Here is a 55,604-nt window from a genome sequence, read left to right on the forward strand (position 1 = left end):
AGCAACTGCTGCATACGCATAAAAAACTCTCTCCCCATAAGCATCCAAGCATTTTAACATTATATCATATACAAGCAGAAAAAATTAAAGAATTAATATTGAATCTTTAATTTAAATAACTAAATCAAAAAAAAAATATCACATGAAGCCAGCAATATTATAAAATCTTGCATCAACTCTAACCAAAATATAGTCTAAATAAAGGTCTCCAAATCTTGTCTTTGATCGCTACGGATCTGCGGATCAAACTAATTCTCCTAATCGGATAATTCTCAAACGAAACCTGTTGAACTGGCTTGACCCTTCGCAGCATGCTGGGATAGTTCCAGATGAGTACCTAAGGGCCTGCCCCCAAGACGGAGACCAGGAGGCTGCAGCAATTGCAAGATTCATGCCTAAGTTGAAGCATCTTGAACTCCGCTTTTCTAAACCATGCATCAGAGGCCTTGTTTCGATTTCAGAGGGATGTGGAGAGTTGGAGGTATTGGATCTTTTTGGATGTGCAAACTTGATAAGCAGGGGGGTAGAGCAAGCTTCCCCCAATCTAAAGAATCCGAAGATGCTGGTCAAGCCCATCTTCTACATTCCGCAATCTGTGTTCCATCCAAAAAGATACGGTCGCTGGAGATTGTATGATGAAAGGTTCCATACAAATGTTTTTCAGATCTGATCAAATGCTTTCCCTGATCCTCGTGCCAGTGTCATATTTCTTAAATTAAATTGCTCTTGGCATCAAAGGTTGCTGAAAACTAATATAGGTACTACCATTCTAGCCTTTATTGTAACTATCAATGTGGAAGTTTGAACTTTAATGTACTTGAATCGTGGGAGTTTTCTTCTAGTCTAATACTGCTTCATCTTATGCTCTGTTGTCATGCAAGCTAGTACCTGTTTTATAGGTTTTCCGTTTCCAATTTTTAGACTTTGATTTCATTTAAAGAGCTTTGAGTGAATATACTGAAGTTTTGTTTCTGTCTATTTCTTTTATTTATACAGATAAAGTGAATTTATCTGTATAAATTCAAGCAGCAATTCATTTTTCTGTGCTCACCGAACTGATGCCTCTGCATGTTCTTCCTACGTCGAATGAAGTGTGAATGCTTGGCCATGACAGCAGTGCTTCCCAAAATCCTGTGGCAAGGTTATGCCTTCTTGCTGTCGAGGTAGCAACCTGCTTGTTTACCGAGTTAGTGTGTTCGACCAGCCAAAATCACTGGGTATTTTGGGATGCTGGTAGCTCAGTGAGCTCATTTTCTCATTATCCATTATTGGTTTTTTGGGTATCCCTTCTGTATGGATTGGTGAAAGTCAATTTCGATGCCTCTCGGAATGATGATTCTGCTGGTTTGGGCTTCATAATCAGGAATCATGAAGGCAATGTTGTACATGCTGCATCCACGAGAGCTCAATCTATTTCGGTGCCTCTGGTTGGACTCCAAAGCTGCCTGGAGAGGTCTCATGACTGCAATATTGCATTATAGATTCAGATCAGTTTGGTTAGACGATGACTTGGTGGTTGTTATCAAGTGAATTTTGGATCTTCATAGAAACACATGAGTGCACTCTGACTTTAGGCATCTTCATCCTTTGCTTGCTGATATCAAGCAATCTTTGTCGTTGCTATTTTCTTTTTATTGCTATCCATGCTTTTAGAGAGACAAATCAGCCTGTTGATGCTTTAACGTCTTGATATTTCTTCTGAATTCACCTCCGCTGTTGCATTAACCTCGGCTGCTGCATTGCCTTAAAGAATAAGAGCTCTGGTCTGAGCTGATAAGCTCGGAGTTCAGTTTTTTCGTCACTAGTTTTTCTATTTTTATTTGGCCCCTTCTTAAGAAGAAAAGGCTCTTTTTGACTAATACTGGTCCTTGTTAGTTTGCTAATTTGATTTTTCGACGTTTTTAGCCACAATGTCGCTCCTTCATGCTGTCACAATCGCCGGCCTTCGTAAGCCAAAGCAGTTTTCTGAGACGACTGCATTTGCAATAGCAACATGCACGATAGTTTGAGAATAATTACTACTATAAACGTGCTTATATTGTCTTCATGACGTTATATGATGATCATCGCGACCATCACTGAAATGATGTCATGATTTTAAAAAAATATAATTTTATTGTAATATGCTTTCATGTTAAAGTGTTTACACATTAGTATAATGCTATAATTGGAACTCGTAGCTCTTATTTAAGTCCTTCACCGGATCTTTTGAAATAAATAATTACTATTATAATGTCAATTATTGGTCATATATAAACGAAATAAGAGGTCATACTAGTAAGATGAATTATATAGTTGGTATCAAGAACTAGTAAGATTTTCTTTTTGCGCAACACAATAATAAGATGAATTATATAGTTGGTCGGTGGGATATTTTTGGAGCTGAGCATTTTTTTTGCAGCTGGTCGAGGAAAAGAATGGGAAAGACAGCTCCACCATATTTCTCATAAAAAATAGGACCTATCATAAGAATACTTTTGTCCTTTCATTTTGAAAACTGTAATCAATGTTTGAAACAAATTGAGTAAGGATGATCACAAGCATTATTGGAGTTCAATGTGCACTCATAACATATCCCATGTATATTTTGTTGTAGTCGACTATAAGCTAAATGAAGAGGCTGCATGAATAGAGATGTCAATGGGATATCTGTATATTTTGCTTGTTTCTGAACCAGACGGGCGGTTTTAAGCAAAATTAAATGAAAATGATTTTGGTGATGGTTTTAAAAATAAAAAATTATTTGGTTTTGATGAATTTTCTGATTCAAATCCGATCTGAAATCGAACTTGAAACCATATCCGACATCGAACCTGAAACCAAATATATCCAACATCTCTCTTCAGTTTTTCATTGCAATAATTATCTTTGTTTAATTTGTTTTCTTGGATGTAGTTGGACTTGTTTTTAACTTTAATCATTATATTTGTTGAATTATTCTATTATTATTTAGAGTTATTAGGTTTTGTTGGATAGTTGTTTTATTATTTTAGAATTATTATGTTTGTTGGATGGTTGTGTTATCATATTTGGACATATTTATTGATTAAGTTGGTATGAGTTATATGAAAATCATTGACAATATTTTTAATTTGGATATTTATATATAAAAATTTAGAAATAAGTAAAAAAGTTAAATAATTTTTACTTTTTAGATTTTATTTTCAGTTTTGCAGTTTTTTGGATATTGATTACGGTTTTTTATTTCAAAAATTCTTCGATTTCAGTTTTGGTTCCAAAAAGCGACGGGGAATTTTGGATCCAATATTGTTTTTTCACTAATTGTACTGAATTTTCACAACTGACATCCTTATGGAATCAGCAAAATTGAGCTTAAACTGATCCACTTAAGGATGTTCTCAAAAGCAAGTAGTATCCCATATACTTCAATTTGAAATCCTAAGTTTCTGGGACTGCATTATGTACCATCATAGCATCAATTTTTCGGCACCAAGACAAAATACATAAAAAATTGCAATTATAATATTATTAAATAAGTGATATGAGTTCTAGCTTAGTGGTCAGACCCTTCTGCCCATAAGCAGAATATCCAAGTTTGGCTTCAACTCCAAGGAAGTTTTTCCTATGATATCATCCTAAGCAATTGGATCTTCATGAATTATATAATGGGTAGGGCCAAGGGTTTCCATCCTATTCTTGATTTTTTTTTTTTTGGTAAAACAGAGATAGCTTATATTGGACCTAGGCTTAGGCTAGTGAAAGTCAACTTGAGGAGCCTAGATCGAAGGGCAGTGAGTAAACCTAACTAATTTAAGCTTAAACTTTGGTACTTGCACAATTCCAACAAATTAGGCTTTAGGGCATTAGAATTCGTTGAACTTTTTCTTTTTCAAGGTCTAGTCTTTGGACTAGTTCTCCTGGTCTGAACCAATTGACATCCATTAGCTAATATACTTTCAAGATTTTAATTATATATCTATAATATTCTTGTTAAATAAATTGTACAACAATTCTTGGTAAGAAGTATATTGGACTGTTTACCGAAAATTTCTGCTTGATGATGCAAATTCCCCGAACAACATGTAATTCCAATTTTATAAATCACACTTTATTGGATGTTAATTCCACATGGCAGATGTTGGTAAGATTGGATTTGCTGTCCAGATTACAAAGTGTCAATTGGATTTGCTGTAGATCCAGATTACAAATTTCCAGAACCTGAAGTTTAAGTTGCTAGAGTTAAAATGGAGGGGGATATATGTAAATCACAAAAAAATCTCGGTCGATCCGATGGCTCGGATCATGGACCCCATCCATCCAACGGCCGAGCTTACATTTTGGAGAGCACGAGCGCAACAGGCGCGGATATTCCCCTCAAAACACTAGGCTAATTACGTCAACCCGTAAAAATATCAAGTCATCAAAAATATCAACTGAAAATCTTTAAGGCTTCTCCTAGGGTGGTTCTATATACACCCCCCCTATTGCTCAGGACACCCCCAAAAATTAAAAAAAAATTAAATACTCTCTACACCCCCCCATTTGCTAAGAACACCCCTAAAAAATTAAAAATTTCTAAATTACCTCCCCACCCTCCCCACCCCCTCACCTAAATTGCTCTCTACACCCCCCAAACCCCCCCCACCCCGCTCTTCCCCTCCAAAACACCTCCCCAACGCCCAAAACCCCCCCGTTCCCCCTTCTCCCTCTCGTCGCCGGCATTCTCCCGATCTCCGACCACCTCGCCGGCTTCTCCCGGAACCACCTCGCCGGCTTCTCCCGAAATTTTTTTTTTTCACGGTTCGTGCTCCGTTCGGCACTGGATCGCCGAACAAAAGGCTTCTGTTCGGCTGAACAGTGCCGGACAGAAGCCTTCTGTTCGGCACTGTGCAGCCGAACAGATCTGTTCGGTTGACGGTTGCCGAACAGAAGGCTTCTGTTCGGCACTGTTCAGCCGAACAGAAGCCTTTTGTTCGGCGATCCAGTGCCGAACGGAGCACGAACCGTGAAAAAAAAAATTTCGGAAGAAGCCGGCGAGGTGGTTCCGGGAGAAGCCGGCGAGGTGGTCGGAGATCGGGAGAATGCCGGCGACGAGAGGGAGAAGGGGGAACGGGGGAGGAGGGGTTTAAGGGGGGTTTGAGGGGTGTTTTTTTTTTTTCTTTTCAAAACGAAACGGAGGAGGAGGAGGGGGGGGGGGGGGGGTGTATAAGAAAATTTCAAGGGCAATATGGTAATTACACTAAAGGTTAGTTTGGGTATTTTTTTTTTTGGTTTTGGGGGGGGGGGGGGGGGGGGGGGGTGTCCTGAGCAATAGGGGGGGTGTATATAGAACTACCCCTTCTCCTACGATTGTATAGGGTGGTTCTATATACACCCCCCCTATTGCTCAGGACACCCCCCAAAAATTAAAAAAAAATTAAATACTCTCTACACCCCCCCCATTTGCTAAGGACACCCCTAAAAAATTAAAAATTCCTAAATTACCCCCCACCCTCCCCACCCCCTCACCTAAATTGCTCTCTACACCCCCCAAACCCCCCCCACCCCGCTCTTCCCCTCCAAAACACCTCGCCAACGCCCAAAACCCCCCGTTCCCCCTTCTCCCTCTCGTCGCCGGCATTCTCCCGATCTCCGACCACCTCGCCGGCTTCTCCCGGAACCACCTCGCCGGCTTCTCCCGAAATTTTTTTTTTCACGGTTCGTGCTCCGTTCGGCACTGGATCGCCGAACAAAAGGCTTCTGTTAGGCTGAACAGTGCCGGACAGAAGCCTTCTGTTCGGCACTGTGCAGCCGAACAGATCTGTTCGGTTGAGGGTTGCCGAACAGAAGGCTTCTGTTCGGCACTATTCAGCCGAACAGAAGCCTTTTGTTCGGCGATCCAGTGCCGAACGGAGCACGAACCGTGAAAAAAAAAAATTTCGGAAGAAGCCGGCGAGGTGGTTCCGGGAGAAGCCGGCGAGGTGGTCGGAGATCGGGAGAATGCCGGCGACGAGAGGGAGAAGGGGGAACGGGGGAGGAGGGGTTTAAGGGGGGTTTGAGGGGTGTTTTTTTTTTTTTCTTTTCAAAACGAAACGGAGGAGGAGGAAGGGGGGTGTATGAGAAAATTTCAAGGGCAATATGGTAATTATACTAAAGGTTAGTTTGGGTATTTTTTTTTTGGTTTTTTGGGGGGGGGGGGGGGGGGGGGTGTCCTGAGCAATAGGGGGGGTGTATATAGAACTACCCGATTGTATATGAATGTAGCATACCTCTTAACCCTTTTGAAGGAATTTAATTACGCAAATACCTACCCCCTCGGACATATATAGGGCTTCTCTCCTTCCCCTCGCCCTATACTCTCTCTCTCTCTCTCTCTCTCGCTCCTTCTTCTCCTTCGCCCTTCTCTTTCGCCGAAGAGAGAGAGGGGGCTTTGCGAAGGTCTCTCCTCCCTCCTCCTCTTGCCGTAGCCTCTGCCCTCCTCTTCGCCCTTGCTCGTCGGCTTCGATCGGCCGGCCGACCGCGCGATCACACCACCGCCCGCAGAGAGGATCTCCGGCGAGGTATGCAGTCGGAGCAGACGGTCCTGAGCTTGAGGCCTGGTGGTGGCGGCAACCGAGGCAGCAGACTCCTTGCCCCACGCTTCGACTTCGGCGGCTCTTCCCTCAGCTCCTCCTCCTCGGATCTCCCCGTCCTCCGCCCCCATGGCGGCGCCAGCACCGCCCTGCCTCTCAAGGTAGGCGTGTCCGTTTCTTCGGTTCTAGGGTTTCATTTGAACCGTGAAAGTTTATATTGTTGGTGTTGTTTTCTGGTTTTTTTCTTCTTTTCTTTGTTTATCTTTTTGGCACTGTGGATTTAGCCTGATATGGTATCGGAGCTAGGGATTCTAATTATATTAAATGGATTTATAGATCGGTTGCTTGAAATTGTTCATGTTTGATCTGGTTAGTTTGACTCACCGAAGCAGGTTTCTTTAGAAAACAAAAAGGTTGTGTTATCTATGGAATCTCGACTTTGGAGAGCTTAGTTACATGCTGAAAAGTTGCTTTAGAATTATTTTGAAAGGATTCCTGATGAAGTGTCTTTGGATTTGTAATTTGTAGTTATCACTGTTTGATTGTTCTGAGCGTTTTTGTAAGTGGTGTTGAACATGGCTTTTTTATTAGTCCGTGAATTGAACTTTCTTGGTTCAGGGATTCTATGTGCAAATGCATGCATAGTCTTTGTTCAAGAGCATCTTTTTCTTTTTAATAATTTTCCTCATGCTTTGTATTATCAATATTGCTTATCCCGACAATTTCTAGTATTGGCCTTTAGCTTTTGGAAGGTGGTATGCGGCTTTTGGCTCTTGTTGCTAGTGCTCATAGCTCATTTCGTTGGGTCATGGCGTCTAACATAAGTAATATATTAAGAAAAGAGAGATCATTAGGCATGGAATCTTTTAATCCAGAAATTGTTGTTTTTTGAATTTCCATGTATCTTGTATCTTATGTGATTAGATGCCAGGTTTTCTTAATTGCAAAGAGTATACGGTTCCGCATCTACTTTCTTTTGTTTCCTCTTATATAATAAATGGATATTGGGATATAAAAACTATTTTAAACTTTTGTCAGATTGGAGATTCACGGTTTGAGGGTCGCGATCACATTCGTTACACAAGAGACGAACTTCTACAACTTCATCAGGTATCGAAGTTTTTATTTAATTTTTATTTTAAAAAGTTCTTTTTTGATCGCCATCATCATCGTCGTTGTCATCGTTGTCATCATCATCACTTTGAATATAATTTATTGTTTTCAAGGTCTACTTGAATTTGTTTGTCCATCAAGGATGTAGCAACTAAAGTAGGAGCAAGTCTTGAAATAAGCAAAAGGTCCAAACTTGTGCAACCCTGTATAAGTACTCAAGATTTACCTAGTACATAGTCAATGTGGGATTAAACACATGCGTGCATGAGTCCTCACAGATCCTCTCTTCCTCTCCTATGATTACTTGAGGTTCTTAGAGAAGGCCTAGCCAGAAGGTAATTATTTAGGTTTCTTTGCCCTGTATAAGTACTCAAGATTTACCTAGTACATAGTCGATGTGGGATTAAACACATGCGTGCATGAGTCCTTACAGATCCTCTCTTCCTCTCCTATGGTTGCTTGAGGTCGTTAGAGAAGATAGACATGTCGAATGTGTAAATGGACTAAAAAGAGTGGTATAGCGCACAAGGCTCCTGCCATTGCAAAGTTTGGGGAGGGCTAGATGTACACAACCTTACTCCATGTTTCTATGTTTTGAACTCGTGACCTCCAATTCACAGCTACCTTACCATTGGTTTAAGGCTAACCCTCTGAATGTGTCGATGGATTATTTCCAAATGAATATATTTTTTAATAATATCATCTCCAACTGATTGGAAAATCTCAATTGGGAAGAGATTTAAAGATGTCTTACCAAATAAATATGGCTACTATATGAAAAAGCATGAGTTAGTTCTTTAAGTTTGTCAAATTTGCCTATATTGGAAAACAATTCTACTTTTCAAGACTTTATATTGTATATGTCCATGGGTTAGATTGGAATAATAGTTATCTCATTGAATAAGAACCATTCTATTTTAAAGATAGGGCAGCATAGGTGTTGTCTTTCCTTTTTATCTCTCTTAATCATTCTAAATAATAACCCATTATCCCAAGTTGGCCCCCCTCCTCACGAAATTGCCCTAATAACCACCATCTCTTCGCCTATTGTACCATCTCCATGCCACCTACATCTTCAACCTCATAACCACAACCTGCTCTTGATGTATGTTCCAACATCTCTCTCCATCTTGCACTTGGCAATATACCTAATAATGCTCATCTTTCATCTTCTTCTTCTTTGGTGGAAGTGTTCACCTCATTCACGTCCTATATATGAATCACTTGAACATCACCTTATTGCTCCATTATTTTCAAGTTTCTTTTTTATCTATTATTTTTATTTCTATATATATATTATAATTGATAAATATTTTTCTTTTTAAACTTAGCATGCACTGTGTATCTTTCCCTACTTATATATGAAACCAAATAATTTCAATATTCCTTCAATTGTGGGGCATATCATGGTTACTAATCTTGTTTCATACATTTATTTGTTATATCAATGCCATCAATATTCTTGGTAGCTACTTAAAAAAATTAAATTTTAGTATGCATGGGTTTAGATATACTCATTGCACTAGTTTAAATGTTTGTGATGAGCTACTTTCCTGGCCTGCAGCTTTTGCTTATTTTTTCTCCTAACAGGTTGTTGAGATCCCTGAAGATATTTTGAAAGTTAAACGGGAGATTGAGGCTGAAATATATAATGAAGATCAGACTTGGGGTCGCAGTGATGTCAATGTGAGTTCTAGTCAAAGGTGTGAATTGTATGCGTCATTTGAATTATAAAAGTAGCGAGGTTAGTTCTCTGTATGTTTCTAAATATGAGGAGCAGTGTCGCCAACTTTCTTAGAGTTGCAGTTTTCTACAATTTTTTTTTTCTTCTCTAGGAAATATATGTGTTTCTGGAGAACTTTGCTTGGGATGTCTGCTTAAAGAATATTTATCGTCATGCTTTTCTATATTCCTTATGTTTATATCAAGGTTTTCTCTATGTGCTTCTAATTTTGTACAGACATCTTCTAACATTTGTTTATACTCTCCAGTTGCAAACTCAATCACAGAGTCGCTATTATGAACCGGAAAATCGTGATTGGCGTGGACGTTCAGGGCAATTGCCCTCAGTTGGAGAGGAGAGGTCGTGGGATACGATACGTGATAATAAAGAGGCACATGCATCCAATTTGAGACCACAAGAAATAAACCAATTTAATAAGCAAGACCAACTGGGTTCCCAATTTTCTTCAAAAACTTCCACCCCAGGGGTAATTATTAAGTATTGCTATGATGCTCTGGAGATGCCTCTTTTCCTTCTTAACTTATTGTTCGTGTATAATTTTAACTCCTTGGTAATGTTTAAAGAATGTCATGCTTCTTGTTTTATGTACGATACTTGTTCCACATGCCCTTTTTATCTAGGTATATACTTGATTTGTTGGTCTGAACATTGTGCCAATGAGAATTTGGTTTACTAAAGTACTTTAGATGTCATGAAATTTTTATCTATTTGAACATTGTTGCTCCATTCAAGTGCATCATTGCTTAATGGCATTCTGCATTTAATGATAATTTAATCATAGATGTTTTCTCTCAGGTCTACTGTTTCTTGATCATGACTTCTTGCCTTTATATCAACCAATCCCTCTTTAAATCCGCTTTTCATATGCTGATAGCATCTTAGTTGGCTGTTTAATGTCCTGCAATCAGTGATTTATTTCTTTCATCTTTAAGCTATTCCAATTGTTTTACATGTTCTCATCTTTGTGATTCTTGATTTATGGCACTAATCCAACTTTTCATTCAACAGTCTGATCTATACAACACTACTGGGCTTATTGCCATCAAAAGTTTTTTGCAAGTTTTAGAGACATGCAACGATCTAATCCTTTGCTACATTGATCAGCGCTTCTATTTTTAAATGTGTGTTTATCTATATCTATTTTATGTGTAAGCAATGCATGATATCAAATGTGCTGACCCCTGATGGAGTTATTTGTGGCCATCTATAATTGTTGATTTTCATTTCGATTCCCACTAAAGTTGCACTTCATGTACTTTTTGTCTCTGATCTTAAACAAATTCTAAATCATTTATTTCAGTTGTATTTGAGGATTCCCTTCTATTTCTGGTCATATCACATTACTATATTCTTTGGGAGAAAAAGGAAATTCCTCCTAGTTATTACCAATTAGTCCATCTTCATAATTTGTGAAACGAAGTTTCTTTTTCGTGCTGACTGACCTCAACTGGAATTTCAGTTTTCACCACATTTCAATTCTTATCATTTATGGCATTCACTGAGTTGTTGAAAAATCGACCATGATAATGACGACTTCTTGCTTAGTCAAATGGTTCTCCGAATTAACAATAGCTATCAATTCAATGTTCTTAAAGTCTGAGTGAACTGCCTGGCTGGATATGATGCCATTGATTGCCACCATAATTCTTTTACTTGTTCTCTATGGCCTTTGTTTTGCTTCTTAAACATGTGACTGTAGTATAATTTTTAATAATACTCTTTTTTTTTACGTGAATCGGTTTGGTCACACAATTGACTTAGTCAAGGTTGAATCTTGTTTTATCACAAAAAGAAAGAGGATAAATTGGTGCCTATGCTGCCAGGTTGTGAAGCACAATTTTGAAAAATTCTATTGGTTGATCACCAAGGCATGATACTAAAAGAGTACTAATTGGAAATAGAAGCTCAGTACTTCTTATCGTCAAAGATACGGATCATGCCATCAAACTGCATTCCACTTCAGTGCTTGGCCCGCTTTGGATAACATGCATAAATTGAATTCTTTACAAAAGGGCATCACTTTCCCTTGCCTTGTTTTTGTTGTCGTATTTTTTCTTGCCATAGCTGAAAATGCAATGTCCTTTTTTGTCATCTTCTTGACCTCCATTTCGACCATTGATTAATCATTACTATGTCATGGAAGCAGGAATTGGAATAATGGTGTTCATGCTATTCTCGTATTGTGCTTTGAATCCTGATGCCAAGATGACTTTAAATTTTGAGCACCATAAAATATAGTGCCCCTTCTGACTTGCAACTTTGGGCTACATGTTTCCAAGTTCTTGAGAACTGAATGAAGTGGCAGCATTGGGTCGGTTGGTTGGCGTTTAACTGGGAATCAGTTCTATACAAGTTCTGCTTTTCATAAACCCAGTTGCACTCGCTTATTTCCAATTCAAGAGGTCAAGTAAACCGATCTAATCAGAACCAAGCCGATACTATATCATACAGATAAATATACATGTGCTTTTATAGTATCATATATGCTAACCGGGTTAAGATATAGTTTGTATAATATTTTTAACCTAGACAGGGATTAGATGATTAAGTTCTTGTCTATTCAAAGATTCAAACCCTTCTCACCTGCTGCCGCTCATGGCCTGAGTCACAACTCCTCCCTTGTGGTCCGTTAGCAGCTCATGGTGGCTGCTCTTTAATCCCCCAGGATTCACGATTCCTGCTTCCCCTTAGCTTCTTGGGTCTCATGAGTTGTCACCTTCAGCCTTTCAGTCCCTCACACTCTAATGGCTTTACTTGTTCTTTTTTATTTTTATTTTTTTTAATTTTTTTTGGAAACATATCATTTTACTGATTTGAATTTATGGTCTCTAGGTAATTCGAAATTGAACCAACCAAATTGTGATTTGCGTTGTTTTGTCTATCGTTCTAATCCTAAAATGCTGATTGATTTTGGTTAGAGTTTCAAGAATTGGGAACTGATCGGGATCAGGTTGGTTATTGGTTTGCCACTAACATAAACCAAACTGTGTCTAAAGCAACTTCAACCCCTGCGACTTTCAGGATTTGGTTCCTTTCTAATTCTTGCACCTCACTTTTAAAGTAGTTTTTTGTTAAATTGTAAACTTTATAGACACCCTTTAAGAATTATGTGAATTATCATAATATGTTTTTGCATTTGGCATGCCATGTTTTAAATTGTAAAATTAATAATAAAGCAGTAATCATCCAATCTTTTATGCATTCACCACTTTATCATGTTTTATTTTTTTGAATCTTAGTGTCACCCCTTTTCTTCTTGTCCCCAGATGCATACTTGTGCTTTGTTGTGGCTATCCTTTGTATAACTACATATTCTCTTATGTCTTCTTGAGAACAAGCTATATATGCCATTTTTTTTCCACTTTTGAATTTTGCTTCAATCTCATCGTTTTTCTCTTATGTCTTTAAATCTGTATATGTGATTGCTCAGACGCAACAATGGGCCCTAGTATTTATTGTCCGATCATATTTGTTTCTTCTCTCCTTTGTCCACCTTATTTCCTCTCATGTCCTCCACTTCTCATGACAGAAGCACATGTTGATGTTCTATTGCTTAAAATTTTTTACTTTATTCTATGAACAGTACCAGAGGGTGCGATGTGACCCAACGATAATGTTTCTCCATCTTGACTTGGGTGTCATGGTTTAAAGCATGGAAATAGCCTCTTTGCATGTCGGGATAAGGCTGCATTTGCCTAACCCTTTCTGGACCTTGCAGTGCTGGCAGCCTCATGCAATGCGATGCTCTTTTTTATGCTATGAACAGTACCATTCAAGCAGTGGACTTGAAATGCTTTTTTTGGCATTGAGAAACATGTGTTATCCAATTCTTTCAGGGTAGTTTGTTGACATTGCATTTCTTTTTTCTTAATGTTAAGTCCACTGTTCACAACCTTTTTAGCATGTTCCTGATTTCCTTGAGCTCCACACCTCTCGTGCTTGTATTTTAATTTGTTCCGCCAGACCTACTAAAGGTGAAATTCTGTAATTGCATCAATTGTCTTTCATATCTTTGCTCGCTGATATTCTTACTTCATTTCTAGCTCCATTCTTTCCTGCATATGTAAGGATTGTAACTATTAATTGTCCTTTGGTTTTAGTTATTTAATATCTGGTCTTTGTGACTTGCAATTTTTTTCTTCCTCACAATGTCCATCTATGTAAATTTAAGTCTCTTCATCATCTTTCCCGACTCTTGTACAATCGAAAACACTCTTTTAATCTTCTTTGCATGTTGATGCCTGCTATAGTTGTGATGAGTTTCGATACACATCCAACTAGCTATTTCAGCAAAAGCTAATTTGAGAATAATATGATTTACTTTTGATGCCACACTCTATGGGGTCAGAGCTGTATATTTGCAATGGTGTGGAATCTATGATTTTTAGAAGGTTTTAATGCAAGGTTTGCTATACCGTACCGGATCGGTATAGGGTGTACTGTACCATACTGGTTCGATACTGGTACATAGTATAGGGAAGGAGTACTGACATTTGGTTCGCCGAACAGGCCTCGTACTATACCGGCACAATGATAGTGTGGCACTAGTATGGAGCCCGGTATCGAGACGGCGTACCTTGGATTTTAATGGCTTGGTTTTTGCTGCAAGGAGGATGATAGATTTGGACAGATCCAAGTTTTATGAGGTAGGAAGGAAGTATCTTTTGGACTTTGGTCATAAGGATCAATAAAGGTTGAAACTAGAATCTAGGTATGGGATGTGAGAGAGTATGCTTGCAAGGTTTTTAAGAGACTTCATGATCAGATTCATGGGTATAAAGGCTCTGGTGTTGCATAAGTTTCTTGAGAGTGCATGGACTTGAGGGGTTTAGGTGTGGATCAAAGTGGATGAATAAAGTGGTTAAGGTTCCATCAAGTATGGAATATAGGCCTTTGGGTGATGTTTAAGACTGCTTGTAAAATAATACATCATTCTGGAGTCAGAAACCAAATCAAAGGTAGGTTGAGAACTAATTTATGGCACAATAACAAGCAAACCGAAGAAGAAAAGAAAGAGAAGATAAATAAGAGAAAAAACTTGAGGAAGGGAGAATGTGAAAGGGGAGGAGAGAGAAAAACTGTACTGCACCTATCCACTTGATCTCTATCTCAACTAAAAAAAAAAATTCTTTGAAATTTGTAACTTTGTGCAAACCCCCAATTAAAGAAACTAAACAGCTCGGGAACAATATTTCCTAGTCTTGAAACAACTGCAAACTTAAATGCTATGGCCATAGGACTTGACAGCCTATGACTTGGAAAAGAATTTCAATTGAGCAAGAAGTTTAAAACTTCATAACTAAAAAATCTTATATACTTTTTTTATGTAGATATGACTATAGACTCATAAATTTGGGTAAAAATAATCATAAGTTGATTCCAAGGACTGCTGGAACATCAATTTAAGTGAAATCCATGAATATCATAGACTGAAACTTATTATTATTTGGTTTTATATCATATTCCCTAAAATGAGGGAAGTCTTAAGAAACATGAAAAACTTGTGAAAGACTGAAAAGATCCTCAGAAGATATGATATAATATATTAGTGGATGTGAGGAACCATCGATGACTAATTCCTTGGTTGTCTACTGTTCTTCCTGTGGGTTTGCATGTGTTCTTCATATTTACCAATGTCAAATTCCTAACTTTCTGCATTTGATGATCATGGGAACACAGGGATAATGTCGATGAGTAAAAGAGGCTGGCCTGGTCCTGAGATGGGTCTGGGCTGCACAAAAAAGCTTAAATGAGAAAGCTAGGCATGGAAAGCAAGAGAAATATGTAATCCCGTTCTGGTTTGCTTTCGTACTTGCAATCCAAAACTGAACTTTCACATCTAATTCAATTTAAACATAGAATTCCTCATTTTCTAAAATAAACCTCATTCAACATAAGCACAATGATATAGGCAGCTTGCTATAGGGATGCAGCAATGGAGGTTTCAACAATGTTATGGTCTGAAATTGTTTCTTGGTGAAGAAAAATGAAAATAACTCTTTGGTAGTCATATGGGTCTGTCTTTGAAGCCCAGTTGCTACTTGGAGTTGGATAGCCTGTTAGATCTCCCAAAATGGTTTCTTTCTTTTCTTTCTCAATTAACTTGGATTATTAAACAGTTTGACCATGGATCCTCTGTCCACTGCAGGAGTCAATATTGTCAAGGAACTTGTGGGGATCTATTGCAGTATATAAATTAACCATGTGGACATGAAATTACACTATGACAATCCTCCATAAAGCTAGACAGTCTGCATATATTTATTTTAAAAATTTAATACTAACTGACATGCATGTTTGTGCTTTTCCTTTTTCTCAAGAAAAAAGAACATCTTTTGACTTCCTTAATCATTTGGTGGATAATTTCATGAAAATAATGCCCAGATATTACTTTTGTATTCAGTAAATGTAGTCACATAAAATAACAAATGCTTCTTATGCCATCAATGAGGGTTAGCTGGTGGATTCTGCTTTATCACAATTTTTATTAGGATTACATCCTCCAAACTGGGAAGTTTCTTCTTGGTTCCTTGTACTCATGCCATCCTTTTTTTCTGTTGACATCCAGATTCCTTTTTCTGACCTAGGTAATACTGCTTATCCTTCTTGTTTATAATATTAACTCCTCAATTGTTTTCTTCTTTTAATACTAGGAAGACATCTTCATTCTGTTCACCCTCTTTAAACTCAACCACTTTCCTATATAACCATCTTTCTTAAGCAGAAGTAATAATTTGTTTGGGAAATTCTTTGTGCCTTCAATTGAACTGCATCCTTGGCTCCACCTGTAGACTTATTAGAGGTGCAGAATATGATCTACTTTCGTTATACTCAGTTTCACCATTTTGTTTTAGCAAGATTGGATGTAATAGTTCTAACTTTGACCTGTATTCTTATTCTTGAGCCCTGATAGGAATTCGCTGAAGAGGAATTCACAGCTTAATTCATGTATAAATGCATGTCCTATGGATTGTGTCATTAGTGTTAATCTTTCTATTGATTGCTTGACATGTTGCACCAACTTTCACCACCTTCAAAGTGATCGCTCTGGTTTAATGTGTAGCATGCTCCTTTATAGTCTTTATATACTCGATGCAGTCTCCTCTGTTTGTTAATGTCTTTATGGATCCCCTTTTTTGTTTTGACATTTGTAACATTATCTGCAATTTATCAGGCGGGGCCTACACCTGCTCTGGTCAAGGCTGAAGTGCCATGGTCTACTCGAAGAGGCAATCTTACAGATAAAGAACGGGTTCTAAAAACAGTAAAGGGGTAATTAACGTGATTGTTTAGTTTAGCCTGCTGGCAAATTTTAATCATATGATTTTTTTTAATCTTTTAGTTTTGAAGGTGGATTTATATATGACCCTAAGTCTAACTGCTGTCAGTTGTTACTTTTGGTTTTGCACAACTTATTCTTCCCTGAATCTGTTGTTATACATGTTTCTTTCCTCCTTTTTGTGTATGATTTTGTCTCTCTCTGTTTTATCTGATTAGTGGAAGCAAGATAATATGATTTGGACTTCTTTTTTAATTTTCTGTTATTTATTTTAATGCAGTATATTGAACAAGCTGACTCCAGAGAAATTTGATGTTCTCAAGGACCAACTGATTGATGCTGGAATCACAACACCCCATATTCTACAGGTTTTCATGCTTCCCAAAATTTTTGCTCGGTTGCTTTTTAGTTTTCATGTTTCCCAGAATTTATGCACAATTGCTTTTGTAACAGTTGCTGTCCCTCCCAAAAATTTAGTTGTTAAAACACACTAATGATGCAGGATGTCATTACACTCATATTCGAAAAAGCTGTTTTTGAGCCTACCTTCTGTCCCATGTATGCGCAATTGTGTTCTGATCTAAATGAGAGGCTCCCTCCATTGCCCCCTGAAGAACCGGATGGGAAAGAAATCACTTTCAAGCGTATGCTCTTGAATAATTGTCAGGAGGCATTTGAAGGTGCTGATAATCTGAGGGCTGAGATTAGAAAGTTGACAGGCCCAGACCAAGAAATGGAACGTAGGGATAAAGAAAGAATGGTGAAGCTCCGCACTCTTGGTAACATCCGCCTTATTGGCGAGCTTCTAAAGCAGAAGATGGTGCCAGAGAAAATAGTGCATCACATCGTCCAAGTATGTAGATCACACTATTCATCTTAACCCTGATTCTTCTACATTTTTTGAGTGGTCCACTATTTTAAATAATTGTCTGACACAGTTACTGTTAACAGGAGTTATTGGGGCCTGATAGCAAAGCTTGCCCTGCCGAGGAGAATGTTGAGGCAATCTGTCAGGTCTTCAACACCATTGGCAAGCAGTTGGATGAAAGCCCCAAATCTCGTCGTTTTAATGATGCTTATTTCAACCGGTTGAAGGAGCTAACAATGAACCCCCAGCTTGAGCCACGAGTTAGGTTTATGGTCCGTGATGTGCTTGACCTCCGTACCAATAACTGGGTCCCTCGACGTGAAGAGGTAAACTTTCGGTGCCATCTTGCTGATCTCAGCTTACAGCATTCTGTTTGTATTATAAAATATTTTATTTTTTGGACATGTGAGGCATCACGTGTTTTTGAATTTGTTGGAGAAAGAAATATGTAGTGACAAAAATCAGGATATATGCATGTTTTGAATTTTCAATTTCTTTTTCATATTTAGAGCATTTTTTCTGTCTTGGTTTTGCAGGTGAAGGCCAAGACCATCACTGAAATTCATAGTGAGGCGGAAAAGAACCTTGGTTTGCGCCCTGGAACAACTGCAAACATGAGAAATGGTCGTAGTGTTGGTGCTTTGGGGACCCTCAGCCCTGGTGGTTCACCTATAAGCCGACCTGGAACTGGAGGTATGATGCCTGGAATGCCTGGAACAAGGAAGATGCGTGGAATGCCCGGGCTGGATAGGGACAACTGGGAAGTTCCAAGGAGCAGATCGATGCCCAGGGGAGAAACTAACCGTGTCCAGAGTCCTTTAGTTGGCAAGCCATTGCCCATCAACTCTAAGCTATTACCTCAAGGTAGTGGTGGCCTGATGGCTTGTAAAACTAGTGCATTGTTGCAGGGCAGTGGTCCCCCAGCTCGTCCTTCTGGCCTTGTTTCAGGTCGAGTAGATTCTTCATCTCAGAATGTTCAGTCCCTGAAACCTCTTTCGCAAATGCCACCATCTGTGATCCCAGACAAGCCAATGGCTGCACCAAGGTTAAATCCTAACGAGCTACATAAGAAGACTGTTGGTCTTTTGGAGGAGTATTTCCACATCTGCATGCTAGATGAAGCACTTCAATGCGTGAAGGAACTGAAGAGCCCTGAATACCATCCGGAAGTTGTCAAGGAAGCCATCAATCTAGCTTTGGACAAGGGCCAGTCTTGTGTGGATCTTGTTGTCAAGCTTTTGGAGTATTTGTTGGCTCAGAAAGTTCTCACACCAAGGGACCTGGGGACTGGCTGTTTGCTTTATGGGGCAATGCTGGATGATGTTGGTATTGATTTGCCAAAGGCACCAAATTATTTTGGTGAAGTGGTGGGTAAACTGATTCTTGTTGGTGGTCTTGGTTTCAAGGTGGTGGAAGATATTCTGAAGAAAGTTGAAGATTCCGGGTTCCGGTCAGCAATGTTTGATGCTGTGATGAAAACCATCAAAAGGGGTCCCGATAGTCAGGCAGTATTGGGAGGACTGGCAGCTGATATCAAGACCTGTGAAAGCCTGCTCGCTTAAATTCAACCGTATTGGCTGGTACTCCTAGTTGATTCTCTCAACCATCTGTAACTTTGATAAAACAAATATTCCTTGGCTTGTTCTCTCTTCCGTTTCTCATTCCTTCATCTTTCCTCTGTTTTCCTTTTGAGGTAAGCAACTCATAATACAATGACCCTAAGCGGTCTGCGAGGAATGGTTACTTTTGAGTTGTATATTTCTGCGAGGTCACATAAATGTTTATTATAGCAAAAAAAAATGCCATGGATTTTGGTCTCATGCTCATGGCTAATTTTGCTTGATGTTTGTTAAGAAAAAAATCTTAGATGATACATGCTTGTGTCTATCTGATGACATTATCTGTTGTCTGTTATTTTCTATTGAATGAAGGATTATTGCGTATTACCAGTCAATCTGCTTTGAATCAATGTAGATTTTGGAAATCTGAGTGGAGGAGCTGCCTCTATACATTCTCAATGCGGAAAAGATTACAGGGCTTAAGAGATCCATTCCTCCTTTTTGCTCCTATCACTTGTGGGAGGCTCAGTGAAATGATGATGGTACCATTTAGAGTGGCTAGCTATTCAGAAAATATCCTGTGGTTAAAGGAGGGGGAGTTGTCTCTAGCACTTCATGAGCTTGTATTTTCTGATTGTATTGAGTATTGTATTGGGTGTGTTTGTACATGCATTATATGACTAACCTGTTAAAGTATAAAAAAAAAAAAAATTAAAATGAGAAATGCTGCCATGTAAATGTAGATGTTATTGAGAGGGGAAATTTAATCGCTTTTTTCTTCTCTTCTTTTTATATGTAATAACAATGCGGATAAATATTAATAGGATGGCGGTTAACAAATGGGTCCTCTCCCTCGCTAAAGTCACTTCAAGCCTCTCCTCCGAGTGGGCTCCAACTCATTGATGGCCACTGTGTTCTCTCGCACTCGTCCTCCATGGTCTCAACCATGGCTTCCAACCCGAGCTCTCACTGTGACTCTCTGTCCCTCAAGATCGCCCTCGCCTTCGCCCTCGTCCGCTCAAGAATCTCCACCGAACCCCTTCGATTTCGATGCCTAATGCTGGAAGTGAAAGTACTCTTCCCTTCCCCTCCTCGTCTCCCCAAAGAAAGTGATCCTAAACCTTAATCCTTGATTCTTGCAGTCCAAGGACCGTAAGTGATAGATCCTGAGGATTAGAGAGGAGCTCAAGCAACTCAAAGGCCCCCTTCTTGTTTCCCTCCTCATCTCTCCTAGAGAGATCTATTGGAAATTGTTTTTCTCATGTACCAAACGCCATGCAATGTGAACCTCCGGGAGCTTCGTGCTAATCCCATTTCTTTGATGGGTGTGGTGAGGTGGGAGGAGGCCCTAGGAGTGATTCCTGTTAGCATTGGATTGATGGCCTTGAGGAAAAGATTCCTGATACTAGGTATGGGTGTTCCTTACAAATTTCTTTTCAAATTATATCTTTCCTACTCTCCTACTCAATTTTGTTTGTGGAACTTGGATAAAAAATGTTGTCCATGAACCTAGAATTCATCTATTAAGCATATTTACTATCTTGTTACTGTAATAGTCCAAATATGATTGATATTTCCATATTAGTCGTGATATACTTTTCTTACTAGCCATATTATTAGGCTATATATTGACGTATATATTGGTGTAATTTGAATACAAAATACAGAAAATAAATATAAATCTTTTATATATATTCTTTTTTTATATATTTTAATATGGTATCAGAGCCTGACCTTTATTCCTACTCAACTATTTTGCTCCATCGGAACCGTCCATCCTGCCCTCTTGGCTTGCTGCTGTTGTCTAGAGCTATCCATGGCCTCCTTCCAATGTCCCTCCTTTCAATGTCACCGTCTAGCACCATCATCGGACCCTTCAGCTTCTCCATCACCGCTGTCTAGTGTCATCCGTGGCCTCCTTCTGATGTTGCTGCCTAGCACCATCACTGGGCCCTTAGTTTCTCCAGCTCAATCTTCTTTGCTTTCTCTCCCACCATCTTCGGCTCGTTCCACCCTCTTACTCTCCTCCTTCGCCGCCTTTGGAAGGTCGGTTCCTCCATCACCGCCACTACCATCTTGATTAAGGCAAGAACTCCATCCCTTATGAGAAAGACCCAGTGGATCCGAGAGAAGGATCCAATCCATTTAATCTAAGAAGGATTCAATTAACTTATAAACTAATTCTAAAAGGATCCAACTCGTTTTAGCTAAAGTCATTGCGGATTCAGATTCAAATTGTGATCCAATCAGACTTGTGGGCTCGAATCCAATCTATTTGGGTTTAGTTAGTCATCTGCCGATACATCAGTCTATCACGTCAATCAACCACTCTAGCAGACACATCAGCCTGCCATATTAGTCCTCCACGTCAATTGGCTACATCAGCAGATACATTGGTTTGCCACTCTAATCAACCATATCAACCTACCACATTAGCATTGACCAGATACATTAGCTGCCACATTAGCTCTCTAACATCCACATCAACTATTGCATTAGTTTGCCACATCAGCTTCTGATCTGCCATATTGCTTTTAGCCATGTTAGTTTCTGAGATGCCACCTCAACTTCGGATTTGCCATATTGCTTTTAGCCACGTCAGCGTCTGAAATGCTATATCAGCTTTTGATCTACCGTGATAGCATCTAGCAACCATATTCTTCTGACATGTCAGAGGGGTAGCCATGTCATCATCTCCTGCTGACCGGTTCTGTTGGCATTGACTAAACTGGTCCAATTTCTTTGACCAACAGGTTCACCCCTTTTTGACATGATCCTAGACTAGTTCCTTATATTTTTTTGTGTGCTCTTTTTGTTTTTGGCATCTGTTTGCCCAAATTCTACCTATACAATTGATTTTTTGTATCTACATTTATTTTTCATCAGTTCATCATCACATGCTTGTAGTCATGGACAAGTTTGATGTCTTTTTGCCTATTTCTAATGTTTTAGATGGATCCAACTATATTTCTTGGGTACTAGGGATGTCTAGTTTCTTGAAATGGTGCAAACTTTAGCGGTTTGTTACTAGAGACTTCCGTCAGCCTATTCAAAAACTGGATGAGGATGAAGAAGAGGTCAGAGACCCACACCAGGTGTTTTAGGGGGGGGGGGGGGGCTTCCTTTCCTTCGTCCCAAAACCCTCCGAGAGGCTAAGGAGGGGGGATCGTTACGACCTGGGGCGGGGAAGACTGGTGGATAGGGAGTACGGGATCCTGGAGGTGTGGCGAAGGGACGAACCTGGGCGGAGATAGCGAAAGGAGTTCCCCGGCAGCCAGTGTGGACGAGCCACCAGATGCCGTCGCGGATTTTGGAGATGTTGAGGTACAAGGCGACCGAGGTGGTGGTCTTCCCAGAGGACGAGCTGGAGGGGACCCGTGCGGAATGGCGGAGCACCGCCATCATCGTGAGGAGCTTGGGGAGGCCTGTTCCGGCGGAATGGGTGGCCAAAGAGATCAAACTGGTGGGACGTCTGGACTACAATGTGGATTGTTTCTTGCTTATGGACGGCTTCATTGTCGTCCGTTTCGCCAAGGAGGAAGATCGTGACGCCGCTCTGATGAATGGTCCATGGACTGTGGCCGGCCAGTTGCTTGCAATGGATCGTTGGCGACCTAATTTTGTGCCCGGAGAAGGAGGCATTGGCCGGGTGGTTGTATGGCTGCGTCTGCCACGGCTGCCCCTGGACTATTGGAAGAAAGAGACCATCCTCAAGATTGCGGCTTGTGCTGGTAATCCTCTGGCCGTGGACGAATATATGGATCAGGGGAGGCGGTATGGTTTCGCCCGGGTGAAGCTTGAGCTGGACTGTTCGGGACCTCTCAAGCCGGGCACGTTGATCAGGGGGAGCTCGGCGGGGGTTGAGGAGACTTTTTGGCAAGGGTTCATCTATGAAAACCTGCCCCCCCTTGCTCCAAGTGTGGAAGGATAGGGCATCGGGAGCAGGAGTGCGATGGCTTTCCAACGGCGGAGGGTACGGCGAAGCCAGCACCGGGCAAGGGGAAAGAGAAGGTAAATGATGGGGCAGAGTCTTCGGGGGCTGGTAGGCAGACGGATGGGGTTGGAGTAGCCTCGGAGGAACTCTCGGCTTTCGGTCCGTGGATGGTCACCAACCGCATATGGCACCAAGGGGTGATGAAGAAGAAACCGTGGAGGAAGACGAACGAGTCCGGGTCTGGACCGAGTTCGACGCCCACTGTTTCCCGTCCTGGCAAGGATGCAATGGGGGATGGGTCGGGTTCCACGGTTTCTCCAATCGACCTTGAGGCTTGGCAGAAGCCGTTGAAGGTTGCCCGGCGCAGGACGCCGGAGAAGGATGTCTCGGCGGCGGGGGCGGGCAAGGAAATGGCCGGACCGAGTCAACACGGCCGAGTAGCTGGAGGTGGAACTGACTCAAGCTCGGGGTCGGACTCGGCTCAACTCAAACCGAGTCAGGACCGGGATGTGGGCCGGGGTGCGAGTGGGCTGGATGGCGGACTGGGCCAGGTCGGTGACAGGCCAGAGAACACTGTGTTGCAGCGGCCTGGTGGATCGGACCCGAGCCCGAGGAAGCGGTCCAGGAGCCCATGTAGGGCATTTGGCACGGGGGGCAAGCCGGAGAAGGGGACGACTCACATCGCGGGGGGAATTCGGTTTCCGGCAGCGATGAAGGGACGTCCGGTGTTTGTTCCCCATCGAAGGAGCAGGAGCTCTCCTCCCCCTCTATCGGCGGCTCGTCACCGGCCCCCGCGGGTGGTACGTGAGGCCAGGGGCGGCGGTGATCATGTCGGAGGCGGAGTGGCGGAGGTTCCGGGGATAACAAGAGCCAGTTCGGCGGCGTCGAACCTCTCGGCGATGGGGATGAAGGCCCCACTCAGGGTGTCCGGCAAGGGGGGAAGGCAGGAAGTGGGAGCTGGGGAAGTCGGTGCCAATGGTGAGATGCCGATCCCAGACGGAAATTCCATGGTTGGGTCACTGTGCCAACTGGCACGGGAGAACAAGGCTTCAGCCTCTGAGCTGGGAATCGGGAAGTTGGCATCGGTGGATTCAGGGGTCATCAAGAGTTCTTGTGGCTTCAGCACAGAGCCCAGCCGGGTGGTGACAGAGGGCCCTGCGGCAATGGTTGAAGGCAATGCAGTTTCAGCGTGCCATTTGGCACGATCTAGTGACGGAGGGGATCACGATCGAATTGTCTGTCAGATGAAGGCTGCAGCAAAGGGTGTGAGCCATGATGGTTTGGGGGGTGGAATAGCTATAGAAGAGACGGTGTTCCATGATTGCAACCCCGGGGCAGGGGGTTGTGATGTAGCCTTGGGTGACCAATGAAGGTTATACTATGGAATTGCCGCGGCGCGGGGAAGCCTTCCTTCGCCCCAGCTTTCCGTAGGATTGTGCAGCAGCATAGTCCGGATGTATGTGTGTTGTTTGAGACCCGATTATCGGGAAGGAGCCTACAGAAGGCTAGGAGAGCAGTACCCCGGATGTGGGGATTTTATGCAGTAGAATCTCAGGGATTGTCGGGCGGCATCATTGTCACTTGGTTGCAGGGCTCTTGCAGGTTGGATGTCTTCCATGTATGTACCCAGGAGGTGGTAGTGGTGATCTCGGAGGGTAGCGGAGTGTCATGGGTTCTTGCTGCGGTGTATGCTAGCACTGATTTCAGGGAGAGACGGATATTGTGGGAGGAAGCGTCTCAGTTGATTAATCAGGGGTTACCTATGTTGGTGGCTGGTGACTTCAACTGTATTGTTGATCCTCAGGAGAAGAGGGAGGGAGGCCCTTCTTATATGAGAGGAAGGTCAAGGAGTTCCAAGATTTTTTGACATCGAGTGGGTTGATAGACTTGGGATTCTCTGGCTCTAGGTTTACATGGTGCAACAATCAGCAGGGCCAGGCTAGAGTATGGGAGCGACTTGATAGAGCCTGTGCTACCGCTGGGTGGGTTCAGTGCTTTCCTGATCACCATGTGAGCCACTTGCCCAGGATTGCGTCGGATCATTGCCCGCTACTGGTGAGTACAGAGACTTACATTCCAGTTCGTCATCCTTTTAGATTTGAGAAAATATGGCTCTGTTATCCGAGATCATGGGAGATGGTGAGGGAGGCTTGGAGTGCACCAGTTAGAGGAGATGCTATGTATCGGGTGTCTCGTAGATTGGAGCTGACGAGGAGGCGACTAAGGAGGTGGAATCGAGAGGAGGTGGGAGATATTTTCAGGAGGATTGAGGAGTCGGAGGAGGCCATCGCTGGGTTACAGGCTCGGGAGGATCAAAGGGGTGGGCTAGAGGATGTGGAGATGGGGGAGCTCAGATCATTATTGGCATTGCATGATGGGCTCCTTAGACAGCAGGAGACATTTTGGAGACAGAAATCGAGAGTACAGTGGATTATGGAGGGGGACAGAAACACTAGATTTTTTCACCAGGCGACAGTTATCAGAAGGCACCAGAACAGAATTAGAGTTATCCGGGATGAGGAGGGGCAGCTGTCGGAGGATCCGGAGGTGATTTAGAGGATCTTGGAGAGCTTCTTCAGGGCTAGGTGGACAGAGCTGCCTATGGGTGGGAGCTTAGCGGATATGGCCCCGCCCTTATCTAGGGTGTTAGAGGAGGAGACAACAGCGCTGATTAGTCCAGTCTCGGATAGGGAGATTAGTGAGGCAGTGAGGTCCCTTGCGGGGGACAAGGCTCCAGGGCCGGACGGCTTTCCATCCTTGTTTTTCCAGAGATATTGGATGATAGTTGGGCGAGATGTGACGGCGGCTATACAGCAGTTCTTTCGCACAGCTGTGATGGCAGGAGATTGGCAGAGGACTTTCATTACCTTGATACCGAAGCGGCAGGATGCTTCGGAGCCGGGTCATTTTCGTCCGATTAGCCTTTGAACGACCTTGTACAAGGCAACGGCGAGGATCCTTGCTGGCAGATTGAGAGATGTTCTCCCTAGGCTTATTAGCCCAGAGCAGGGGGCTTTTTTGGAGGGGCGAAGTATATCTGACAATGTGCTTATTGCCCAGGAATTTATGTTTGATCTCGGTCGGGCTCCGATGAGGAGGAGTCTGATGGGGGTCAAGCTTGACATGGAGAGGGCCTATGATAGAGTGAGATGGGATTTCTTGCAGCAGTCCTTACAGGAGTTCGGGTTTCATGAGATATGGATCAGTTGGGTGATGGGTTGTGTTCGTGCTCCCTCCTTTGCTATCTTGGTGAACGGTACGCCGTCACGCTTCTTTATGTCCTCAGGGGGCTGCGCCAGGGATGTCCCCTCTCTCCCCTATTATTTATTATGTGTGCAGATGCACTGTCTAGATCCCTACGGCGGGCAGTGGCCACTCAGGAGTTGGAGGTCTACAGGCCGGCGGTGGGGGCTTCTCCGATTTCCCATTTGCTTTTTGCTGATGACTGTCTGCTTCTTGCCAGGTCGTCACGACAGGTGGCTCAGGCTATTGGTCAGATTCTTCAGGATTACTGTGCGGCATCGGGACAGAGGGTCAACCTGACTAAGTCAGCTATTATCTTTAGCCCAAAAACCAAAGTGGAGGTGAGGCGGTCTATACTGGAGAGCCTAGGGGTGGGAGAGCAGGAGGGCACGATGACTTATCTGGGGGTTCCACTCTCGGGCCACAGGTTGCGGAGTAGGGACTGTACATCCATAGAGCTTAGCATCAGACGCCGATTGGAGGGGTGGCAGATGCTTACACTTTCTATGATGGGTAGGATTACTCTGGTGCGGTTAGTTCTTACTTCGATCCCTATCTTTCTACTTTCCAATGCTATCATTCCAGTTAGAGTCTTGAGGTCCTTTGAGCAGCTATTCAGGAAATTTATTTGGGGGAGGAGTAGTGGCAGAGGTGGAGTCCATTTGCTGGCATGGGATGTGGTATGCCAGCCGACTAGCCATGGAGGTTTGGGGGTGCAGTCCCTGGTGGCGAGGAGGGAGGCTTTAGTGGCTAGACATGCGGCTAGATTCGTGCTTGAGCCCGAGAGCATGTGGTCTTCGCTGATGAGGGCCAAGTATGGTACCTTGGTGCCCGGGGCCCGGGCCGGTCGTCACCACTCTCCGATCTGGAGGGAGATGTGTGCTAGTGCTGGGGTGGTGCTTCCGGAGATCAGATGGACCATAGGTGACGGTCGGTCTATTGATGTGTTATAGGATAGTTGGGTGACCGAGCTACCGATTTGCTGTATGCCGACCATGGTGGATTCGACGCGATTATCAGGGTGCAGGGTGAGTGAGCTGTTGACCTTGGAGGGGGGCCGATGGAGGGAGGAGCTGATCCGTGAGGTTTTTGGGGAGCAGCTGGCGGAGTCGGTTTTATCCCTTCCTGTTCCCTCCGGGGGTGGAGCCGACAGGTTAGTTTGGATGCCGACCGGACGGTCGCGGGTTCGGGTTAGAGATCTTCATGCCCTGATCGGTAGGGAGCCAGCCCGTCAGATTGAGGGTGGGTGGATATGGAGGATGAGGATTCACCCTCGTGTGGCGTTATTCATCTGGAAGGTGGCTTGGGGCTGCCTTCCTACGAGGAGCATATTGGTTCGGCGTGGTATGGCGGTCTCTCAGTGCTGTGAGGAGTGTGCAGATATCGAGGAGACGATCGAGCATGTCCTTCTGCGGTGTCCTAGAGCCCGAGAGATTTGGCGGAGGTCACCAGTCCTACTACCCGACTCGGTGGTGTTTGCGCAGGACTTGATTCATATGGTGAGAGCTTCCGTGCGGAGCCCCAGATTTGCTGAGGCTGGGACTGTAGTGGCATACCTGTCCTATTACATATGGCTGGACAGGAATGCCGGTCTTTTCGAGGGGAGGAGGTCGTCTCCGAGGATGGTGGTACACAGAGCGATGCTATCTGCGAGGGAGGTTCTTGCGGCTACCGTCGGATTTTCTTCTGGGTTAGCCAGGGACATCTGGGGTACTTGTCACGCTGTTTCAGCGCCCCGGTTTGCCCTTGTTTCTTGGGTACCCCCACCCCCTGGCTTTCTCAAGGTAAATTTCGACGGTAGTCGGTCAGCAGACGGTGTGACTGGAGGGGTCGGATTTGTGATCAGGGACCATCTGGGGAGGATGATAGCAGCAGGAGGGCGGCGTACGCCGGGTCTCGCAGTAGTTGGGGCTGAGTTGCAGGCGGCATGGGAGGGTATATCCTATGCATGGCATGTTCTTGGTGTGGAGAGGGTATGCCTCGAGGGTGACTCTTCTGTGGTTATTGACTGGATTCGAGGAGCGGATCGTTTTGGAGATGGCCACCCCCTGGTTCGGGAGACCCGTGGGTTGGTGCGGTTGATGGGTGAGGTTCAGATTGGACATGTGTTTAGGGAGGCGAACAGAGCTGCAGACTGGGTCGCCTCCTTTGTAGCCCGGCACTCCGGGGATTTTCAGTGGACGTCTGTGTCGGACGTCCATCCCTCCTTGTATCTCTTACTGTCCCGTGATATGGCTGGGTGTACTCACGTCAGAGTTATATGAAATGAGTAGCCGCTTTTAACCAAAAAAAAAAAAAGAGATTTTTTAGCCAAGTGGTATTCCACCACAGATATTGCCCATCAGTATCAACTGCCGTTTAACCTACATTGCAGGAAGTAAGAGCCTGGGTTGTCTATCCATAAGTTTCTTTCTTAGATGCATGCTATATGGGATCAGTTTACTCAGTCTGAGCCTCAGTGGGACCATGACAGTGATTCTGAAAAATTTGCTTCCTATAAAGATCATATATGCTTGATGCAGTTTTTCATGGCTTTTGGAGATGATCATGAACCAGTAAGAGCTTCACTTCTTCATCGTGGTATCTTGCCATTTCTAAACTTATCTTTGAATAAACAAAACTTGGCTTACTCAAATCCCAGCACACTGAGGCCATTCTTGCTACACTTCTCAGGCTATTGTAGATCAGATAGACTGCAAGTATTGTCATAGGCTTAGTCACTACATGTTCAACTATCCGAAAAGAAAATGTAAAATCTGTTAGAAGACTGGCCACTATCTTGATAATTGTCCCCAAAATCTAAATAAGCAATCTAACCTCAGTTGGTCCAGAGGTTCTCGATCTAAATCTGGCAATCAGTCACAACCTACTTCTTGTTCTACTGCTGCTGATGATAAAGTTTTCCATATCGATGACTCTTCTTCCACACCTTCCACTTCAATCAGTAACCTATTAGTCAATAATCTTAAAGGTCTAATCAAATAGGCTCTATCTAAATCTGGTACTTTCAGTGACCTCAGTTGATTAGATCACTGATATTTTTCACCAAAGCACATCCACCTGGATGCTTTCGTGATGCGGTTTCCAAACTCAAGTTGGGTTTTACTTTACTACTTTGAGTTTGAGGAGGGATGTAAAGCATATTATTATTTTGTTTCTGTACTAGTCCAAATATGATTGATAGTTCCTTATTAGTCTCAATACACTTTCCTTACTAGCTATATTGTTAGACTATATATTGATGTAACTTGAATACAAGATACACAGAATAAACATAAATCTTTCACATATTCTCTCTCTTCTCATATTGTAATGGCATGAATGATTTTTAGCAACATTTTTTGAGTTTAGAACTCTGCATTTGTTAATTTAATCCCTGAGGTTTCCACTTGGTTACCATATACCATAGGTCAGAAATAGAAGGTGAATAATTTGATTTAGGTGATGAGATTGAGAGGAGATGGGAAGAAGTAGGATGATTTTGTGAGATTATCAACAATACAGTACTAAGATTTTTGGGAAATGCTGTAAATCTCTAGTAAATTGTATTTGCAGTACCTTGTACCTTGTATTTGCATCCAACCCAAATATTATGTTGATATCCACCCCAGTATACCATCTGAGTTGCCTCACTAGACCACATACAGGATATCCTGTCAATAGCATAGCCAGGCATCCATGCAGATCCATAGCATGAACTGTCATAGATTCTTCTTCTGACTTCCATAGGGTTTCCTCAGGTCAAACCCCCCCGTGTAGAACCATTTTACAAAGTTGAGTTGTTGTCACAGCCGGGGCTTCTTTGGGCTTTGGTTTCACATTATCATGGAATCTTAATTGGAACTCTTTAGTTTCAATCTTTCTTGATGATGACTCCTATTCAAGTATTTCAGCTCAACAATCTTGCTTCCTCTACAACCATCTTATGTGCATGGCTGCATGCCCCTCCTTATATTGTTGTGGCATTTTAATCCAGAAAATATAACCAGAACTATTTGTTCATGTTCAGACATGCAAAGATCAAATAACTACTGTGTCATTGCTAATTCATCACAATCGATATTAAATATGCTGGACATGTCATTTCATTATAGTTATGCATGGTAGAGACAAATTGCAAAGAATAGCTTCTGCTGGTGGTCTGTTTGCTATCAATTTTTCCCGAAGTATATTCTCATTATTAATCCTACGAAATTGCATTCCAGATGTTATGTTTTGGCCTAATTGGTCTTCCTTATCTGACAGACACATGCACATTCCAAAGAAAAAAAAATTCCTTGATGCGGTCTGATCAATCCCCAATAGATAGTGTGTTGCACATTAACCTTCCTCCTGCTGATTATGAAGAACCTTGTTCACTGCCTTCTTTTTAATCCCAGATGATATTTCATCCTAATATAACCACAAGCTGTCAAAGAAGATTATGGATTATATCATAGTTATTTTTTTACATAAGTAGGCATATATGGTGTGAAAACTATTACGACAAAATTACAGTTGGAAGTCATGAATATGTGATACGGTAATATTCTTTTGCTATGCCATTATTTTTTAACTAAATACTATCTAAACTGAAGAAATGAATTTGGTAACCTTACTTGAAGAACTTTGTTGTCCTCATTTGCATGTACATAATGGATAGATGCATATGTTTATGGACATATATATATATATATATATATATATATATATATATATATATATGTGTATATATATATATATATATATGTGTATATATATATATATATATATGTGTATACATATATATATCTATACATATATATGTGTGTGTGTGTGTATATGTGTATACATACACTACAAAAGAAGGAATAACTCCCGGCGGTTTTTTTTGTCTATACCGACGCTTATAAGCGTCGGCGAATTCCCAGCCCACGCTTCACAAAGCGTGGGTCAGACGTCGGACAGGTGGGCGTGGGTCGGGTTTAACCCGACGCGTCAAAAAAGCGTCGTCGGTCTATCCTGACGCTTTTAAGCGTCGTTCCTTTTATAAGACTCCGACGCTTATAAGCGTCGGCGAGAACGTTGGTTACTATGGTGTTAGGCCGACGCTTAAAAGCGTCGTTAAAGGCGTGCCAGTTTACGTTCCGGTTGCTTTTTCCGACGCTTATAAGCGTCGGCATTAAATTTTTTTTTTAAAAAAAAAAATTGTAAAAGTAATTTTTAAATACTCTGTGTACATTAAATTCTAACAAAACAAATACACTGAATCACATATATAACAAAATACGAGTCACAAACAAGAACTTTGATTACATTCATATTATCATATTTGATTACATTGTACTTCAAAAACATTCTAAAAACATACAAGTCAAATTCCTAAGTACACAATCTACAATATGTATCAAGGGTCGGCATCATCATCTCTACGAGTAGATGAAGTATCATCAACCTACAAGAAAAAAAATATTTTAGAAACTAAAAATACGAAAGTCATCACGCTCATACAAGAATACATTATAATTACATAAAATATTCAAATAGATTTAGTTATGTACCGGAGGAGCAAATCTCTGCAAAAAGGATGAAATATGGTCAAGCTGGTCCTGCAAAGATTGTATCTTCAACTCTTGGCTTTGCTTCAACTCCGCCATATCAGTCATATGACTCTGCCTCATCTCCTCTATCCTTGTCTCATATGACTGCTTTATCTGTGCCATCTCTGTCTTCAAACTACAAACCTCTGCAGTGCTAGTACCTTGTCTGGCATCTTGGGTATATCGGCTCACTGCAGATAGCTGAGTGGGGGTAACTTCGACACCGTAACCCCTCACGCGACCATAACGTTCTGGGCCCATCAATTCAGCATACACCTGAGCCTCGACGCGACTGGCCGCGTCGGATGATGATGACTCCCCGACACGCTCTGAAATAAGATTTGTAGCTCTTTCCTATATCTCTCTAAAAAAAAACAGTCACATTAATAATTTAAAAGAAGTAAAATTAATAAAAAAATTATGATCAAATAAAAAATGAATACATACAACTATATCTCTCGACTCGTCCCGGACAAAGCTGCCATCTCGGTGAGTGTGGGTCATCTTATAAAACTCTACCTCACCAGGCTCCCTTCCATGCTCTACTATCTACACATACGGAAAGTATATGGGCAAACTATATATCATGATACGTGCTATATGTTAGTAGAGTTTCAAATAGTTTCAAAAGAACTTACGAATTCATTTCTACGTCTCGCATAACTCTTCGAGCCTGAAGTATGAGGAACTGCTTGAGATGCTCGTGCAGCTCTACCAATATTAGAATATGTCTGCCAAAATAAAAGCACATAGTATAATATGATTCAATGTATATATTTGCAATCTATATTAATAATAAAGATAATATAAGATATTGAAACAATATACGTGACCTGTCCTCTTTCAGAAAACCAGTAATGAACAAGCTCCCTCCACTGCTGAGGGTATACATCAGGAGGAGTCACACGAGCAACCTCCTCCTCTGTCATACCCTCGCGCTTGAAGTCCGTCTTCAATTTTGCTTTATATTCTTTCCATTTGCGATTGAGGGACTTTAGCACCCAATCATGGCTCTCTGGAGGGAGTACAAACTTACCCTACAACAAGATTCAGAATGTTATAATAATATTAAACATCTAAAATAAAATTATGATACTAAGCAAATTAATATACAGGAGGTGTCGAATTAAAAAGAATAAATTCAATTCATTACCTGTATAAGTCTAAGAAGCTCAACCTTATACGAAGGAAGCATGTCATTCCACTTCGTATAGTTGAGTGGACACAGCTGACCCTTGCGTGCAACCGATCCTAAAAAGCTTGATAGTAGACTTCCAGCTCTATTGATGGGCTGCCCCAATTCGTTGCATCGGATGATGATCTTCTCACCCGGAGGAAGCTTCCACACATCCTTTACTTGAGTGGGTCCCCGTCTCGTCCTCACTGTCCCTTGTCCATCTATTCAAATTAAATAAAAAGTCTTAAAAAGTTGAAGACAAATATGAACATAAAATATGAACTTTAAATCGAATTACCCTGGATCCGGAGCTCATCCTCCGGACAATCAGCATGAGGCTCGCGCTGAGATCCTGACTCGTGCTGCTGGTGATCACATGGCTGCTGGAACTGCAGGGACTGCTCAGAAGTAGATCCCACCTGAGAATGCTGGAACTCCACATCTCTAAATCGTCTCCCTCGGGGCATATTGTTACCTGGTATGCACAAAAAAGAATCAATATTTGGTTAAATGATAAATTTATACTAAAACTCCTCCTTCGTGGGGCAGAATACAGGGCACTCTGGGATCTTCTCAATCCATTCTAAGTTAGACAAGTCAAACTTTTCCACTCTATGCTTTGAAAAAGCATCCTTAACAGGAAAACTACCACCAGAAAATGTATTTGAATTTCCATAAAAGGCGATAGACCATTCAATATTAAAAGGTTTTAACCTGTCGACTTTAGAAAGTTAAATAACCTTAACAGTAAAAGAGTTGAATTCTAAGCTCTCCATGTTTTTTCAAATCAAGACGCGCTTTCAAGTTATCTTTGGTCTTCCCTTCAAGATTTAACAATGTTCCAATCAGGTTATCACAAACGTTCTTCTCTATATGCATCACATCAAGGTTATGTCGAAGAAGATTATACTCCCAATAAGGTAAATCAAAGAAAATGCTCTTTTTTTTCCATAGTTGTTTTTGTGTAGATGCTGCCATTGAGTCATCATCATTTTTCTGACCATATATGTTGTCTTCATTCTCAAAAAAGTTGTCAGCATCCTCAGCAACCTCTGCTATTAATCCTTCATTCATTGTGCTGCCAACATGCTCCCTCCCCCTCTTCTTTGAACATTTGGCGACCTTACCCGGTATATAATTGGTGTCATGCATTTGTCTAAAGACTTCAGTTCCAGTTGGTGGAACAGGGGCAGATCGCAACTCTATGGTACAATCAAACAAGTCTTTCTGAAATCGAAATGGATGGTTTGCTTCTAACCACCGACGATGGCCCATATAACAGAACTTTCCTCTATGTTTTAACCAATACGAATGGATTGAATCTCCACAAGAAGGACATGCAGTACGCCCCTTAGTGCTCCAACCAGATAAATTAGCATATGCAGGAAAATCATTGATAGTCCAAATAAGAGCTGCACGCAATTTGAAATTTTGGCCAGCAAAAGCATCAAATGCATCAATACCCTCCCATATTTGTTTCAATTCCTCTATTAGAGGCTGTAGAAAAACATCAATATCATTACCTGGGCCCTTGTCACCTGGAATAACCATTGATAGAATTACTGAAGACTGTTTCATACACATCCATGGTGGCAAATTATATAGAATCAAAACAACCGGCCAAGTGCTGTATGTTGAGCTCATCGTTCGGAATGGATTAAACCCATCAGTAGCTAAACCTAGCCTAACACTGCGAACATCAGAAGCAAATTCGGGATGCCTATCATCAAATGCTTTCCATGCGGGACTATCCGCTGGGTGTCGTAACATTCCATCCTTTGTACGGCCTTCGTCATGCCATCTCATCGAGGAAGCCGTCTTCGGTGATGCAAACATCCTTTTCAATCTTGGTATAAGAGGAAAATACCTCAAAATTTTAGCCGGTTTTTTCTTAGTCGGTGCAGCATCCACTTCAGTCAACGAATCATTCTCGTCATCTTTATGTTTTCCCCATCGTGAAGTTCCACATATTCGGCACGACTCTTGGTTCCTATTTTCACCACGATATAAAATGCAGTCATTCGGACAACTGTGTATCTTCTCATATCCAAGGTCCAACTCTTTTATCAGTTTTTTGGCTTCATATGAAGATGATGGCAGAGTAACACCTTCCGGAAATGCATCCTTTAATAATTGAAGAAGCATGGTAAAAGACTTGCTGGACCACCCATTCAAATATTTCAAATGTAACAAATGCAGAAGAAAAGAAATCTTTGTAAAATTCTTAAAACCCGGATACAGTTCTTGATCACAATCTTTCACCAAGTTATCATAATGAGCTGTGTCAACATGCATGGACTGATCAATAACTGCACGCTCATCTTCTCCTACAGTTCTGATAGTATGTCCAAGAGCATCTCTAAGTAGGCCCCTTATATCATCTTCTTCTACAGAATTTTGTTCCGTGTCACTACATCCAAAATTGAAGGTGTCTTCTAGATCGGAGGGTTGGTTACATGAAGGTATGAACTCTCCATGGAGTACCCATTCAGTATAACCCTTTAGAAAACCATTCCATACCAAATGTTCTTCAACAATTTTTGGATCAAGAGCAGAACCGTTTACACATTTTTGACATGGACATAAAATCTTCCCGTTCATATTAGATTTCTCAAAGGCAAACTTAATGAAATTCCGAACTCCATCCAAATATTCAGCACTAGATCTTAACTTATTTATCCAACTTTTGTCCATTCTATTAGAATACCGATTGAACTGTAGTTTTTTAAAAAAAGACAAACAAAATTAAGTAAAATGCAAAGTAATTAATGTAATTAATGTTCATGTGCTGCACCCTACCCATCATGCGGATTTATTTCCCACAATGGGGTCCACTTGTAATTAAAGGTCCACATGTAATTAAGGCCCGAAACCAAATGCAACAGAAGAAGTATATTATGCAGCTGAATGGAATGAGAATGAGAAAGAGAAAGGTTACCACTCAGCAAGCTTAAAGTTTGCAGATAACAGTGTCAGTGAAAGGGGTGAAAGAGAGGGCTCTTCACCTACAATCCCTGTGGATGTACCAACACAAGCATGAACACATGAAATTTATTTAAGAATTAACACTATTTTCATCTCCAACTATAGTTAAACATGAAGTTATAGGCTATCACGAAGGATAATCTAATGCATTAGTGCAATGTTACCTTGATTATTTATGTAAACATGATCAACTAATGCATGTGAATGCCTCTAGAAATATCACAACTGACAAATAAAATTGTCACAGACCCTTCCTAGAGAGCTTTCCATTATTAAGCATTGAAAATAGGGATCGCTCTATATACAAGTAACAAGATCAAGCACTATCAGAATGCATGAAAAGTTTTTGGACACAACATGGAAATTGGGAGTAATATTGGGGTAAAAATCATACCGCAGCAGCTTTGCTTGCACGAGATTTAATTTGATCAAAATACTCCTCATTTAAGATCAAGTCATCATAGAATGCATCATAGTAGAAACCCTGCAAATGGACTAGATCAAATCATATGTTCACATAAACATGCCAAAGTCAGCTAAACATGAATGTGAGGTAGATTTCAATATTAATTTTTACCATCTTGAGATCGAAAGTTTATAAGCAAAAAGTACGCATGCAGATACATCAATATGGTGCTCATAACTAAAGGCAAATTGAAGCATCCACCAGTAATACCATATAATAAAGTCAGTATCATTTGAAAAAAAATGTGCAACCATCATATAAGCTATAAATGTTTAGGACGGAATCAAACACCATCCATATTGGATCCATTTAATATAGTAGTCAAGATTTTGGCCCCATAATATACAAATAGAGTAGACAAGGTCATGTTGGATACAATTCCATTCTCTTTTTTGAACTATTTTAGCAGTAATTTCTTACTTGGATCCATAATTTCTGACCTAGACACTAAAACATGGATCGCGACCATATCTACTATATCAGATCTTTTTCAATCATGTTTGAGTTGAAGTCACTTTGATCCATACGCAACTAAGCATTAACCAGCAACGGCCAGAATCTAGATCCGTACAACTGCAAGACAAGGTTTTGTTCATAAAAGATCAAGGAATGATTAGAATGTTCAAAATGTTCATGTGGAATGAAATAGCATTACAACAAATGTAGCAGAATAGAGCCTGAACAGATTTTTCGGTTAATGCAAACTTCATGATTTTTTTTACCATGTAATCCTAATATTAAGTAAATTACCCTCTGACTCTTGTTTTATTTCTCGTTCGAGACCAGTCTTTTATTGCTCGTGTAACAGCCCTGGCTCAATACAAACACTCAATGTCCCTTGAACTCTGGAAAAACCATGGGGCAAAGAAGATAAATCTCTTATTTGCCATCCACCAAATAAGTTGGATGTTAAGTATTTCTCACATCCTCTATAGGTTCTGTCGTAAAATGAGTAGTTCCCATCTAAAACAGTGTCATTTCCTTTTTTTTCTTTCATAACTTATGCAGGGCTGATGCACTTATAATGAAAATTTGGAGGAAAACACATAAGGATGTTAAATGAGATGCAAAATGGTATAATTACCAGTTTAGGCATGAATTTAAAATTTAAAATAAAATTATAAAATATGTAATTCATGCTAGAAGAAAACATGAACAACTGTACTCCAGCTTACAAAATCTGTATATTTTAGTTGATGGTATTTAAGTTAATAAAGGTTGGCATGTCACCTTTTACAGAATTTAGTAGTGTAAAACCAGCTTGACTAAAAAAGAGGTGGTTTAAAACATTAAAAAAAGTCGGGAAGATCTCAGAATTCAGTAAAACGGACTAGTTGGGGCAATTGCCATCAAGGGAAAGATTCTAGAGACACACGGACGAGGCATCAAAGTCATTACTAGCAGTCTGTATTAGTCTCGACCATCCCCCTAATATATGTGTATGTATATATACATATATATATTGATGGAAAGGGAAGCTTTTAGCCCCCCACACCCCCCTAATATATTATCTTACTATAGTTACATAATGATGATATCCCGGAATAGCATCACTGGGAGTCCCTAAACGAATTCTGGTGGAAGTTTTATTCATGCATCTTACTTGGTTAACAAAATGAACACAAAAATGATAGAAGGCTGATTTGCCCATTTAAATGGTTGGTAGCTAAAAATTTAAAACAGACAACAGGATGAATAAAATGCCAAATAAACCTCATCATGATGGCAATCATAAACTAGCCTCACAACTTCACTCCCTCCAGTGGACAGAAACAAATGATGAAAAAAAAAGAAAAAAGAACAGAGATATAAGTATGGATGGCTAAATCATTGCCTGCGAGAGAGCTCCAGCACTCGAACCCTCTTCGCCTGCGAATCATCAGAGAGGTTTATTTGTGATATAAGTATGGATGCAGGGAGACATTCTTGTTGCATTACAAAAATAAATAGAAAGATCCAAGATGTAATCAGAGAGAAGGGACACATGAAGTGCTATAGAACCTTAAATTGCAATAGAAACATGACAGACTAGTTTTAGAAAATACCTCGGGCAGAGGCGGGGCGGAGGCGGGCTTGGATCGATCGGGACTACCTCGAACAAATTAAAGAAGGAGAAAAACCCACGAACACCCGAACAACAGGAGGAGGAGAAGGAGGAGAACAAGCGAGACGAAATGAGAGGAGGGAGGAGGAGAAAACTACCTTGGGGTCGGTCAGTCGACACCGGAGAGGAGGGAGGTAGAAGTCGGACGGTCCGCGCCGGAGAGGAGGAAGATGGGGGCTAAGGCAGCGCCGGAGAGGAGGAAGATGGGGGCTAAGGCAGCGCCGGAGACGAGGAAGACGAAGGCTATAGGGCAGCGCCGGAGAGGAGAATGGGGGGCTCGGGAGAAGCTAGGGCAAGTATGGGGGCTCGGGTTCGGCCGCTGGGTTTTAAGGGGGCGTCGGCGACGCTTATAAGCATCGTATTAGGCCGGAAAATACGACGACGCTAATAAGCGTCTTCTATTCCTAAGAATTGCCGACACTAAATGAAAGCGTCGGTAAATGTATGAGCGGTGAAATTTTTTCCGACGCTCCATCCTAGCGTCGGTAAAAAAGCGTCGGAAAAGGCCCAATTTTCTGTAGTGATATATATATGTATATGTATCATATATGTAACAAAGACTAGTCCATGGTTTTCTAAATCTCATGCTATGACACCTATAGACAGGGCCGGCCCGAGCCTTAGGCGACTGAGGCGGTCGCCTAAGGCCCCGGGCCAACAGAAGGCCCCCGGAAGGTGAAGAGAGAGAGAGAGAGAGAGGGAGGGAGGGAGGGACCGTGACCAAAAGGAAGCAAAGGCCCCATATAAAATGGGATGAGCTGGCTACGAGTCTTCCCCCTTGATGGAAGGGAGGTGGAGAGTTTCTTGGCCTGCAGAGGGGAAATTTAGGAAGTTGGGGACGGTAGTTTTATTTTGGATGGAGAGAGAGAGAGAGAGGAGGGATTTGGTTGGCTTGATACACGCCTGAAGCCACTCTTACCTTTCATCCCTTCTCTTGTTTGGTTTTGGTCTTGGTTTTCCTTCCCTCACATTACTCCTGATCCAGCTGGGCCATCAGGAAGAAAGGGGGATTGGAAATGGACTTCTTGGAGGGTGGAGATTCTTTTAATTTTCTCCTCTCGGTTTCTTCTCCCCTCTTGGGTGGTAGAGAGAGAAGGAGGGAGGGGGTTGAATGGCTGCTGTGCTGTGATGTTGCGGTTGCTGCTTGGGTACTCACTTGAAGGGGAGATGGAGGGATGGGACTTTTATTAATTAGATGGAGTCAATTTCCCATAATGCCCCTACTTTCTCTTATAGAGAAGCTCCTGGAGAAATTCTTTTCTTTACCTTGACCATGAAGTGCCATGGGATGACCTTTTCCTATTCCGCTCTTGACATGATAAACAAAATTGCCAAGCATTATCTCAGTTATTTAATCAGTTTTATGGCCCTTCTTTTAGGATAATTACTTTTCTGCATTTCCATTCAAAAATAATATTAAATTAAAAAGATTTCTGGCCTATCTTTGTTAGATTCATGTACCTTTGTTGAAATAGTGTACTTGATAGCTATCCATTTTCATATCATTTTTTTAATATTTTATATTTATTAAAAAAATTTATTATTAAAAAAAAAGGCCTCATTCATTGGATTCGCCTTAGGCCCCCAAATGTATTGGGCCGCCCCTGCCTATAGACATAATATGTGTTCACCTTGATGGATCAATGGAAGTTTGTTTTATTGAATTAAAATTGATCAAGGTTTATGGTGCAATGGTTGTCAATGGATTCAGGTATGATTGTTTTTGTTTACTTTTTTAGAACTAGGTCTATTGGACCAACTTAATTGCTACCTCTTATTTTTTCCTGTTGTTTGTTTTACCATTCTATGGAGCATTGCAAGTCTAAATTTTTGAATTTTGGAGTCTAGGTTTTAGCAACTTGTTGCTTCCAAAATTATCTTTCTCTTGATTCATTGGACCAAAAACATCACCTGTTAACTAGTTAAATGGTTGAGTTTAGCAATGAAGATGAGTTTAGCAATGAAGATGAGATAGAAGCTTTAGGGAGGCTTTTACACAAAGGGTGATGGTTATGGGTTTAGGACCAGTTGGGATCCAAGTAAAGTATGAAACATGGGGGAGGACTCTTGGTTCTTTTGATCAATAGCCTTTCTAATAAGAACTGAAAGTCTAGACGAGTTCCTCGTGAATGGAGAACTGCTATAGTATCTCTTTTTAAGATCAGATAAGGCATAATAAAGTCATGCTAGTGTTATGTATATTAATCTCAGTCGCACTATGGATCTCTAGGTGATAATATTGATTCATCTACTGTTACTTAGTACAATATATAGATTTGGGACTGTTTGCATGATATAGCCCTACCCTCTATCGAGTGGTCAGGTATTACCTTGCATGGACTCTATCGCCATTTCCTGGTGTAAAATCTGATGCACTACAATCTTCAATACGTTTTAATCAAGTAAATACTTTGTTCCTGCCTTGAAATTCACGTAGTTTTGTTTTTTCCATGTAAAATGAGTTAAACAAAGTATAGGATCATAATCCTTCAATAAGTAGGATATGAAATTATTGATTGGATAAACATATTTCAATTGGAAAATATGAGTCTGTACAATTATTTAGCAGAAAAAATAGCCACAATAAATTGATAAACCTTCTTCATACTATTAAGAATTATACATATATTATATTTATGGGTGATATATCTACCAACTATGTTAACAGTACTAGTTTTCACTTACATATACCTTTCTGTATCTTTTGCATCATTTACTAAGTTAAAACTAAGAAAACTAATAGTCTAGAATATCTTCAAAGCAAACTTTGGTTTATTCATGTCTAGAGGGCCTAAGTTTTTAATCTAAAGGTATTGTTCTGTCAAGTAAACGTAATTATTAATCAATTTATCATGTGCAAATGCTGTTCTTAAGTCTGAAATAACATCGTATAGAACATTCATAGTGACATTTTCTGAAATTCTCCATCCAGTTTTCTGTTTATTGTAAGTTAAATCTTATGCTTGTTGTAAGTATCTAATATCACCTCCACAGTGAGGTGCTGCAGTGTTCTCAGCTTTCCATATTCTTCAAGTGTGCTTGTTCTTGTCAGCTACTGAAAATTCTGGGCTGAGAACACTACAGCGAGGTCAAGAAAGAATCTTATGCTCTGATCACTCACGTTATTACTGCCAAGTTGCTTACTGCTTCACCTTAAATCACGAGGTCGCCCACTGCCAGATTCTAGGATAGCATCTGCTTTCTTTCTGGCATAATGTGATCTTATACATGGATCAATAAATATGCTACATATACTCTGGCACAGCATCTATTCATGATTATCTTTTTTAATTTGTTCAATAGTTGTGTTCAACTCCTTTGGAAGTTTTGCGGTAATCGAGGCTACAAGAATTTAATACATCTGAGAAAGCATCATTATATGATTTGTAATTCTCTCTTAGTTCCTGCAGTATCTACTTGTTTGCTGGTTACATTTAAGAATATATTTTGTAAAATGACTTATTTTGGATTAACTTACCATCAGTTCTACCAGGTCTTGCGTTAAATAATTAATGTACTTCGCATCGCATCGCTGTGAAATTTTGCTTGACATGCTGTCATGCAGGGCTTTTTGAAGAATGGGTGAGATCAGTTCTACAAGCAAGCAAGAATTTGGAGTTCTTGGAATGCAGGACTCAGCTATTCGTGCTATATGCAGAACAGGTTATTGGGGAATTGGGGAAGCAGGTGGGCCCACTTGCACATCGAGGGAAGCTTGATTTAGGCATTCTTTCTAACCTTTTCTGCTGACAGCCTTTTATTGTTGGCTGCTCATTCCTTCAAGTTCACTCACTATCTTTTTGGCTCCCTCCTTTTTAATCTTAGCATTCGTCGGTGCAATGGAATCAGATGATCTTATCTGGGTGTAATAGATTAGTGCATTCTGTAATGGAACACTTTTTTCATAAACATATTCTTCAGTATAGGATGCTTTTGATAAAGTATAACATTATAAAACCCTAATGCATATTCTCCGACTAATCTATTGATGACATCTGAATCTGTTTTTTGACTGTTCTTTTTTTATGTAAAACCTAGGCAACCCTTGCCGGTCAAGAGCTTTTTTTACCGTTACTGGTGATAATCCCTTGCCTGTATTCATTCATTCAACTCCTACTGCCAGTATCCTATGGAGTTCTCTTAAGGCTGTCCTTCCTTGTCCATGTCATTTTTTGACGATGGATTTAGTCAATTCTGTGCATTCCATCCTTGAGTGAAAGGTTGAAATGGCCGTTGGTGATCATGTGGCTTGTTAAGCTGACTAGCAGTTGCAAACTCTTTGATACATGACATTGCTGAATCAAGCTGTTGGGAGAAATATTGAATACAGCAGCCGACCAACTGAAGTGATCTACCTCGTCTCGACCGAGAAGCCGATCAGCCAAGAAACCATCACCCGAGAGAACAATCAGTACGCGCGACAAGGACTAATAGTCCCAATATTCGTCAGCTCTAGCAGCTCGTAGTCGTAGCAGCACTACGGCCTATGCCCCACCTGCACTGCCAGCCGCCCTCGCGGATTGGCATCCATGCCTCGGTCATACTACCGGCCGTTACCTAGCCATTATTGCACGTCACGTCAGACTAGGTAACGACAAAATGAGCTCCCCTATATAAAGGGACAGCCTGATGGGCTTCAGGTACGTATGTAATAGTACTCATAGAAACCACATTTTGCTAAAATTCGCTTCCTTTCACGCTATTGCCTCGCTATTTTGACTTAGGTATCGGAGGGTTTCTGACCGAATACTCTCCGGTAAGCAGACTTCTTGCAGGCCATCTCGGAGAAACCCAACACCCAATGTGTCAACTAGCCTGCTCAACTTGCCCCCAGCCATTCTCAAGGTTATTCGAGCTGCACTCCCATCTCGGTCCATATTCAGCGACAACAGATTAACGCTAGAGGAAGGGCATTGCCCTAGCAACATCGACATCCATCGAAGGGAGAGATAACCAGTATGAAGTTATGAGGAACCTGCGGTGCATTACGTACTTCACAATGCCGCTCTTGGACCTCTGAAAGGTCATTGCAGAGCCCGGAACCTACTCTACCAAAGCATCCCACCGCACCTGTGGATAATGAACAGTTCAACCTGCTCACTCAACAAGTGCAGGTGCTAACTGCAGTGGTCTAGCGCCTATGTCAGACAGTGGCGCAACCAGTGTCGGTCCAACCGAAATCTGGCTATCCTAGCACCACTCTTAGTCGCCACTGCTCTCGAGGTTGGGACTCAGAGTGGTCCCCCCCATAATTAGTGCACCCATAGAACAATCCTAATTGGGAGGAAAAACAGCATGCACCAAGCCTCTTTTCTAGCGAGGACTCCACTCTGATCCTATTGCCTTCTCATCGAATGGAGCCTCTGTCTCGACGGGATGCCAACCTTGATCAGAGAATCAAGAAAATGGGCCGATAGATTTAGACCCTTAAGGGACAAGCTCCGAGGGTAAACAACGACCTCAACTTCACTTTGGAATCCCTCTTTCGCAGGCTCATGGAGGAACCGATTCCACCTTGGTTTAAAATGCCCTGGGTAGAGCTAGAGTTGTATGACGGCACCTTGGATCCCCTAGATCACCGTGAGAGCTTCAAGACTCTCATAATGCTGCACGGAGAAACCGACGCCGTGCTTTGCAAGGCATTCCCCACTACCTTTCGCAAGGCGGTTCGGTTCTGATTCTCAAGGCGTTCGTCCTGATTCTATCCACTCTTTCGAGCAGCTTGCTAGCTTCTTCACGACATACTTCGTCTCCAGTTAAAGACGACACCGCGACTTGGATGCGCTGCTTGACATCAAGCAAAAGAAGAAAGAGTCCCTTAAGGACTATGTTAACCGCTTTAATACTGCGATGCTGGAGGTCCGTGACCTAGATCAATTGGTCGCTATGTCAGCAATGAAGAGCGTCCTACGGTCGTCATGCTTCCTATTCTCCTTGGAGAAGCATTTCTCGATGTACTTCGCCAAAATACTGGCATGGGTGGACAAGTACGCCGATGCGGAGGAGGCCATGGTCTTCCACCATGAATTTGCTAGCGGAAGACCCCCCGAGGAGCCAACAGGGGGAGCAAGGAGCGGAGGGACCCTAGGAGTGCTTCACCTCGACACGAGAGGAGCTTGCGACGACCTAGGAGTCCTCCTCGAAGGTTCGAGAGGTACACCGCTCTCACCATCTCGAGGACCTAGATCTTTATGGAGATTGAGGGCTGAGGTTACCTGCACTCTCCGCCTCATATGAAGTATCCCGCGACCCAAAAGGACCGAAAGAAGTACTACCGCTTCCACTAGGACCACAGCCACGACACCGAAGAGTACGTCTAGTTCAAGGACAAAATCGAGGCATTTATTCGGCTGGGGGGCTGGACCGGTACGTGTGCCCTCGACAGGATCGAGGTGCACCCGCCTCAACCTCCAATCCGGGGTATTGGTTCATATGGTTACAACCGTAGAGATATTTCCTTCCTAAGAGAGAGGAATGCCAGTTACAACAGTAGTTACAATTGTAGAAGAGTCAATAGCTATTTTGTTCCAATCCAGTAGACTGGTCCTATCCAATTCAAACACTTGAAGCATAGGAGCCTAGTAAGCAAGATGATGAAGGGCTGGATGATGGTCAAGACGAAGCACTTCACAGCTCTACTTGTTTCCAAGATAAGGTTCACAAGTTCTCATTAAATTCTCTACTTGAGACGCATAGAGAAGAGGACTTCTGATCTTTCTAGAGGCATATTTGGCACTGCTTCTTTGATTACAGCAACAATAACATCACCAATATGAGCATATCGGTGATTACCAGCTCCTATGATTCGAATACACATAGCTGCAGCAGCTTGCCCTTCCCTGGCTACTAGTCCCAAGGCATCGCTCTTAGTAGGAGGACATCTTATTCAAGAACAAATTGAGTAATAGACTAGCGCCTCTAGTCTTATTTCCCTCGGGGAGGGAGCCTTTAGCTGCGTTGAATCTAGAAATGCCATACCTATACCTACGGACGATGAATGAAGGAAATGGAATTACATCTTTGGAATAAAATCCAGTTGGAAAAGGAAATCCAATTAGAGATAAGCTGCCCATGAAGGCTTCATTGCTATTTCCGAATTTGGAAAAAATCATATCTACTTTGTATGAGCAGAAACAAAAGGATGAATAAAAAGATGGTATTAAACACGCACATGTTAGGAAATTGGTCATGAATATTGATGATATTATCTATCGCCACCCTTATTTTAACCTGATAAGCATATAAATCCACAAATTATCAGAATTGTACTTGAAACTTTCTAAGCTTTCGTGAATACCCTACTCTGGAATCCACATGATAAACACTGGCCGACTTGTCGCCGGAGCCGAACTCCATAAACCGTGCCCTTCGCCAGCTCAGGAAACAGTTGTTTCATGGCAAAATTAAGCTGCGTTGAAGGGGCATGGATGCCAAGAAGCAAGTATATCATCATGCTCGGTCCAAGATGCCCAAGATGTACCACAGATTCCACCTAACAATGGCGGAACTTGGGTAAATGAAAAATGACTTTGATGCATGATCACTGAATAAAAACAAGACAACATTAGGTCAAAAATGTTAAGCATATTACCAAACAGATGTCTAATGATTTAACAATCTACTCCAGAGAAATTGTAGCTCAAGATAAATAGGACACAGTGAATTTGCTTACGCACGATGCCATCAGTAGGTAGATATCCCCAGCTCAATTTGTCGATGTATTAGATATTTATCCAGCCTATAAATCAGTCTCCCTTTGCTTTTCTATGGACCTGTGAATTTTTGATAATTGGTGGTCGCTGAGGAAAACAAATGTACAAGAATTCATGGAATAATTAGTAGCCTTATGGGCAAGCACACTCCAAGAATGCTATTTATGACCCCAACTTCATCGAAGCAAACTTTGAGGCCACGTCCATAGCCTCCGCCACACGAGATGCATCGCTTCCCTGGACATTTCCATCATGACGTAGATTTAGCATCTCTCTCTCTCTGAATACTTTTATATGCATTACAGTCGGGAAAAAAAAAGCTCACCTGGCCCTGAGCAGTACCATTCTTCCCACAACCACCCTTTCCTTTGAGAGGCCCCATAGCAGTAGTCAGCCACTCTAACACTACCAGACCATCCCTTGATTTAGGCACTCCAGCATACACCACTGCCTTGTTCAATGTTTCGTCTGTGCTGAACACCATTGTAGCTAATCCCTGCAATTATTTAAAAGTAGAAAGAGGGCGTATACACAAATAAGATAGAGTTGTATAGCTCCGACTGGACTTAAGTTTATAATTTGGCCCGGCCAAGAAATGACAATTTACCCCCTCACATATTGCACTAGTTAGCATTACTTGCAATTTTTTTGTTCATTTAATCAATGCCGTTAATGCACCTTATGTACACATATGTATCTGTTGGTAGTTCAAGCTTGAGGAATGGCATGATTATTACTTACAGTTCAAAAAAATAAGGCTAAAGTGGACATGTATCTGCTCAGGAACACGAAAATGAATACACAAATTATGAATGAAAAGTCTAGTCACATCTAGTTTGCTCGCTTGGCTGTATGAATGCATTTCTCAAGATAACCAACCTGGACTTACAAGGTCTGCAACTAACTGGGTTTAAAATAACTGTCATAATTTTCTATCTGCAACAATATTTGTTAGAGAATGTAACTCAGGGAAAGGTGGAAGATAGTGACCTTTTGATCCATGACCTTCAGAACTGCTTCTCTAATAGCGGTGGTGTCAAGACCTACATCCACTCGGCTTATGCAGAAAGCTTTTCCTTCAGAAGCAGCACTTTCTGCAATCTCTGTTGCAGCCTTGATTGCTTTCTGGATATTTTCCTCGCCCATCTTCTTTTTTGCCTTTCTAACTTGATCCTGTCACAATACAATACATGTGATCAAGTTAAGCAGTTGTGTAAAAAAAGACAAATAATAAGAATACACCCTCCTCCCTCCCTCTCCCCCTCCCTCCCTCCATGCCCCTCTCTCCCACCGAATTTTTTCAAGGTAAGTAACTTCTTCCAGCAAAATACGTAACATACCTCCAGCTGGGAGACCTTGACTCTCAGATCTGCTTTCATGGCTGCTGGAATAGCTGCTGCATCTATCTTATTTTTCAGAGAAGCAACTTTCTGACAGACATAAAGATAATATTTAAAACCTATCCTTAGGTTACCAAATAAGCAATTTATGCATTTTTTAAGTTCTGTACCATGGATTTCTACACAAAAATGGTGCCAGCAATTGATACAAACAGCACTGTCTTAAACATATATCTAATTTATGATAACGAGAAATACAAAAGTTGAGATTAGGGTCATGGCTACCCAATCGGCAAGGATATTTGAAACTTTACTTTTGGGAAGAAAATCATCTTAAAGGATAGAAGAGATAATACAGATAATCTAAAGATACCAATGAATTCTCAACAGCATATAGCCCATCTTTTCACTGTATTTTCTGTATTTCTACATGTCTACAGGAAAACAAATGCAATACCTTGGTATCATAGAATAATATCAGAAAGCTCCTTGAGCAGTCACAACTCGAAGATCTTAGGGCTTGTACGATGTTCCACCGTGACCGAGGTAAGAAGCTTTATCATGAAATTTGTATCCCAAAAGATGATGCACAAGCATATTCATTATTGCTACAAGTTGTATTGGTGGTATCCTGTCCTTTTTAGCAAATAGGTTTGGGTGAAGCCATCAGCTTGTAACAAAACAAGGCACAACAGCTTGCAACAAAACAAGGCAGAAAGGCAGCATTTTTGCAACTATAAAATCTATCAAGGTTAAAAGGAATTCTGTATTGCGTCTTTGGAAGTTCCCCCCGAAAAAAAACAAATTCAAAAGGTAATTTTTCGATTGGTGGTCTGTTATAGTCTTAAAAAAACTTAGATTGCAGCAATTGCACTTAACCACATGCACAAAAAAAAAATGAAAACTATGAAGTTTAGAAGAGTGAAAATAGGGATAATTTGAATAATATCACTAGAAATCAGAGGTAATGGGATATATTGCATGACCGCTGTGCAATGCAGGGAAACATTGCTATTACTTCCTAATTTGAGTCAAGAAATAGAATTTATATATAGGGTATCTAAAGTCCCCTTATTAGACCAAGGTGCTTCAGCAATGTTGCAGCATGATTAATAGCACAACAATAACATTAAAAGTAGATACCATTATTTTCACAATCTTATGATCCATGACCCAGATCATACAATCTGAATGAGAATGGTTCAAGTGATCCAGATCAGATCCCTTAACTAGAATTGTTTTGAATCATAGGGTCCAGATTGTAGATCTTAGATCCTTTGGATTGTAAGATTCAGATCTAGGTCCCGTATTTACATACCAAGGGCCTGTTTGGATACTAGAAGATCTCACTGGTGCCATAAAATTTTCTATAGAGGGGCTAGTTGAAAAATTATGACGGAAGAATGTAATTTAAAGAGATTGATGGAGGGGTTGACAGCTAAACCCTAATTTGTAGAGATGAGATAAATCACATCGACAACTGATTAGCTATCACTGAAAGTTAGGATTAGCTATCACACCGATAAGTTTTGCATTATCCAAAGAGGCCCTAAAGCTAGTAGAATATCCATTGCCAATGTAAAATTATTCCTTTTGACTTTCTTTCTGACCAATTTATCATTAATAGATTTTCAAAACACAAAACTAGCAATCCCTTTTGAGTTTTCAACTTTTAACAGTAAAGATAACGCAATTTAGTAACTATGGAGATAAGACCTAGAATTACCTTTTTTTTCCATGTCTCTTCTACCATTTTTAAATATTCAATTCCTTCTCCAATCTCTTAACTAGGAGAATTTGGTTCAATAAGCCTGTCCATGTTTTTTCAGGTCAAATAACTCAAATTAAGATGTCTCATGGACCTATATGATGCAATAAAACTATATTGATTATTGGACATAATATTTATTTTACGCCATGGGTTTCTTACTCATTTTCATTCAAATCACAATTTAATTGTGCTCTTTATTTTTCATGTTGTTTCTACCCTTTATGATTAAAAGAAATCATAAAAAGCTTATGATTTGTGATCCAATCCATCAATCCCTTCCAAGATTTATGATAATATATCAATCTTAACGAAACTTTGATAACTACATACTGACCGAAAGAAAATAGTATAAGACCTACAGTTAACCTCTTTGACCGAAGTACAAAAACTTTGTAGATGTTGCTCATGCTTTGACAAGCTTGAAAACTTCCCAAGTCTTCAGACAAAACGCACAGAGCACAAATGGCAGCAACTTGCTCCTTGAATGCTATTAACTCATCATAGGCTTGCATTTTCATGAAAATTGATTATTGTGCGATGCAGGTCGATCACTGCATCACTGCAGAAGGATGGGGAAGAGAAGGCTTACCCAGAGAAATAAGTATTCATTGTAAATGTCTATCCTTCTTGACAAGATATTCCATTTATACCATAAGTGGTGGTAGTGACTTCTTTTTCCATTTTCAGATTTCAACAACGGGTGACTAATCTCAAATTAATGAAGAAGAACGGATCTTGAAGATTGGGGTTTATTTTCACATTTTCTGGCAAATAGGACAACAATATTCCCCAATTAATTAACTTTTTTTATATACTGGATCTCTCGTATCGGCATCGACTAAGAGCACTTATATAATGCCCAAATCATGTGAATATCGATTAATCTCATGACATGTAAATGTTGTAACTAGCAACAATAGACAGTTGTGTCACCTTCTCAAGCAGACTTCCTCCAAATTTGGGTGCACCGCTAATTTCAGAAGCAAGAGATGATGCCAACTCCAATGCCTTGAAAGCACAGTCAGTTGTGACAGCTGTTATTCTCCGAATACCCTTCGCAATTCCCTCCTCAGATAGAAGGGCGAATGCTTTAGCTTCTCGAGTATTTGATATATGGGTCCCTGGCATAAAAAATCATCAATTAAATCAAACAGCAAAAAATCCCTGAAGAAAGCAAAATAGAAGTTTAAAAAGAGACCTCCACATAGTTCTGTAGAATAGGATAACCACTGTTTATTATCAGGATCTGCAACTAGATCTTCCACCTTACGACCAATTGACACAACCCTAACAGGGTCAGGATAGATCTACAGAGATGCGGGCAGCCATGGTAATGAAAGCACATTTATAGTGATAAGGAACCAAAACGATATTTCAAGAAGTCAAAGCTTGAACTAAACTATCATATGAAAAATCATTAGGAACTTACTTCTCCAAAGACTGCTCTTAATCCAGTTATCTGCTTTGCAGCAGAAAGGCTTACTTCACTTGCATATACATCTAATTCATCTTTAATCTGCTGATTTACAATTGACTCAATTTTCCTAAGGTCCTCAGGATGAACAGGTTTTCCTGTTAAAATTAGGTGCAAATTAAAAAAATAATCTAAATGCCCTTAAATGAAATGGTTTTAAGTGTAAATATTACCATGGGAGAAATCAAAACGCAACTTTTCAGGGAGAACAATGGAGCCCTTTTGATCAACATGATCACCAAGTATTTCCTGTATTCTCGTGGCAATAAGATTGACAGGGAAAAAATAAAGTTAATGCCTAACTTTATGATGCATAAGCATTTCATACCCTGAGAGCAAAATTGAGCATGTGAGTACATGTGTGGTTAGGAGCAATAAGCGTACGCCTCTCATAGTCAACCTATTAATATTCACCAAGTTAGGAAGCCACTCGCACAATGATCAATATTCACAGATCTTTCTAAAGAATAAAGCAAATAATAAACTGATGTTCTTTTTTATTTACTTCACCTTGCATATCACTTTGTCATTAACTGACAAAGCCTTGGCCTCTCCAGAAATTGATCCTATGTGAAGTACAAAACCTCCATAAACTTGAACATTACTAACTTGAAATGATCCAAACGATCCTTCAATTGACCCGGCATCGTATATCTGAAGACAAATGGTTAAAGTGAAATCCAAAATAGTACAATCTTGTTTGTTGAGGAATCAATGAAACCTCCCAAGTATATACATACGATTACTCAATTAGCCGTATTTTGCTAATTGAAATTCCACTTCATCAGCACCTACATGCTCTCTCTTTTTAGAAAATTTGACATACACATACATATCACAAAACAGAAGAAATGATATATTATTATTTCATATATAATACTACATTATTTTGTGTGTCATCTGTAATAATTTGAAAAAGAATGTCAAATAAATTCAAGGAACCTGCTGGGTTGACTCCACTAAGAGAAAATCCCTTGAAAGGCATAACATATTGCATCAATGTTATGAGCAAAATTCAGAGTAAGAAAGTTGTTTCCAACTAAAACTTTAAATTTTACATAGTTTTGATAGTATTTTAGTTCTATTGTTTAGCTTAATAAAAGATATCCTTAACCTGACCCTTCATTTATACATGTGAATACACTAGTTGGGTCACATGCAGCAATGTTGCCATCACCAAAAAGGCAGCACTCTGATGAAGCGACACTAAACAGCAAGGTTGTGGAGAGAAAGGAGCTTGCGGAAAGGTCATGAGTGGGTGCACAGTAGTCACCTTTTAATGAGACGAAGTCCTCAATTGGGAAGGGAAGTAACTCAAGTTTACTTTCACAATCCCAGATTTCGTGGAATTATCTATGCTATACTACCTTCTCTTCCCATGACATTATTTCGAAGCATTTTTAACAGGAGAATCACATGGCTAATCCTCTGCATGTTCAAATAAAATCAATCTAATTAATCAAGGACTTTGAATATCATCTATGCTAATTGTAAATATCTGGAATTCTAGATCAAGCTGTTTTGCTAACATGGTTTCTAGCAGGGAAAGAGATGGGCAAGAATAATTGCCCATAGTAGTCCAACAGGAAATTCTAGAAGCTTCCGTCAACACAATACATTTTCAGAGAGAACATATTACATGTTGGAAGATGGGTTAGAAACCTCGCATAGTTTCAGGTATCTGGTTTTTGAAAAATATTCATCTGATATTCAGACCATATGTAAGCTAGACATAAATGATCAAATCAAATTGGAGTTGGCCAGAAAGCAGGTGCAGTACCTGACCACCTTGTTCAGCATAGAAGCTTGTACTTTCCAAAACAAGACCAACATCAGCTCCAGCAGAGGCAGTCTCAACGAACTCAGCACCAGTGTATATAGCTTTGATCACACTCTCATGGTTCTAACATAAGGCAATAATTTTTGTTGACAAAGATAAAGCCATGAGAACATTAAAATAAGGCATTTGGCATCAGACAATAGGACATCACAAGCTGGCAGTGTAATGAAAAACTGAGAATAATAATTTTTGGATAAGAGAATTTTGGTCCCTTATTTCTCTGTTTTACTCTCTGGTTTTCTCTTCAATAAAAAACCATAGAATCTCTCTAACTTGCTTCTTTTCTTTCACTTTATAAGCAATGAAATAGAGCCTAAAAGCTTTGACTGAAAAATAAGATCCGAGAACAACCAATTTATGTGAGATAATAATATATACTTCACAAATAATTTAGTGCAAATCTTTAATATCTTGAAATTAAGTGAACTCATTTGTGGGCCCACACCAACAAATAAGCCGAAACACTAGCAATGAAATCAAGTGGTCCTAACCTGGTACCAGATAAACTTGTAACTGTCATCTGTTGTAGCCACACCCTTCTTATGCAACTCTGACGTGGCATCAGCATCCATTATCATAGAGTCACCAACTGCCTGCCAAGCATTCACATAAGCATGAAAATGATAGAGCAATAATTAATAGCATAAAATAATTAATGAAAATCAATAAAATCCCCTCGTCTATAAAAGGATAAAACCAGAAAAAAAATAAGTTTTTTCTAGCATTGAAAATGCATCTGTTCACCAAGGGCATTAAAATATAGCGAAAAGGCTGTTGTGCAGGCTGCAGCAGAGTATAGCTGATAACATTCAAAATGACAATGAAGTTCTTCTGTTATATTGATCGCCACGTCAATTGAAATGCATCATTAACACAATGGTGACAGAAATAAATAATCTAGAGCATAAAGAACATGTGCTCAAAAATGGACAAAACAATTGAGACTGATGCAACAGTGCATTAAAGGCTTGTAACAGTAGATCATAGATGCAATTGTTCTAATTGACTGGACATCCCCCCAAAATTGGGGGAGAATCAAATAGTCTGGACCATAAAGTGGTCATTAACTGTGAGAAAACACAATATTTAGCAAGGAGATATTAAGTTTATTATCTCCAGTTTGGTCAAACGCAGCAACTTCTTTTGTATCAAAAAAAAAGGCAGCAACTACTTCAATCAACGTACTAATGGGTGCTATCTCCGCTATAATCATCTCACCTTTCTTTTCTCGTCTACATAGTTTTCCCCCTGAAACTTTATATGCTAAAACCTACTGATAACCATAATCAAACCCTAAATTCACAAGCCCTTCAAACTTCCAAATCAAGTATGTTTTCTTCAGTTCTTATAAGTGTTCTACTTTAAACCTAGGACAACATGAAGTTCTACAGACAAATCTCCAGCAAATCCTGGAATCTTACGAGCTTACATTATAGGCCTCTTTGGTTGTGCAAATGGGGACATCATATGCTCATGTGGAACAGAAGAATAAAAGAAAGTGAAAAAACAAAGAAGTTCATGTATTGATGGACGCTGTCTACAATCCCATTATTCCTATATTTTGGGGACAAGGAAAATCACCATTTCATTTCATTATCCCTTTTTTGAAGAATCACTTGTGTCTAAAGCTTCCCACTTCCCTTCAAATTCTCCTGCATATCTACTACTTGTTCACTACCTCCATGCAAGGAGGTTATGAACAGTAACCTGATGTGGCAACCAAACAGGTCCTAAAAAGTCTCACATTAACTTAAGCAAAACATATAGATATTCTACTGCAAAGAATAGCTCCTATCCCTTATAATCCACAGAAACTTCAGTATTCAGTTCAAAATAATCTTAATTTCAGGTCCAACAAGGAATCCCAGCAAACTAGAAACGAAGAGCTTGTTTGGATGGTAGATTAGGTTGTATTAGGATAACCTGTGTGCTGACGAGAAAGCCTTAAGAGAGGAAGCAAGTAGTCGGAATTTAAGGATTGTAGATTAGGTGGTGTGGATCCCATTATCCTAGTTTTTCGAGGACACGATATATCACCTTTTCAGTCGAGTGACTTCTTCGATTTTCAGGATTGTAGATTCCATCAGTCTTTTGTGATCCCTGAATTTTCTCTCTGCGCATTCTTATCTCCTCCATGCCTCCCAATTGAGTGGGAAGTAAGGTTTACCGCCTCGGTACCGGACCACATACCGATGCCACACTTGCATAGTGTCAGTATAGTACAGTACGGTATGAAAATTGTTTTTGGCATACCGAGTATCATTACGCCAATACCGAACCGGTACCAATACCGAACTGGTACCAATACCGAATCGGTATGGTATGACACATCTGGTACCGTCTGGTTCAGTACAGTATGACATACCATAGTGGAATGTTATCTGAGGATTATTTTCGAACTTCCAGACAGCCCCTAAGTTCACCTCATAAACATTCCAATTTTCCTAGCAGCCCAAAGTATTTCCATAAGCACATCACTTGTTAACCCTTAAACCCTAGATCATCTCTTCCTCTGCCTATCACATAATAATTTGGTAACAGAGCAGTCCAAATACCTTTCCTGAATTAGCATGATAAAATATAGCAGACAGGTAATCAAGCAAAGTTTCTATTCCCTAAAGGGTGCTGTTGAAGTAAAAAAGTAAGATGCATATGGACATGGATGTGTTCCACAGATAATGCCACAGTCTCAATGCACAAGGTTACTTGGTTAGGTACAGTTGAAAGGGAAAAAAAACCCGTAAGAATAGTGACTTCAATATAAAATCCAGAATAATAAATGACAAGTTTTTAAGAAAAATATAGGAAAGGGACATACCTTATTGCGAGCACTCCTAGCCTTTTGTCTGGCTTCTCCCATTGCAACATTAAAACCTTCCACATCAACTGTTAGTCCACTTTCTTCTGCCATTAGCTGAGAAAGAA

The 55,604-nt window shown here is 40.8% G+C and overlaps 5 protein-coding genes across 10 annotated transcripts in view; 2 read left to right on the plus strand and 3 right to left on the minus strand.

Moving 5' to 3' along the window:
- The first annotated feature begins 6,289 nt into the window (after window positions 1-6,289).
- LOC103705138 (eukaryotic translation initiation factor-like) lies at window positions 6,290-19,389 on the plus strand. The gene is made up of 9 exons (XM_039128274.3): window positions 6,290-6,673; window positions 7,551-7,622; window positions 9,216-9,311; window positions 9,617-9,835; window positions 16,544-16,641; window positions 16,929-17,016; window positions 17,151-17,501; window positions 17,600-17,842; window positions 18,053-19,389. The coding sequence occupies exons 1-9, from the start codon at window positions 6,503-6,505 to the stop codon at window positions 19,076-19,078; spliced, it is 2,364 nt and encodes a 787-aa protein (XP_038984202.2). The 5' UTR covers window positions 6,290-6,502; the 3' UTR covers window positions 19,079-19,389.
- Window positions 19,390-24,375: 4,986 nt separating this feature from the next.
- Window positions 24,376-25,565, plus strand: LOC120111406 (uncharacterized). Its single transcript, XM_039128457.2, has 2 exons — window positions 24,376-24,851; window positions 24,917-25,565. The coding sequence occupies exons 1-2, from the start codon at window positions 24,376-24,378 to the stop codon at window positions 25,563-25,565; spliced, it is 1,125 nt and encodes a 374-aa protein (XP_038984385.2).
- A 5,932-nt stretch (window positions 25,566-31,497) lies between these two features.
- LOC148700683 (uncharacterized) lies at window positions 31,498-33,480 on the minus strand. 2 transcript variants are annotated; one of them, XM_088707000.2, is made up of 7 exons: window positions 33,286-33,480; window positions 32,988-33,208; window positions 32,644-32,847; window positions 32,449-32,541; window positions 32,258-32,359; window positions 31,772-32,164; window positions 31,498-31,665 (listed from the first exon to the last, which is right to left on the minus strand). In XM_088707000.2, exons 1-7 carry the CDS (start codon window positions 33,452-33,454, stop codon window positions 31,618-31,620), a joined length of 1,230 nt encoding a protein of 409 aa, XP_088563126.1. In that variant the 5' UTR covers window positions 33,455-33,480; the 3' UTR covers window positions 31,498-31,617. The 2 variants fall into 2 exon arrangements, with proteins under 2 accessions (XP_088563126.1, XP_088563125.1); XM_088706999.2 differs by having other exon boundaries at window positions 32,964-33,208; window positions 33,286-33,477.
- A 25-nt stretch (window positions 33,481-33,505) lies between these two features.
- LOC148700684 (uncharacterized) lies at window positions 33,506-36,574 on the minus strand. Its single transcript, XM_088706998.2, has 2 exons — window positions 36,367-36,574; window positions 33,506-36,001 (listed from the first exon to the last, which is right to left on the minus strand). Exon 2 carries the CDS (start codon window positions 35,679-35,681, stop codon window positions 33,729-33,731), a length of 1,953 nt encoding a protein of 650 aa, XP_088563124.1. The 5' UTR covers window positions 35,682-36,001; window positions 36,367-36,574; the 3' UTR covers window positions 33,506-33,728.
- Window positions 36,575-45,716: 9,142 nt separating this feature from the next.
- LOC103697849 (alanine--tRNA ligase-like) overlaps window positions 45,717-55,604 on the minus strand; it is an 18,961-nt gene continuing 9,073 nt past the window's right edge. Inside the window, exons 10-23 of one of the 5 annotated variants that reach the window (XM_088707004.1) lie at window positions 55,498-55,593; window positions 53,171-53,272; window positions 52,620-52,742; window positions 51,350-51,493; window positions 51,168-51,239; window positions 51,013-51,088; window positions 50,795-50,937; window positions 50,564-50,672; window positions 50,299-50,486; window positions 47,595-47,684; window positions 47,245-47,427; window positions 46,580-46,750; window positions 46,219-46,491; window positions 45,717-46,034 (exon numbers count right to left, since the gene is read on the minus strand). In XM_088707004.1, coding sequence (XP_088563130.1) covers window positions 46,417-46,491; window positions 46,580-46,750; window positions 47,245-47,427; window positions 47,595-47,684; window positions 50,299-50,486; window positions 50,564-50,672; window positions 50,795-50,937; window positions 51,013-51,088; window positions 51,168-51,239; window positions 51,350-51,493; window positions 52,620-52,742; window positions 53,171-53,272; window positions 55,498-55,593 — 1,572 coding nt within the window. In that variant the 3' untranslated portion in view covers window positions 45,717-46,034; window positions 46,219-46,416. Of the gene's footprint in view, window positions 46,086-46,133; window positions 46,492-46,579; window positions 46,751-47,244; window positions 47,428-47,594; window positions 47,685-50,298; window positions 50,487-50,563; window positions 50,673-50,794; window positions 50,938-51,012; window positions 51,089-51,167; window positions 51,240-51,349; window positions 51,494-52,619; window positions 52,743-53,170; window positions 53,273-55,497; window positions 55,594-55,604 lie in introns of all 5 variants that reach the window. The other 4 variants (XM_088707001.1, XM_088707005.1, XM_088707003.1 and 1 more) reach the window with 4 other exon arrangements.

Source organism: Phoenix dactylifera, chromosome 11 (assembly GCF_051530095.1).
Source record: "Phoenix dactylifera cultivar Ajwa chromosome 11, Ajwa_hap1_PhDact_Kaust_v1.1, whole genome shotgun sequence".
In the NCBI taxonomy this organism is placed as follows: Eukaryota; Viridiplantae; Streptophyta; class Magnoliopsida; order Arecales; family Arecaceae; genus Phoenix; species Phoenix dactylifera.

Bases quoted from the DNA above. Each gene is read 5' to 3' on its own strand.
- LOC103705138 (XM_039128274.3), top strand. From the start codon at position 6,503: ATGCAGTCGGAGCAGACGGTCCTGAGCTTGAGGCCTGGTGGTGGCGGC. The intron at 17,502-17,599 runs GTATGTAGATCA...TACTGTTAACAG, and splicing joins TAGTGCATCACATCGTCCAA to GAGTTATTGGGGCCTGATAG. The intron at 17,843-18,052 runs GTAAACTTTCGG...TTGGTTTTGCAG, and splicing joins GGGTCCCTCGACGTGAAGAG to GTGAAGGCCAAGACCATCAC.
- LOC120111406 (XM_039128457.2), top strand. From the start codon at position 24,376: ATGAAGGTTATACTATGGAATTGCCGCGGCGCGGGGAAGCCTTCCTTC. The intron at 24,852-24,916 runs GTCAAGGAGTTC...CTCTGGCTCTAG, and splicing joins CCTTCTTATATGAGAGGAAG to GTTTACATGGTGCAACAATC.
- LOC148700683 (XM_088706999.2), bottom strand. From the start codon at position 33,454: ATGCCCCGAGGGAGACGATTTAGAGATGTGGAGTTCCAGCATTCTCAG. The intron at 32,360-32,448 runs GTAAGTTCTTTT...CCGTATGTGTAG, and splicing joins CGAGACGTAGAAATGAATTC to ATAGTAGAGCATGGAAGGGA. The intron at 31,666-31,771 runs GTACATAACTAA...TTTTTCTTGTAG, and splicing joins TGCAGAGATTTGCTCCTCCG to GTTGATGATACTTCATCTAC.
- LOC148700684 (XM_088706998.2), bottom strand. From the start codon at position 35,681: ATGGACAAAAGTTGGATAAATAAGTTAAGATCTAGTGCTGAATATTTG.